The following is a 70,457-nucleotide window of genomic DNA, read 5'->3' as shown; positions in this document are numbered from 1 at the left end:
TAAAAAATCCACTGCGCAGGCTCGAAGGGTTAATGACCTTTCCCAAATCTTTGCTCGCGAAGACTGGCCATTATAATCTGGGATGAATAGGATATAATGGCTAAAACTTTTCTCTACTGACATTAGTTTCACTGGTCACACGTCATGTTTCTGTATACAAAGAACACAGATAAAACACCTGACTTTCTTTATGATGTTCTGTGGATTCAGTCAATTAATTTCTGTGTATTTGTTCAAAATAATAACCTTTACCTTTTCTTTTAATTTGTTAGACAACAGAAGTAACTGGGAGAAAAATAGTTCTTACACTGCTTTGCAAATAAAAGGATTACATCTGTATTTTTTGCAGCCTTCGTAAATTTTTCTTCCCATTCGATGTGCAATAAAGTGATGTACTGGTTTGATGCTTCTCTTTTCTAGTTCTTTTAGTAGATGTAAGTGCAATGTTTTATGCAATATCTTTCATTAGAATTTTCTTTTTTCTAATCAGAGGGGTGCTACTCCCCCATGTTTCTTCACACAGTCTGTTGTCTGCTACTTCTTCCTTTTATTCTTTTGTTTTCCCTTATCCTCTCTTCAGTTCTCTTCTTGAGGTGTTTTGTTGGTGTGTTTTCCTTTTCCAAACCTCTTGTTCCCTGCTAATATATATTTATTACCGTATTTCTTTGACTTTTTTTCTTTCTTTTGAATCACCTTTGTGGCAATATTTCGAGCTGATAGTAATGCGAAATTATAAACCTGTGTTAATGAACAAAGCATGATGGCAAGGCACATTCTGCAGAGTTTACAATCAGAGAAAGAAAAGAAACAAGCAGGAATAACTGACTAGAGTAAAAGCTAATCTTTACAGGTAACCTTTCAAGCTGAATAATTTTTAAGAGTGATTTGACTAAGAGTTAGTAATTTTTAACAAATGAGGTAGAGGGGTTCTTTTCCAGTTGTATGGGCAAATGAAGTATGGAGCTTGATAGGAAAAGGCTTGTTAGAAAAAAGTGATGTGAAATGGTTGGAAATAAAAGCAGTGTTCAGATATTTTAAAAGATGGAGGTAGAAATTATGTGTAAAGCTTTAGGATTAACTTTCAGTGGTATATTTAATTTGTTCAACTGAAGACCATGGAAGTGCAGAAGAGCTGGAAGCAGGGAGCGGGGCCATCTGTACTTTTTCTCCCAGCTGTGGTCTTTCTCTCTATCGATCAAAGTTCTTCACAATAAAGAACATTTAAAATGTCTTGTCTTGGGCAAATACCAAACAAATTTTATTTTGGGTTCAAGGCTTAGACTAGAACTATATAGGAGTGTAACATTTTGATTTTTGTTTCTCTTGGATGTAAGTTTAAAAACTGTATGAGCTTTAAAGGCTCTGAAGATAGATATCTCAAATATACTTTAGTGACCTGTTAAAACCATTCTGTGTCAGAAGTGATGAATAGTTTTTGTGGGTTCTGAGCAAGTTCCTGATCGATTGGTTTTTAGTTAATGAGGGAGAAGAAGGGCAAGAGCTGAAGTCCAGCTGACTGTGCGAGAGCACACCTGCCTTTTCTCTTTGCTTCGTTTTCTCAGTAATGAAGGAACCAATTGGTTTAGAGCGATCAATGCTGACCTGTTAGGATCAGGCAGTGTTCCGACATTGCCAAGGCAATTAAATTCAGCAGAGCAAGGATTATAAAGGAAAAAAAAAAAGAAAGGGCTCAAGACTTTGATTTGAGTAAGAGCTACATTGATATTTTAAGGTTGGCAAAAAAACCCCAACCCAATATAGTTTAAAAAGAATTAAATCATTATCATGTTCTCTTTTGTGTAAGATTGGGAATGACAAGATCATTGTAATTCGTCCTTTAAATCCTGCTTCTGTGACTGGGGATTTCTGACAATGTAATCTATGTATTTGGAGGAGGCAATTTGCTTTGAAATTTCATATTGGTACTCGAAAACTTCCCCCACTGTTGTTTATTATAAAACTAATAGACTGCATACGTTCATAAAATGATGGATTCCAATTGAGGTGGATAAAAAGAAAAAAAACGCCCAAACCCTTAGTCAATAGTTGCAATCCATAGTTCTTGTCAAGTGTTAAGTTTAGAAAATTTGTCATATATTTTAAGATTTAAGTATGAATTTAAATCTCTTGTGTGGATTCCCCTAAAAGGAAATTAATTTATTCTCTATAAGAGTTTTGACCTTGTCAAAACCAACATATTTGGCAAGTTCAAATTACTTACATCAAATATTGGTTTCCTGCTCCATATTTTAATTTACAAATTTTTTGAATGTGGATATTAACTGGTAACAACATTAAATAAAATGCCAGGATGTCCTTTCTATGCCTCTTTCCTGCTTGGAAGAGGCTTGGAAGAGGCTAATGCATTATATTGCAAGATTCATGCATTCTGAGTCAAGACATTTCTCTAAAAAAATAAAATAAATCAACCAAAACCCAGAAGGCAAACCAAAAATCTTGAAAAAAAAATATTAAAAGTATAATATCAAAATATGATTTGTCTTTGTATCCGATGTTCTCAGTTTTACTTGATTGACCCGTGTTTCAGTGCAGAGAGGGGTAACCTTCCCCTCTTTCCATCTCAGAAACATCAGAGAACATGAATATAGAAGTTCCTTTAATCATCAATTCCATGTTGTCATTTTAACCTTTATCACACGAGCATCGTTTAGTTCATGCTTGCCCTTGGGCAGATGAGGTGCATAATCCTATTATTTCAAGCTTTTAAAGCATTTTTATTGGATCTTTGTAATGGAGTAGTGTGTTAAATCAACTTCTTAATTTGAGGACTGAAGCTTCTGAGCTAATAGGTTGCATTCATTCTAGGTGTTAACTCTGGCTTTGTGCTGACTTCTGTACATGAGTGTGTATATGCATACAACTTATTTGTCCTTAGAGAACCCCTGTGAATATGATCATGTATTCCATAATGGGTAGGAGGAGTGGACATTTTTAAGATGCCACTTTTGTTATGCTACTTTTTTGACATAATTGTTCCCCCTTTAGTAGTTTCCACCAGTTAGTTTTCAGATACAGTTGTAGAAACTATTTCTCTTTGTTTGAATATGTTGACTACAGAGGAAACCTTCTACTTGAAAACAAAATACCAAGTGTGTGGACTTCAAAGGTGGTTGTTAGATTGGTGCATTTCTGCCCTTGCGTGGGGAGTGTGCTAGTGCTAATAACTTCTGTCCAGAATGTATCCTCTTTTAGGATGCATCATCATATAATCATTATAATCTCCACTGATAAAGAAACATTTTGAGATGGTTTTGGGTTTTTTGGGGAATCATATGCTCATAAAGCATGGGACAGGTTTAATGTTACTTTTCACACGGAGTTTATTATAAAATAAGAACACTGGGTGTAAACCTGTATTGGTTATCAATAAGATAAGTGAATTCTGTCTCTCTGGAGGATACTGGTGTTAAACAAGTCTTGAACAAACTGTTTTTGAAAAAGAAGAGCCAAAGAGTATTCATCCATTGACAGTAAGGAAAATTGATTTTGACTTATCCTGATCTACTGATGGAGATCTACTGTGATCCTATTGCACTAACAACGTTTATAAATATAGAAGAAAATTGATAAAAGAATATTTCAAGTAATCTTTCTGTTTTAAAAGGAAAGGGATATGTTAGCCATTTATGAACTCAACTCTCAAAAATGAGCGGTTTAAACTGTATATTTTTTTGCTAAAACAAGACTGCTTTTTCCAGGTCAAAGCATTCCTCAGATTTTCAGTCTCAGCTTTTTATTTGTACAAAGTTCAGTCTCTAATCTAAACCTTTTATTAAAGTGCAGGTCTGAAAGGTCTCTTTCGGGAAAGGGACATCACAGCATAAAATATAAGTAATACCTCTAAAAATGTATTTTTGATGATGGTTTAATATTTAAAAAGTCATGAAGGTTTGAGTTCTAATTTAAATGTGTCTCAAGCCTTTGGCATTAGTATTTATGAGAATGTGAGTCATTTTGAGATTTAGTTTTTTGGTGTAGAGTAGGCATGCTCATAGACTTGACTAATGCAAAGCAAATATGGTGTACCATGTAGTATAGTAATCATATTAAAGGTGCAGCTACAATGCTGTCCTTTTGCCATGCCCTAAAACAAACTTTTTCATTTTATTTATTCATTCTAGATTTCCTTTTTTGTTTATGTATGTGCAGCATCGTTGCTTTGAAACGGAGGTGGAAAACCAAAGCTGAAGGTGCAGAACTAAAAGCATATGCACTGAGTTTACATTTTTGAGTACTGACATTCTACAACAATAGTGTATTATTTATAATAAAAATAATCTTTGAATTCTTACAAGTTAACATCGGCAATGCACACCTGACAAGATATTTTCAAAATTATGATGCACTTGCTCATTGTTTTTGTTTTTTTTTCTTTCTGTCTCACAATGGTGAATGTTTGAAAGTCTGAAGCTAAATCTGTTAAGAGTTCTCAAAGTAAAATCAGGTCTCATTTGTATGTGGAAAGATTTTTTTTTTGTTACTTTTTTTGCTATGAGATTAAATAATACTTTAAAAGCAAGTACCTTCAAAAAGATGTGTTGAAATGAGATAAGTATAGAACAGTGTGGAGCTACCTGTTTATTAATTTTCACTCTGTTTCCTCCTATTTTTCTTTTTTCTTACTCTTCCTACTATTTTTCATCTTTCTGTAATCATGTTTGGGTTTGTTTGGTTGACTGTGGTGAGGTTTTTTTGTTGTTATTTATTTTTTCTTTTTGTGTTAAATCTCCTGATACATAAGTAGTTGTGAAGTTTCTTACGTCGGTTGATCTTTTCTCGGCATCATGAATTTTGTTATCTATTTGGTGCTCAAATGGCTTATTATGTACAGTCATGCAATAGGATAATAAATAGGATCTAGTTGTAATGTTTTCACACAGTACTTAATATATGGACTTGATCGTTATATATATAAGAATCAGACATTGGGCAAATAATTTTTAATATTCCAGAGATATAAAATTATTAGAGCTGAAATTTGTTTGTGTCCGACCATTGTATTTCTGTTTTACCTACTTATTTGCAACTATAGAAGAATCCCTGAGTAGAAGAGATAGTTTTAAATGTAGTGTGACCCCATAGAAATCTGATTTCTATGGTGTATGTGTATAGCACAATGAAAGTGTGCTCCTAACACAAGTTAAGCATGCATGTTTTAATTGTGATCTGGCTACTGTGAATAATAATAGCAGGTGAGTTGTAGGGATGCAGGTATTATCTACTGTAATTCTGAGGGTTCTTTGTAAGGCTTGTATGTGCTTCAGTCCACATGTAAGATGTAAAACCAATGGCACTGTGGCATTAAAATTACCATAATTTTTCTTCCTTATGCTTCAGTCACTTTCACTAAGTATGCGTGGTCCTGGACTCTTTTTTTCCCTGAAACCAGCTTAAAACATTTCTATAAGCTAATGTTTCACTAATGTTTTGGCATTATTGACTTCTTTTGGCTTATCCATATCTTTCCTGACTTGATGTTAGGAATCTGCAAATTGAGATACTGAGAGTCAGCTGTGTGTATTTAGGTAGAAACAGTGACCAGCCTTGTCTGGACTAATTTTTATTTTTTTTTTTAAAAAGACCATATAAAGTAATATAAAAAAATTATATCAGGAAGTTTAAGTTTAAGGTTGACGTAATTAAGCCACTGGGAGTTGTAGGAGGTCAAGAAAGCTCTGTGAGGGGATATGAACTGAATGGTTAGGTTATACATCAAAGGACATACATTACATAAATCAATACCACGATTACTTGCTAAATGTAGTGTTCTTAAAGATTAGAGTTCTTAGACATTTTATGGTGAAAAGTACACAAGTTAATTATTGATTTCAACTAAAATTATGAGGCTGTATTGTATCAAGATTCATTTTGAATATATCAAGTATATAATCTATTTCAGGATACATGACATAGTAGGGAAATGGGAAACACTGATACTAATTCACATGCCAAGGTGAAAGAAAGGGCATGAGCTGAGAGGTGGAGAGTAAGAGATCTGAAAATTAAGTGTGAAAATATGACTTTCAGCATAGGTAAGGAAGGTCAGACAGACCAGAGGGTAAGGAAGCTCAGATGGGGGACCTTAGTTCTGAAGTTCAAAGGTTCCACTCCATGAAGGACAAAAGGAAGTCACAGTCTTTTATTACCTGTAAATTTCTAGTTAATGAAAATAGAGCAATAAATAATATTGATTGCCTCCATTTCCAAACAGATATTTGTCATTATACTGAGAATAATAATAATATTATGGAGGAAAAAGTACTATTAGACTGGTAATAGCCTCCTAACTGACATCAATTACAACTAGGAATAAAGCAATGAAGTATAATGAAGAGCTGCCTACTGAAACGTGTTTTCACTGCATTAATATGTAAGAATAAAATGCATTGACTTACCTTTTAGCTACATAAAATAATGCAGTACTGAGCTCAAATTATCAGCTTAATAAAGTGAAGTAGATGGTTTAAAAGGTAACACGGGACATTCTGGAAAATCGAAATGGTGCGCTAATGAAATTTGTGTCTACAGAACTGAGATTCACATAACTGCGTGGTAAGATTCCTTTCCAAGATACTCTACTACAGAGCACTTCTGTCACTTCTGAGGGAAGAATTGTGGCCTTCAGAGGGAAAAAAAAATCTTCTTGAAGAAGATACAATACAATCTAATGCCTTTCAGTGCCAGTTGTTGCAATGTAATGTTGTTAGGATCTAATTGGATTTTGGATAGGAGAGGGTTGTGTATGCTCATAGCCACCTTGGGAAGGCCACATACAAGGTAATAACAATGGAGACCTATCAAATATGCTGAGGGTAGGTATGGTGAAACAAGCATGTGAATACCACCAGCTTCACTAGTCCCAACACAACTGTGTAACTGTAGGTTTCTGATGGACTGCACAACCATTAGAGCTAATATCCTAAATCACTAATTTCATTCTCACTGTCTCACCTGCTATGCAGTATAGGGAAATACTTTCTATTTCTTTTTTATCCTTCTTTTTTTTTTTTTTGCTCTGACTTTTTGATTTGAGTATAATAGTTTATTTCTTTATTGAGGAGTCACATTCTAGTGTTAGCTTAGTAAATTCAGCAATAGTCAAAAGCAGACAGAATTAAAAGAAAACAATTTCCCATTAAACCTAACATCATGGTTTTCTTTTGAGAACTCCAGTTTGTCAGTGCTAGAGATTTGCTGTATAGGCAGAATTCTTCTTCCAACTGCTATCAAGGTGAAAACAGATGTGTGACATAGGTTTATAAGGTGGTGTCAGGGATATTGTGGTAAGAATTTAGATGGTTCAGAGCACTTGAAAAATCTTTGCATTTTCTTTACATATAAATATATATATGAATTTTAGAGCTGCATTTGAGTGTTTCTGAGCATAATACGAAATTCAACAGTAAAGGAAAAACAATCAAGATTTACCTGAATTGAGGTCTAATGCAGCACCTTCATGAGTAATGGAAATATTTCAGAGACTGCTTTAAGCTTGGAAAAGAAGGGTTTCTGAGTACTACATGTCATCTGGACTGAAAAAGGCAGAGGTTTATGGAGAAGAAATGAGTTTGTTACATTAGAGGATCCTAGATCACTAAATTATTTAAGAAGCTTTTATTTTCTCATGATGCTAAAGCCTTTCAATTTGCAACTTTCAGCATTTTCAGTACAATTCTTATGCTCAGTGAGTTTATGTTGCTTTTTAGAAACAACTGATAAAACCCCTCTCTGGCACTGGTTAATATATAGATAGCCAAATGGATAATGGCTTAATGTATTCTCTCTTCAAGTAAGTATCCAGATAAAGCTCTGTTTCATTCCCAAATAAGAGATTCCTTGTTCACAGTGAAGGAAGTTATTACTGTAGATTTGTTTTTTTTCCATGGCCATAAACATTAGTTCACTACAAAAGCAGTCATCTTGCAACTGGTAGAAATATTTGTGCACAGGCAAGTACTGACTTTTTCACGTCCTTTCAATGCTCTGTGGGATCTGTTATTATTATTATTTGAAAGGCATTACAAAGAAAGATCAAGGCAAATTTGTTGTTGTTACTGATACAAATATGTGCTGTTGTTGTCTCAAACGCAGGCTCGTTACCTGGTGCGCAGCGCCAATTCACGCACTGAGACGAGGTAGTTCTATTTTTTGTTGTAATTTGCACAAAGTATGGAGCTGGGTGGTAACCATCAAAACTTCACACTATACATTTTAACAAACAAAGGTATCAGCATTCATAGGATACATATTACCTAACTTTTGCATTAATTAGTACTCAAACCCTTCTTTGCTAGATATATTTCTCGCTTCCCATGCGAAGTTCTTCTTTCCATTTGGGTCTGGGATCTATCTTTAGTAGTTGGTCACTGAGTCAGTGGTCATGATCTCCCACTGGATAAGTATCACCTAGAAGGAACCTACATGCAGCTCACTCACTGTTGAGCAAATTTTGGACAGGTGAGAATTTTAGTTTCTATTCCACTTAAAAGAAATAACGTTTAAAAGAAAAGTCTTTATTTTTCTGGTTACCATTTATTCTCTTTTCCTTCCATTGCCTCCAAATTGATTTTAATATTTGCGACATTAGATATAAACAATTTAATATTTTTACATGTTTACCCATAGGAAAAGAACTGCATGAGTGGTTATTGTTCTTTGGTTAAGGAACCACTTGAATGACCTAAATTCAGTAGCTCAGTAAATATATTTCTGTCTTCTGCAGTCTGTTCACCTGCTCACGAGTTTTAGTAGTATATTTCATAAACATGTCAAAAATAAGTTATTTTCATCTTGTAGGAGAACAAGAACAACATTTTAACAAAATAATAAAATTTTCTTTGAGCTGTGGCATTCCAGCCTGATGGTAGTCTTCCAGTGAGCAAATATCTGGCTAATTAATTTAACTGGTGCAATATTGCGAATATTGCAATATTGTTGTTCTGAATTTAACAGTTCTCCTGATTGCTTATTAAATCATCAAGAGAAATGAGGTAAATAACAAGTGATACATGTGGTTTTACTCTACAACTAAAACAAATTTCCCCCCACACCTCTCCAAAAAAAAGAGAACAAGAAAAAATTACATTAAAGTAGTTTTCTGTCTTAAATGCTCTGCCTTCAAAATAACCATAATTCAACTCTTCTCACAAGAACTTGAGTTTCTGGAAGTTTCGTTATCTTGGTCCAGATATTGGAAGTCACTGCCCTTCCTTTTGCCATCTCATTGCTTCTGAGCTGTATAGGAGTGTTTGTGCAACTTAATATAGACCTAATTGTAATCCAAATTTATGATCTCCTTTCATCATGTTATCTATTATTTCCTGTAAAACACAATTTGATTTAAAAAGAACTAGACTATGAAGCTTATGAGATTGAATCTGCTGCACTGTCCATGTTTGATGAACAGTCTCATAAATAATATTTCTTTTGTCCTTTATTTTATAGCCCAGTTCAGGCCTGCAGTATTTAGGAGTTAGGTCTTTAATACGCTGGAATGTATAAGCAGTGAAAATTAGAGACACTGATTAACAGAGGTAACAGCCATGTATATGTGTAGCAGGTGATGCAGCTAATTGAGATTATGTCCGATTTTTCCCATAGAAGACACAACTTGGTGAATATAGAAGTAATTGGTTGTTACTTTCACTGATCTGTCTCACATCAGACATTTGTTTCACCAGCATGAAAAATGTGTCTTATAATTTCCAGTGAGGCTTCTCTTCTATTTCATGGTGACTGATATATATTTCATGTAAATTTGAATCTTCATTAATAATTTTTAAAATGCAGCCAAAGAATGATCATAGTTAAAAAGTTTGCCTAAACTGTGTGTTGTCAGGAGCAGAACAGATGTTGCACACTTTAGTTATGTCAAAGGAACGCCAAAGCAGTCAGAACTGACATTCCACTAGTTTGAGTGTAATTATTTTTATTTTTTTTTAGAGGTTTTGCTCCTGCAAACATTGCTCCTACTGTTGAACAATTTAAGTTGATGTTTCTTCTAAGTGACATAGTAACTGTTGGCATGACATCTGTAAATCTGTAAATCACTGGGTAGTACAGGGATATAATAACTGTATCCTCATCTCTTTAGTTAAGGAACCAGTTAACAAAACCATTCTTGTCTCAGATCTAACCCACACTTGAATATTAACACTAAATGGTATATCATAAATGTTTAAAATTTATAAGGCAAACTTAGCTTAATGAATTACCTCACATTTCAGCATTCCAAAATTGCGTAGCCAGTTTGAAATTGAGCCGGCAATACTTTGCATCAATTTTCTAACCACCTCCACTTTCAAATCTACACAGAATTGAATCCATAGGTATGAATTTTTAAATCATAAAAATATTGATGAAAAAGATGTATTCCATCATTTTTATGTTGCCAATACTTAGCTGATTTCATTTGAGTATTGCTTAGTACTTTTCTGGTATAATTTCAATGTAGTAAATGGTAGGGTTTCTTCCATATATCATTGGATATATTGTTCTAATACTTTTGAAGTATTTCTTTGTCATATTGTATATAGTCTGATTCCAGGCTAGATCTAGACAGCACTTACTGTATTATCTTTGGAGCAAGAAGTAATTATTGCATGCTAAAATCTCAGACTGGTTGAACGTGAGAAGCTGGGGAAAATGGAAAACATTCTCAGATTTCACTGAGCAGGACTATCCTGTATTTTCTTCTGTTTCTTCAATATGTTTAAAAATGTGAAGGCTGTAATGTATCTGTATATTGAAGCCTAAGCTAAATTGACCCAAAGTCATGAAACTACATCAGAACATAGGATGATTCAAAGGAAACTAATCCTGTTGAAGGTTATCTGTATTTTGGAAAGAATCTGTCTCCATGTCACACCAGCCTGGAAGGTAAGCAGAGCCAGCTTGTGTCTGCTCTCTAAATCCTGTGACCAGTTTGGGCTAGAACCAGACCTTCTGAGGAACAATGCTTTCTTCTCTGTTTGTAAGAGCTACTTTTTTTCTGTAAAATTGAATTTATTAGAGTCCCATTTTATGTATTCAACAAAGGTAGCATAAAGATAAATGAAGGTGATATTTGTGTTTGGCTGCAAAGTCGAATCAAGGGTAGGGTTTAAATGCAGAATTCTTTACATCGAAGTCTTACTATCTTCTTCTACCTTGTTTTTTTATTCATGTCCATTATGAGATCAGATGTAATTGCAGATTTCTGCCCATATGTAGGTGAGTTCTAGGAAATAGAGCTATTTTGGGTTGAGGTCTGACCTGAAACAAAACCAGGCAAGCCAAGTTCAGATTTGACAACTTTAGTGGAACTAGAGATTCGTGCAATGTGAAGATGGAGATTCATGCAAGTGAATTTTTCTGAATTTGGGTTTTTTGTTGTAAAAAAATAAAAATTGGAAACCAGTAATGAAAAACAAAACATTCGTAAGCTCATTATTCTTACCTGTGGAATACAAAATATCAGACTGTGCAAGTCTCACTTATGTTCCAAAGCACATCAGTGTTAATTTGGTTAAATATGTTGAGAAACATTGGATGCTTGGTTGATATACTGCTTATGTACAGTACACAAGCAATTACATGTGCTGTCTAAGTATTGCATACCAATATTTTTAGCCACTTGAATGCTCTACCATGAAATATCTGGAAGCACGTTTTAGCACATTACAAAGAGAAATGTGTTTTCAGACTGCTACCCTGTTGGCTGTATTTGCATTAATTGCAGAGGTGAAAATGTTTGTTACTGTACAGGCTTTGCAGGCGTTACATGTACTTTTGCTGCTAGAGTTCAATGATTTTGTCTTGTGTAAGTTTTTTGTTTGATTTGTCATTCTTGCTTTCAATATTTGCAGCAGAGATTTCCTTTGTTATGCTATAGACTTTACTAGACTTTCCTGTCTAAGAGTGGGAAAACTTGTCTTCTGTCAAAAGACAGATATGCTTTTCAAGTTTGTTCTGGCTTAATTCCTTATTTTATATATTTATTTACGTTCACTGTTTTGCCACATGATTTAATGCTGGCAATAGATTTTTTTTCCTCCTTGTTTTTTCTGTCCTCCTGCCATGGGACTGTTGATTCAGCTGTGTGAGCCTGAAGGATTATACGTTTTAGGGAGTTGTCAATAAATGGAGTTTAGATGGTGTTGAATAGCACTGTTTCCTTTTCCACTAAAAGACAAACAGAATATCTTCAAATGCCCTTGTGTGTTAGGCTGTACCTCATGCATCTTTGTGGCAGTGACTGGAATGTGAATGTTAGTGGGTTTTAAGCAGTTAGGGGAGGTATAAAGTATGTAGGACTAGCACTGGTGTCTCATACCAAATGCTCCATGAAGGAAAATGGAATGCCAAGTTCATAAGAGCACATTTTTTACCTATTTGATTTAGTTCTTTGAGTTTGCTGTTGCTGTTCTTAGGTTGCTTTTATAGTAACTTAGAATGGGTATCAGTGCAAAATACCGGTTAGTTTCCATTATCTCTCCTTATTTAGTCTTCTGTCTCAATATTCTCAACAGATTGGAATCTGTGCTTAATATATTTTAGAGTTTGTCTCTATCTTACTGGCGTTATTATAATGAAGCATTAAAATGACCTCTAGAGTATGCATATTTTTATATTTTGACACATATGTCCTAAGCACTGTTCTGATGTAGGCAGATGAGCTTTGGTATTGGTAGTCCTCCAGGGTATCCACAGCTGAATCAGTGGTATGCTCTGCAGCAGATGTTATCTGAATTAAATGTGTCAGCTGTACAAATGTAAAGAGCAGAAGTAAAACATAATTTAGTTGTTCAGAAACATGAGTATTTGTGGCCACAACAGAGTACACATGTCATAGTTTTGTGTAAATGTGAAGAATTGCTCTGGGAAAAATGGGAGATAGATGAGGGCCATTGCCATGCGGGTGCCTAATTAATCAACCCAGGGAGTCCATTCAAATTTTAGAAGTTTAAAATTCTACCAAGCTCCAGTAGAACATACTGTTTTCCCTCTAGTTAAAACAATTTTCTTGTAAGTGCGGAAAAAAAACCCCAAACCCAACCAGATTATTTTGGTATTCCCATTCTGGGAATTTTAGGACCATGTGTAGCATGACTAACTGTGGCCAGAGAAATCTGTGACATGTAGGTGAAACTCCTATAGCATTTATACTTTCAGTATCCGTTATTCTCAAACAGGGCCAGAAAATAAAATAAAGGGGCAAAATTATCATGCTGCATTTCTGTTCACCTGCCAGGGAAGTACTTTTAAACACCATGAACTGATCAAGGTTTTCTCTTTAAAGAATGATTCAGAGTTTTTTTTTCGGTCTTCCCTTCAGTCTTAGCAGTTGAGTCTAAAGTCCATTAACAGTGGAGCTAGTCCAGCCATTGGATTGTGATTCTGCAATCACACACAGATTCATAGATAACCTTGTGTTTTATAAGCCTGCTTTGCTGATGACAGGAATTTGAACAATTTCTGATCTCACCGAAAAAAGCAATCAAGAAGTTTGCTCTCATAACATGAAAAAACCAAACAAATCAGTTTTAAAGCTAATTATGAAGCAGTTTCTTGTGTTCCTATTAATATTGTTACTTTGTTTATTCTCTAAACTCTTTAAAGCAAGGAAGCATAACTGAAGGATGTCAAAGTATCTCTCCATTAGTAATGCTCTGTTGGTTAGCCGGGAGTGTGTTTTGTCCAAGCAGCACAACTCAGTCAATACCCTTCTTGCCTGAGAGAGACGAGGGAGTCTCTGTGGCAAGCCAGCCTCCATGTACACTTAAAAATATTCCAAGATTTTTCCTGTATTTAATTGAATTTTGTGCTTCTGAGGCTGGAGAGAACAAGAACAGTTACCCTTCTCAAATCCTGGACATTACCTGTGTGTTTAGCGTTCATTAGGGTTACCTGTGCTTGTGAATTGACAAAAGAAAGTAATCTGGTTCACGTGGGCAGGTCTGGGGAAAGAACTGCTGTTTCCCTGACTGTCAACCAAGATTCCTGTGATGGTCTTTGCAGGCACTTGGCACAGTTATGTAATAAGGGCTAAATTCTGCTTTACTCTTAAGACGTAGGTTCAACTTCTTTATGAATAATAAATATTTTCTTCAATTTTGCTACTTTATGTTTTTTACACAGAATAATTTTCGGGAGATTTGCTACTGTGATAATTAATTGATCCATGAGTTAATATTAATTAGGGAATAGTATTTAATTCTTTTTGTTAGAAGTCATGATAATTAAAATTTCTAAATGAAATTTGGAGGTTGAACATCAGCACACTAAATAGCTATGAGGGTTGCTTTATTGTTTAAAAAAAAAAAAATCACAGGACTGAAAAATGTCTTGATACAGATTCAAATTGATCTATTGAGAAACACAAGCAAAAACGATGCTGTTGGGGAATGGCCATGATGTTGGAAATATAATTATACTGTGTAAGTGAAAGATTGTTTTATACCACAGACCGAGGATATTGGTTAAGATTCATACATTCTGATACTCATTGAAATGAGTTAATTCCATACAAAGTTTTCTGCAGTGTGGGTAACCCATTTTGTGGGGTAGTGGTATTTGGTTCAGGTAGTTTTCTGTGTTGCTTGCTCAGCATTTATTGAGATGGCGTACAATATTCCTTTTAAGATTTTTCAAAAAGTATAGTAAGAACTGTTGAGTCTCTTCAGAAAATGCAGAATTGGACTGAATTGAGGTTAATGGTTGCTCATGGAAGGTGAAGCCTTTAGGGTAATACAGCAGGTGAGTAGGTCACAGTGTTCAAGAGCAGCTCTATTCGATTTGCAATTAGAGTGTAGAAGTGTAAGTTATACAACTAGGAGTGAAACCTAGAGTTAGTTTTGTTTCGTAATGTTTGAATGTTCAGAGATTTTTTTTTATTATTATTAATAAAAGATACACCAACAAAGAAATTGATATCCTATACCGAGTGTTAGAATTAGAAACAGTCATAATAAAATGGAATTAATTTTTGGCTACTGAAGAAAACCCTGATTGATTTGCTGTGTTTGTCCTGGCTGTATGAAATCTTTCACAGTGCTGAAAATTTGTTGGGGAAAGGATTATTATTTTTATTATTATTATTTAAAACCTCCTTGAGGACACATATGCACTAACAGACCATTTCTGAAGCGGAAGGTCCCTCACTTTACTTTTCTTGGCAAATTAATCCAGAACGATTTTTAACAGATTTCACATCTCTTTAAAGATTTTTTTTAATTAAATTGTAGTGTAACCAGCATCTCGATTAAATGCAAACTTGCTGTGAAATTTTTAGTCTTTTTACTCCTTTTCTTTTTTTAAACAGTTACTCAGTTCCTATAGGTCTGCACATTTTAGTCCAACTGAATCGGTTACATTTTAGTGCACAGAAGTTTGTCATGTTTAACTTGTGCTATTTACCTTTTTTTTTTTTTCCCCTGTAGGTATATTCGAATTGTTGGGACCCACAACACAGTGAACAAAGTTTTCCATATTGTGGCATTTGAATGCATGTTCACAAACAAATCCTTTACTCTTGAGAAAGGTCTGATAGGTAAGAGATGAAACTATTTTCCTTTTACATGAACTGTTGCGAATGCTTGTCTTTTAAAGCTAACCATCACTCCACTCTTGCTCCTGTTTCCACACAGAAATCTCTAATTTGAGTTAAACAATGCTGTAAGCATAGAATTAGTTGGGCAGTCCTTGTAACTTCTTTGAAATTCCAGTTTTGTGGATTAATTAATGATGCTGCAGGAATGCTGAAGTTCAAATTAAATCAACTGCTGCTGACAAAGCTACTGGTAATTGAGTCACTCTGCTGACAGTCTAATTTTTCGTTGCATGTCATAGTATGGTTGCTCTTTCCTCCCACTCGGTTAGCCCAAATTCTTTTACAAGAATGGAGTAACCAGAGCTATTTATTGCAGTGAAGATGGATTTGGGCATTTAGGGACTCTTATACAGCCTAGTTTCAACTGCTGAAAGTAAACTCTCATGTGTTGATTTTCCCCCAAAGAGTCGTAGACATGCTTAGCCATGGCAGAACGTTATATTGGCTACTATTATTCTCAGAACACCATGTTGATGGAGCTCTGTTAGCTCTGGACATCTTATATAATACTGATTTAAGTACCTTGACATTACTTAAGGTAGAAATCCCCAGCAGACCAACACTACTGAATGATAAAATATGTCACAGTAATATCTAATACCAATTTTTTTTAATAGTTCAGAGTGGCTTGTGTGCTTTCTTCCATCAGATCCTGAAGTTTATTGGAAAGAGTATTATGTGCCTTTTAGTAGTTGTCTAGATGGGATTTTACCCAGTTTATTAATTCTGGCATGAAATTGAGAATTTCAGCAAAATTCTCAGAATTCATGCTGATTTGAAATATATATATTTAAAGTATGCACCTACGACAGATGGAAAGGAAAACAGTTTTCAAAATAGGATGAGATGTTTATTTTTTTCCCTGAGAAAACTGTAATATTTACCTGTGAAAAACTGAGGTACAACTCTTTTCAGCCTGTTCCCTATGAATTATAAAAAGGCATTGCACAGTTACACTTGATCTCATGATGTTTGATGTGAAATTTCATAATGTTTCTTTGGAAGCATAGGACAAAGTAGCCTGGCAAATCACACTTTACTGTTTTTTGTTATGTAGCATAAGCTGTCCAATAATGCAGATCAAATCAATCCTCTTTGTTTTAGGCATTTTGCAAGTAGCGTTGCATCGCAAGTAGCATTGCAATTGCTATTGACAAGAAAATAGAATAAGCAGTAAGGAAGAACTGTGTTAAAAGAAAACATCTACCTTCAGTAAACTTGTTAGCAGAGAAACAAAGTATTTGAAGTTTATTAAAATCTTTAAGTTAAATTTCATATTTAGCGCTGCTAAATGCGAATTTTTAAAAACTTCAGACAAAATCAGTTACTGTGTGCAAATAGCTGTTGCATATGTATGGATTTGATATCAGATTATCAAACTTAATTAGCAAACGCTTAATTTAGGACTCAGAGTCGGGGCCCCTGGTGGTCTAGTGGTTAAGGTGCAGCACTTTCACCGCTGCGACCCGGGTTCGATTCCCGGCCCCCCGGGCAGATGGAGCTCGTCAGCCCTGTAAGGCAATCCATCTAAGAGAAGGTCACTCTAAAGAAACCTACGTTCTGAGACCCTCACTGCCACTGTCCGAGTTTCACTCGGCCCCGGCAGATGAACCTCAGGATTAAAGGGTGGGCTCAGTTCAGCGCACGCTGTGTCTCACCTAAAAAATCCACTGCGCAGGCTCGAAGGGTTAATGACCTTTCCCAAATCTTCGCTCGCGAAGACTGGCCATTATATAATTTAGGACTCAAATAACATATTTGCTTTCCTTTTTTTTGTGTTAACACAAAGTTTGTTTGTTTGTAACAGTAGGCAAGGCAGTGAATCCATGCATGTTTGTGGAAGTGTACTTGTACTGTAATTGACTCATCCTTCATAGACTCAATTATATTTCCTGGTTGAGTGATCATTTTGGTGAGATGAACTATTGATCTGCTTTAGCATTTCATAATTTTCAGAGGTAATCTAGGGTGTGGAGACTTCACATGGCTTTATTAAAATTTCTCCATTTTTGAAAACATTTTTGTAGTTACCGGTAAATAGGGTTTGGACAGCATAGTACTATCCATTGGTATGAATGGGGATCGGTGGAACTACACTGTTGTTCAGTGTGGGTCATAAGCTGTTATACGTGTAAGTCATTTGAAGTGACCAACAATAAGGAAAGAAAGGCCTGTAGGTCTCTCACAGCTTTTTATATTTAAGGGATGGTAGTCAATACAATTAATAGAAAATTAAAAGTAACAATTTAGTGAGTAGTTAATTGAAAGCAGGATGTGGACCGTCCTCCAGTTGTAAATGAGGCAGCAACAGTTGGATACATGACCCTGAAGAATTTATGGTGAGAAAGGTAGAAATGAGAAGAGTTAGAGGTTAGTTGAGAGCAGTCCAGTTGTGAAAGAATGCAGGGACATAATGGCTGTTCCACCGGAATTTATGGCTATCAGTATTGCCTATTCAAAAATATTCTCAACAACTTTGATCCAGCAAAATAACCTTATATCCATTTAGTACTTTGTTTTCCATACCTCTGATGATTACCATAAGGTACCATATTGTCTGGCTCCTGTGATCAAGCAGACTGTCCCAAGGTCCACTTCTGTAAAAACTCTGTAGAACTACCAGTGATATAGTTAGCACAGATTTATTTTATTGCTGTGATGAGAATTTGTAATGTTTATTTCTGTTTCTGCAATGACGGGATAGGGTAAAGTGAACTGAAAGCAGTTAGGAAAGTTCCATGAAATATATGAAAGTATAGTATTCAGAGTAGGTTGCTTTTAAGCTTGACTCAGTATAGAAGCTTTCATCTTCAACCCTTGAAAAGCAGTTCATTGGGTTCATTGCTTATCCCATATGATATTAAATATGGTATTAAATTAGATTAGAACAAATACAGCTGCTGTTTCTATAAGCTGTTTTATTAAAAAACAGAAATATTGGTCAGCCCTTGAAGGCCGTTTGACCCTTTTCAGAAAGACTTTGTGACCCTTACTTGTACCAAAACAACACTGAAGATAATATGCAGAGACTTGGCCATTTGAAAACTCATTCCAATAAATAAGGCCTCTGAGGTATTTGTTTAGGGATCTTATGTGGAGACTTCAGAGTAATTTTTATTTTTTTTTGAAAGCTATCCAACTTGATCAGAAAGCTGTAGGCAAAGAGGGTAATTTTTCAGCCATATTATTACTGATACACAGTATCTATGTAATGGCTGGCACTGTACAGTGACGATTAGAAGGCTGGTAAACAAATAATAAAAATGAAGTGCTGTTTCATGATAACAATTTTATATTGTTGTGGTTTTGCATACAAGGTTTTAATGAAAAATTATTAACTTGATATATTACATTTAAAAGTTAACGTGGAAGATGATTTATGCGGTTATTTTACACAATACTGGATGTGGTATTGGCATGACCCAATGGTGGCTGAGTAGTAGTTTTGAAGTAAAAGTAGCAGAAAATTCTCTTTCTAGGGCTGTGTGGTGTTTTAGTGTTGGTTTACACTTTGCTGTTTCACGGAATGAGGCAAGTGACAGAAATTAATTCAATCACATGAAATTATTCCCTAATGCAGATGTTAGGGTTGAGATGTAATTTTCTATTTGGCACAGTATTATCTCTAAATGTGTGAGTTAACAGTTTTACATATTAAATTCATGATACTGGCATAACTTTAATTTAACAAGGATGTAAATATTTTTTAATCTCAAAATCATAGTGCTTGCTTTTAATAACTTCTGCTTCTGACATTTTGAATGGTCTTTAGACACTAATATTTAATCTGGAATGCAAAACAAAAGAATGTTTTCACAAGCAAGAGGCATACTTCTTTGGAGGTAAAAGCAGTACCTGGTGTGTTGTGATCTGTGTCTGCCCAGTGGCAAGAAGTTAGAACAGCTTCTGTTCAATACCTACTTTGGTTTCTGGGGTTTTTTTCCCCATCTAAATATAGGAAACAATTCATCTTTTCTGCCACAAAGGGAAAAATTTGATAACCTCACTTAGTCCTTTAATCACTACTCAGTGCTGAGGGACAGTCAAGGACTATGTGGGGGTGTGAGTTTGACCAACCTACTGGCTGATTTTGAGCCTGGTTAAGGTCACAGGAAGTGCAATATAGGCGGCTTGTATGTGAAGTAGTGTTTGTCTGTAGTCTGTCTCAGTCTATCAGACTGTCTTCTAACTTCTACATTACAGATGAAAGGGAGAACAGTGAATAATGACTGAAAAGCAGAAGATGGATATAAAACAATGGAATGTCCTTGGTCACCCTTTGGGGAATGCTGTTCAGCACTTAGGAATCATTGTGAACCTTCTTTTTTGTGCTGTTCAATGCCTCAGGAGAACTTGTTTTAAAACGGAAAAAATGCGAATAAACATTCACTTGTCTTTGGCAGTTATTTGAAACAAAACAAAACTAAAGTAAATGTGTAACAGAGAAACCAGTCATATCAGTTTCCTAGTGTGTGATTCAGCTTTGTAAAAGACTGCTTTGTCTCTCTCTAAGGAAGCAGTGAGAGATGCTATTTTTGTGTCTAGTTTAACGTTAACTCCACACAAAGCTATTGTATTTTGGTTTTTTCTCTTTTAAAAAGGTTAGCATTCTTCCAAAACGATGCAGGCTTACCCAGCAGTGTAAGTCAGCTCTGCTACAAGCATAGCCTTAAGAAATTATGAAAATTTGAAGATGATCTAAATACTGCAGGGATTTTTTTTTTCCCTCTTTCTACAAGGACAGTCACATGATTGGTTTAGTTACTAGTATCCGTTTTTCAACAGAGTTCTGTTCATATGGTTCCAGTTCCTTTTTTTTTTACTTTTTCTTTTCTTTCTATTTTCAGTGCTGCAACAAGGGATATGTACTTCCTAAAACAACTGTTATTTCTGAAAGCCTTCTTCAGGCATAATGTTTAATGAAAGAGCCCTGTAGCAGCGTATTGGTTGGGAATTAAAAGTATGGCCAGTTTAATGACTTGAATGTTTTCTTCTAATTTATTGGATCAGAAATCATGAGCTCTAGCAGATATCATGTGAAAAATCATCCTTCTCTGAAGTTTTTTCAAATCCGTAGACAAATATTAGTGGGGTTTTCTTTTCCAGATAAATATGGCTTGCAGAAAGCATTTCACTGAAACAGGTGGAAATGCTTGTTGATATTTGTTTGAAGTTGATATTTCTTAAGCTCTTGATTTCTTGATTACGGATTCAGATTAAATGTAGCAATTCCATCAGTAAGTTTCAGCTCAAGAAAATAAAAAAGAGTGTGTAGAAGGAGAGACAGGACTTTGTGACAATAATTTTAATTAACTGAAAAGTCTGTAGATTTCGTATTTTATTCTACCATTTAGCAAATAAACAAAAGCAAATTCATATACTCAATAAAGATTAGACTTAACAAATCTTTTGGCATGTGGAAAATAACGACAGCAAAATGCCCAATATCCTTTTATTCAAAACAATATGATCAAACCCTGAAATAATACTTGCATCTTTAATTATTATTTTTGTTTAGTATCAGCCTTGTATTTTCTAGCCATCGCTTTCTTGTGAGAAAATTTATGCCAGCTCACTAGATGTTCAGGTAGAGAAGGAATGCAGTTTCACAGTTAAATACAAAGCAATTGAAAGCTGTACATTTAACAGATATCATCATGAGAGGAAAATCACTTCTTCATGTTAACTAAAACAGAAATTTATTCATTCCGGTATAATTTTTTGTTCATAATTTCTTCACAGTGATGATTTTGTAAGTTTCCAAAGAGAATTGAGTAAAATAAACAGTTGTGTTGCTGTTATGATCCAGTTATTAAAATTATTAGAAATGCCTCTACCCAAATTTAGGTGCAAACAAGACCAGATGCCAAAGTCAATATTATGAGTTTCATTTAATGGTAAATGTGAGGCAGAGAAAGAGAGATAGAAAGAAATAGGAAACTGGAGGCGGGGGAAGAAAAAAACAGAGAGAGATTAAAATAGAAAAAGTATCACCACTGTGGAACCCAGCAGTGTCCCATTGGTCCAGTCCTTCTGCTCTTCATGATGGTGAGGGTCCTGAAAAACATAGCCTCTAATGGATTAATATATGTTCAGGAGATGCCCAGGCACCTCCCCTGAGGGTGGGGAGGAAGCTTTGCAGTCTTTTGGGACAGGCACTGGATTTGTTGCCTCATTTGGTTCACGTGCAGTCCTCTGGTGGTAGAGAAGGCCTCAGGAATAGTTGGGGGTGGCTTTGGGGATCTTTGATGGTTTATGACCCCCTTATCAGCTGCCTTTCATGTGAGTGTCCCATGTGTACATGGTCTTCCCAGAGCAGGGGTGTTCACACCTTTGGTTTGGTGTGGAGAGATTTCACCATCACACACCCAAAACCCTTCTCCACCACCCCCTGAGACCAGCTAGCGCTGATTCTTAACACAAATAAATTCTTTCCTGAGCCTTGTTTACTTCTCCTCAGACTTGAGATGACTAGACAGGAGTCTTAGCTCAAGTCCCCAGTCACAGTCCAAATTCCAGTCAGGAGACATTGGAAGGGGAGGATGCCTCGGTGGTCACAGACAGGCAGTTGCTTCTTTGCAGTTTGACAAAAAGTCTGGATTTTGACGATGTTCAAGACATTACTGACGTTTCAACCTATCGCAGTTGCAATGGTACTTTAGCTGAGAACCTTTGACTGTTGTCTAGAGTGCAGTATAAATATATTCAACAGTCCATAATACCTTAAATTGCTGCCTTCCTATTCTTCTGTTCCTTTCCTAATAAACAAAGAGACAGTAGATCTGCTGTCTCCCTGTTTTAGTAGTTGTTTTAAGGGTCATTAATGGCTGTTTTTTTGAACTGGTACAGAAACCCACTTCGTTCTGTTCCTTCCTGTACTGCAAAAAGTTATTTGAGGATTTTCTGTCATTTCCTCACCCACCCACATTAGCCAGTTGATTGTAGTTCAGTTACAGTAGATGGACAGAAAGCAAAAGCTGACCTGTCCAAAATGGGAGATAAAAGGGAATATCCTATGCTCAGATGTGGAAGCCAGTTGGCAGCAGCTGCATTAAATTTTTTTCTCAGTACTTCAGGGGAAAAAAAATTCCTATGAAAAATCAAGTATGCTAAAAAGAAAAAGCAAAAAGCTTAAGGAGTGATAAGTAAATATGACTGAGGCTGCAACACACTTCTGGTACATTTTATCGTGCAGGATCTCTAAGGACAGTTGAATAACATATCTACCTTATCTTTAAATATAACCAGTATAGATGACCCTTAGGCCATGACTTGAAAATTACAGTCCTCTACAAAAATATTATTACTAGCATTAAATATACTGCCAGATGTTCATCGCTCTATACTGCAGCATAAGACCAGGAGACAAGAAAGTAAGTTTTAATAAATGTTTGCTGCTGCTGTCCTGTAACCTCAATCATCTTTTCCTTTTGTTTGCTTACAGAATGTATATGCTTTACTCACACACATCTTTTCTGTTCCATAAAAGCAAATCAGATTTTTCAGGGCAAAACTGCTGTATGAACAGTGGGGAAAAAAGCGATTTCCATATTTGTAATCTCCTCTTTTGTTTTCTCTTACAATACTGGTTACCGTAAAAGCTGAATAGCTGATGGATTAAAAAAAAAAAGTAGAAACAAGGCTGTTGTTTTTGGCAGTATGTTTTTGTAAACAAGTGACCTAAATTGAAGCAGAAATTCTAACGGGAAAAAGACAGAGAACCAGAAGACTTTAAAATACAGCACAGAGCAGAGTCCCCACCAGATGGTATTTTTAATAAATTTATCAAGCGGATATAAAAGGTGATAATGAACATTCAAAATAGGGAGTGGCAGACCCCCTAGAGAAAAGAAACAGTATGGCATATTCTGCACACTTCAATTAGTTTGAGTCACTTTCTAATTAGCTGATGTAGGGAAGACCACAGAATTATGTTAAAAACACACCAAGACAATTTCTGTGTGGTTGTTAAGAAGTTTGACTAATCAGGGTAGCATCTTCATAGGAGGTCATGGATTAGTGCAGAAATCTAGATGTGAGAAGGAGCGGGATGATGCTCAGAGGGCATGCAGGCAAAATAGTGGATGAACTGAGCTGTACTGCATTCAGTTAATACCTCACACTGCTTGGAGTGTGTCTGGAATATGCCATGGAGCTTCAACATGAACACTGATTTTGACATGTCATCTTTTACTCATTTTTTTTAATCAAGATTTTAATAGCTTCCTCTTCTTACAAAAAGCAGCCATATGTAGAAGATGCTTTAAAGCCTATATAAAATGGATACTCAAAGAAGTTCCCTTACTCCTGGAGAGGAGGGTAAGAAAAGGAAGTCAAGGCAAACTTTATTTCAATGCTAGTACTTTTAGTTTGCATTGTTAGTCTTTGTTTTATTCAGATTGTTCCCAGTGAAGTACTTCTAATGTCTACCACCTGCTCCCCTACAAGAATCTGGGAATTGTTGAATGCCTCTCTTCAGTAGGGGATATGATAGGGGAATCAAGAGATTTCTGGAATAATAATGTACTGGGTTTAGTAATTTTTTTATGAGCAAACAGAGATGGTAGTACATTTGATAGCACAGTAGATTTTTCAGAAATGGTTGCTTTTCCACTGCCTTGGATTATTACTTGGCAACAAGCTTGCACTTTTTCCTCCCAGGGTGTGTTTTACGGTGTTTTGGTTCATTGGTGGTTGTCCTAAGATTATGCTCCTGACACCAGTAGCCCACTTAAAACACGGAATCCCAGCTCTTTGTGGAAAATTATCTCTTTTTTGCGTGCTGGAGACTCATACAATAGCTCTGAAGTTTCACATAGCTATGTTTCAGTCATTTTCAGATGTTGTAGTATTTTAATACATATTTTACAGACAGCTATTAAAAGTGTGTGATAAAGTTATCCGTTTACAGCAGGCTTAAAATGGTACAGGTTGTTTGTCCTTTATCAGAGGATGATACACAAAATCTCGGATTCTTTTTTAATACAGCCTGTGGTGAAAGAGTTCTTGTCATTTAGATGAACAGTCAGTGCTTCTAACATTTTCCCTCCAAAAAACAAAGGCTCAACAGGCAGTCTTGATTTTCACATGTTCAGAGGGCATGTTTTTCAGCCTTAATTTTAATTTTTTGATTGAGAGAGGGAATAGAGAGAGTTTTAGAAGCTGAGGAGGTTAGCTAGAAACTGAGCTTTTTAGGAAAGTGCTGGACGTGATTGGGGCATATAGCTTGGGGCATAAACCTAATAGTTTTGGGGGTTTTATGTTATCTGTCGTCTTGCTGGAAGGTGACATACAAGCGTTGAAGCACTTGTAGAAGAGTGCTGGAAGAGTACCTCCTTACAGTGTGTTCCCAGAGGAGCTGCTGTTGTCTTAATCTTTGAAATTGCTGAAATTATGTCAAGTTCTAACTATATGATGAATTCTGTTTGATTTGAAAGGAGGGAGTAAACTACTTAGCATGGGATGTAAATCAGATTAAGCAGGACTAAGTGAGTATAAGAAGAGCATTCCTCTCCTTGGAAAGTTTTCTAGAAACCAACACTGAAGTTACATCCTTTGCTAAAGAATAACAATTCTGAACACTACACTTTTTTTTTATTGCCCAGTACCTTCTGTTCCTCTACTTCTAAAAATGCCTAGTAAAAGGTTATATCACCTTTTATATAATTTGGTTTCTAACAGCAGTTTCCAGTCTAGAGTGTTCAGTTCTGGATGTTCTAGGGAGAAGGAAGAACTGAAGTTAGATGATGCTAATGCATAGACCACAGTGTTGGATATGTACACTGATTGCAAGAGGGGCTGTAGAGGTGAAAGAGTTCATTATAGATGTTGCAGCATAAGGTAGCAGTTTAGCACTGGCCTGTGCAATTAGAATTGTAATCTGCCTTTTTTTTTTTAATTAAACTCCCTCCTTCCATTTTCCCAGGAATGCTTTTACTAATTTGAAAATTCTTTGAGTTTCCTAACTTGCTTGTTTTCCCTGTAATAATATTCTAGTAACTGTATATCAGGTGAATGAAAGAGGGCAAATTTGATATTTGCAGTAGTGCCTTCAGCTTTCTTTGGTATAACAGTACTGCATACTGACATTTTTTATGACTGCTTATAGGATAGAAGAAAGAATTATCCAGCAAGGATCTTTGATGACATTAATGGGGAGAGTATAATTCCATCACTCTCTCCTATAGGGAAATCATTATTCTGTGTTCTGGCCCTCCTTTTTTCAAGAGGATGGGTTCAAAGTAGTTTATTTTATATTCTGCTGGGATATTATAGGTTTTTTTGTGGCATTCAGTCATACATTTTTCCTGTCTCTTGGCTGAATGAGAAATACTTCTACTTTGCTGTTCCTTTGTCTTACAGACCTATTGGTCTCTCCTTTTCTCTTGTAGTCCAGTACTGATATTGAAGGATTTTATAAATATTTTTTAAAAATTTCATTTTTAAGGTTGGGGTGCAATTTCTTATCACAGTCAGAGAGACTGTCAGAGGTACCAACAGGTACATGTTGAGAATAGTCTCCTGAGGTGTGAGACTTCAAGCCCTAGTTTTGAAGAATTTGAGTCCTGACTTCCTACAGCCCAGATCAGTGCTCTAAATTATCTCCCAATTTTTTCTTTGTCTCTATTCATTTGTTCATTTGGCAGTAGAGAGGGAAGTTTCATCATGAAAACGGGAAGAAATTGTTTTAAAATTCCTAAACTTTTGCTGGACAAGATGTTTTTTTCCCAGTTGTATTAAAAGAGTGCTTTCATATCACCAAGACTGAAATCCATCTGTTAGTTTACCAAGCTATTCTGGGATCAATGCTTTAAAAGTTATCTGTACCACTTGTTCATAGTTCATGTTATATGAGTTAAATTTCCTTCTGTTGACCATACTTTGAATTTTCTCTTTTTTAGCCAATCCTTTCCCAGCCATAAAGTCCACTGGTATCTGAACTGTTTTCTGACTGTATTTCTGTCATCTTTATGTTTTTAATTCACAGTTCCCACTGAAAATGTTGCAACAATTGCAGACTGTGCCAGTGTGATTGAGGGTGTAAGTCGCAGTCGTAATGCCTTATTGAATGGAGACACAAAAAACTATGACTGGGATTCAGGATACACATGCCATCAGCTTGGGAGCGGTGCTATTGTAGTACAGCTAGCACAGCCCTACATGATTGGATCAATACGGTAAGAAGGTTTATTTTTCTCTAAATTAAAGGCCGCAGTGAAACTTTTAATAGAATATATGACATTTGGAAACAACATCAATTAGGGGACTGGTTTAGTCGTTGTGATTTGGCTTCTTACTTCAGTAGAATAGGTGTGTTAAAAAATTAAATGTGTGAATTATTTGTTGAGATACAGCAGTGCAATTCCTGAAAATGTTGCATTACAGTGGCATAATAATAGTAACAGTCAAATTGTAAGATTAAAGTTATATACTTATTTTAAAATAGAATTTAATTTCTGTCTCACTTTTGGTTAAGTAGGTGCAATTCCTCTTATCCACTTCATTGTGAAAACAATTTTATTGAACAAAATCATCACCTCCAGTCAGCCAGATTTCCTTTTCACTATATAATTAGTGCTAGTTCTTACTTGAACATGAACGGTATAATAAAGGTTATTAGTCAGGTCAGTAACCTGACTATTCCTTTACAGTGCTAGATTAATGAATGTGTTTAGATTTGGATTGAAGTTCATTGGGCTCCTTCTACAGTGAATGTCTGTATACATATGAAGATCAAACTTTTGGCTAACATAGAGACTTAGGAAATAGATTGGAGAGTGGGATTTTTCAGAGGTGAAGACAAAAATAATCTTGCAAACTTCAGATTCTTACTATGAGTGTTTGTGGTTCTTGTTTCATAAAATCGGCATGCAAAACCTTGTCTTTATGGCATCATGTTCTTTGTAAATTTAGAATATGTAGTCAGGGATGTAATTTGTATGCTCTGTGGCAATGAAAAAAAGGGAAAGATTTCTGAAGTTCGGAGTACCAGTGAGCAAAGGTTGAAACCCCAGGTGAGTATGGCTTGCAGCAGAGATCACGCACATAGGTACGTATTTCTAGGAGCTCAGTGGGGTCTGCCTGTTAGAGCTGCCTCTTCAAACTGACTGATGAGCCAAGTGAGACTTGGAAGCTCTTTTGTAACTTCATCATTTCTGTTTTGTGTGGTTTGGGTTTGGCCTTTGGCATTGTTATGATGGATGTAAAACTTTTAAGATAAAGTTCAAAATCAAACATCCAGGCATATCCGTAACCTAACAAAAGTAGTGTTTTATCTACGTGCTAGCTATAGATGTTATGCATAATCCAGGTTTGGCTTTGTTCTTGCTGAAACAAGTTGAATAAGTGTATTTGGAAACTTTCCACACTCAGTGTTTTATGCCTTTCAGTTTGATGTTTTTAACGTTCAATTAAGTATTGCATCTCAATTAGAAAACCAGGAAAATGCACTATTAACATTTCTTAAAATAGATAAATGAAACGTACTTATATCATTTTCCTGCCACTGTAAACTTAAAGCAGCAAAGGCTTTGACCATATGAAGGAGTAAGACAATCACCAATATTCATAGTTTCTCAGTTCATAATCTGTCTTCCTATCTTACAATTCAGTTGGTGAATTGTATCATATTTTCCAGTCAGTGAAGAAAGTCTGACTTTCCTATATTCAATACTATGCTAGTGTTTATTCTTAAGAGAAGATTTTTAATAAATCTTATTATTAAATAGTGAGTTGGGTGAACTAGACTTTTTTTTTAGTTGCCAAGAAATGATAATTATATAATCAGCAAGGGTGTAGAGCAAATTAAAAAAAATAACCCAAACATTACACAATTTAAAACTAATAGGCATTTAGTGATTTATGTGGTATTGCATTGTACAGCTACAAGATGAGAATCTCATCTTTCTCTGTCAGTTTTCCTGCATGTATAGTACAAACCAGATGAATAGCTTACTTTAAGAAAACAATGATGTTATCATCTGGGATATCTTTTGACAGAGGAGGCTACCTGCATTGCCTAGAGGCAGAAATCTGCCTGTGGGTTTAGATTTTAAATGAAGAATTAGGAATTAAAGTACATATCTTTTTAGTTCAGAAACACAAATGTGCCGTTGAATATATTTGTTTCAAAGAGGGTAAATACATGAGCCTTTGAAAACAGAGTGGTATCTGCTTTTAGTCTGTAGAAATCAGAATACCACTGGTGAGAGGCTCCAAGACAGAATGTGTTACCATGACAACTAAATTCTGAGTATGAAAAAAAACAGAAGAACTCTTGGTGCTCAAATATGCCTTGGAAATGTACAGAGAGTTAAATGTTTCAAGAGTATATATTTGTGTGCATGCTTTCTGACAAAGTCATTCATTGTCCTAGAATCTTAGCACCCTTCACGTTGGAAGGCACTTGAGGAAGAAGACATCTAACCCAGCTTGTTTTGCAAAGGAGTGTAATCTATGAAAAAAGAACATACTACTCAGGGCTTTATGCACTCAGGTCTTGAAAACCTCCAAGGAAGGAAATTCCACAACTTCTCTGGGTAGCCCATGATAACCTGCTCTTAGGTATTGGCAAGTGCTGTGAAGTTCCTTCCCAACCCTAGGCTTTCTTAGGCTAAAGAAGCCAATTTCCACAGCCTCACAGTGTGTGTGCTCCAACCTCATGGCCATTCTGATGGTCCTCTGCTGTAATTGTTCAGATCTGTCACTTGTATTTGGATCCAAAACGGTACTCAGTATGCCAGGTGTGATCTAACAAGTCTCAAGTAGAGGAGAATCATCTCTTTTCATTGTTTAGCTGGCTCAGTTCCTGTTGCTACAGCTCCACATGCTTCATTGCTGAGAAGGCACATAGGCAACTTATGGTATCTTCTGTTCAATTTGACTCAGGAATGCTATGGGAGACTGTGTTGAAAGTTTGTTAATATTGAATACTTTTTCAGGTATTTGTATATAAATTTGGAGCTCTTGACTTACATATCAAAATTTACTCAGAAATTCTGAAAAGATGTAGTGACAGTCAGTGCTCAGTAGTATTTTGTAATAGGGAAGACTTGGAAAACATGAAGGTTGGACTAGATGACCTTTAAAAGTCCCTTTCAACCCAAACTGTTCTATGATTCTGTGATTTTTTTAAAAAAATAATTGTAACTAAATATTGTCTTTTAGATTATAAAAATTTTTAAAAATAATTCAAGAGGTTTATTCTTTTATTAATACTCAGAACAGCTTACAAGATATTTGGAACAGTTAACAGAGAAAATGCTAGGTTAGGTAGTTTTTCCACATAGTTGCCTGTCTGGGCGCAAAATAACCTTCTTTTCTTCTGTGAAAAGACCCTTTCTTATCAATGACAGTAGAAGTATTTAATTAGGAAGAGAAAGCGATTGCTGTGTGCAACATACTAAACATACTTTAACTAATGGCTAAAACTTTAATATTGAAATGGCTGCCACATCACAATAACTCTCTAACTCTCCCTGCATTTATCTGGAAGAGAAATATAATACTATTACACTATAGTCTTTGCCTGATTTTTCCTATGAATTTAAAAAAAAGAAAGAAAACAAAACATAAAATGGGATTTGTTATAGTGTGGAGGGAGACAGAATTATTCTGTAACGGTGATTTTTTTGTTAGAATAAATGGAAATATTTTGCATCTTTAGAAAAGTACATTAACCACTTATCCAAGTTTAATCTATTTGAAGACTTTATTGCTAATATGATAGCTTTTCATATTCAGAGTAATTCTTAAATTAGCAAACAATATAAATGAATTTTCGCTTGTACCATCATAATGTACATCTCTTATGCTTTCTAATTTTCCATAACACTTCTGCTTAGGAAGCTTTTCTTTCTTTGCTGCTCCTTTTCTGTGCTTGTCTGACTTGAGAGTGAAATCATAGCTCAGAATGAATGATCATAGGAACACTTAGCAGATGTGCAGGAATTTTATCTCCTCTGTAAGATCCTGAAGGACTGGTTTCTTGCAGGATAACTACTGAAACATAAATATCTGCACAAAACTGAAGAGGTTTATAGACATCCAGAGGCAAAAATGCCACAAATATTGTATAAGAAAACTCCTCCCGTGTGGTTTTGGGTTTTCTTTCTTTTTCTTCATCTTTCAAGAAGTGTCGCTACCTCATGTTTTAATTTCTGTCTTTTGGGTTTCTAAGGTGTGCAAGTGGTTTATGAACAAAGTATGATCAAATATTTATGCCATACATTTAAATAGTGACTTAATAGTATTCAGGAAAGAGGTGTCATCCTGTCAGATGCACAACTAGTAGTGTTTGGTATTATGCTAACACCTTGAGTACCTGTAGTTATACAGCAGTCTGAACTAAGAAGTGACAATCTTTTTTTACAGAAATTTAGGAATAAAAGCAAGCAGAGACAGCACAAAATGCTTGTAGAAACACAGAACATTCAATCATAGAGCAACACATAACATTTAAGGATATACTGTTTTAAAAAGGGCTACAGCATGTTTTTATGTAACAGGTAGCCAATATAATCTGTGTCCCACACCTGTAATATGAAGTTTTATTCATATTTTAAAAGCTTTTGTTTTATAAAGTGAGGCATTGTCAACATGTGATGTAAATAAAGATGTCATAATTAATTACAGGCCTAGACTCTAGATTCCCAAAGAAGAAATATGTTTAAATCTCACAGTGTTGCAGGGTGTAAGCTGGATAAATCTTCATTTGACTTTTCCTTCTTAATCCTGAGGGCAGGATTTACTAATGAGCTAATTTAGCTTTTTATTCTAATATGGAAAGTCCTAAGAACATGGGCAATTTTTCTATAAACAGATGCATTTCTAATGGATATAGACTTTTTGACTAGAATATTCTTCTTCCTGTCAATTAATATCCATCTTAGAACAACATAGCTTTTCTACAAAGGTAGCTTGGTAATTTGCCTGGAATGTATTGCAAATACTATTATACCTGGTGTAAAAAGTGGCCTTTGTGCTTAGTGTGCACATTGTCACCTGAAAGGTTTTCACTGCTTATACAGAAAGGCTTTCAAGCAGAGTAAATTCCAAATAGGTTCTTTTGTCAGTCTTCCTCCCCAGTCTTTCCTAAAAAAGCTACTGGAGAAGAAATAGCTTTTAATTTTCTTTCACAAGAACCAAAGAAAGAAAAATTCACATTTAGTATTCATGCTAAGTCACTTTGGGAAAGATTCCTCCAACTTTAATTACTCATTGTTTGCTTTGTAATAATTCTAAGCCATATGCTTTTCTAAACCTATTTAACTTGGGCTAGGTTGTTTCGAGAGAGAGCAATTATACATGTGTTTGAAAGTAACACACATGTCCTGTTAGCCTTTTGCTCTGAAGCCAAGCCAGTTGTGTTTTAATTAGAGTATTGTTAGTTGAAATTACAGTCACCAGTGTGCTTCTGATATTCAAACTCTTGATCATAGCTTTGAAAAACAAGGATCAAGGAAACGACACCGAGTCCCCATGATAAAAGGATTCTATTGAAAAGCATAATTAGCTACATTTTAATAGCCTTTTTGAAAGAAAACAAATTTATGAATGTTTTTACTTTTCCCTCTTTTTATCATTTAGAAGACTTGGTTTAAATATAAATGTTAAATCAATTCAGAATCTGTTGATTAGTAGTAGTTAACCAAATAAAGGATTGTAATCAGTAAACTTTTTTTTTAAGAAAATACGCTTTATTCCGTGTCTTCAGGATCTGGAGACCTTTGAGCTATGGAAAAGCAGAATGAGGATGATTTGATGAAGGAGAGGGGTTGAAGTTGGGGGGTTTTGTTTTGGGGTATGGGATTTTTTTGAAGTCTTTCATGGTGCCACAGGCAACTATTTTTATTTTTTACTAAGTCAGGTCTGAATCTTTTAATTTGCAAATAGACAGTTTTAACATGTTCTAAAATGCTTGTGTTAAAAATGGTTTATTTTAGCTTCTTAAAGCTATTTTTGACAGCATATTATTTTTGATAATATTAATGAGCTAGATTCAGCATCGAGGGAATTTATTTTGAATCTGCTTGTCTACTAGACCTAATTCCATTTTGAATGCTGGGATTTCAAAACATAAAAAAAAAAAGTGCTGAACTAAATTGTTTGCCTCTCTACTCATCGCTGGTGAGGCTGCACCTCAAGTACTGTGTCCAGTTTTGGGCCAAATATCTCTTACAACAGGGCAATAATCCCCATATAAAGAAAAGTAAAGAAGATACATTTGCCAAATGTGTGTTTCGGTACCTAAGGTAAATAACATCCCTGATGCTTTATGTCTTCCTCTCTGTAAGACAAGTATGGAAATCAAAGGCTATTCAATATGTTATTTAGTGCCCTTCCTGAAGAGCTGCATGTTTGTTAGAATAAGTACAGAATGAGTCCTTGAGACCTTTATGGTCTTCCTTTTTCTTCTACCTTTTCAGCAATTTGTTTAACAATTCATTGCCTTTTTTTGTCATATTCTGATGAACCAGGACTGGAAATTCCCCTTTCCCTACTCATTTTTTTTAATATATTTATTATTTCTGGGGGGGTTTTGTGGGTTTTTCTAAATATATTTATGATATATTTACCAAAACCAAGAGAATACAGTTAAGAAGACAGCTTAATCCTTTTAAATCACCCAATTCTTTTTTTCTGTCCCCTCCTAAACTGACCTGTTGAGACAGATCTTCATTTCGTGTTTAAAGCAGGCAGTGCCACATGCCAATTAAATTGAAAATAATTGGATGAATGTAATAGATTAATGTTCTTAAGATGGTTATTATAAGCCTGTAAGCCTATTACTGGCCTTGGGATAATAAGAATAGAGACACAGTAGTTTGACATGGCGGAAACAGTAAAGTTTGCTGAGTGCTAGAGGTACATTGCAAAAGAAACAGTTACATTTATAAAGGATTAAGTGGAGAAAATAAAGGACTGGCAAACTTAAGAAGCTTGGTTTGATGTTTGTTTTACTTATCATTCAACAACTTGTTCATACTTAGGTTGCTACTTTGGGACTGTGATGATCGGAGTTACAGCTACTACATTGAGGTTTCTACGAATCAGCAGCAGTGGACTATGGTGGTGGATCGCACAAAAATTTCCTGCAAGTGAGTCCAGTTTTTTTCCACTTATTTGCACAAAGTAAGAACTGTAAACTTGTTTTTCTGGTGGGTTTTTTGTTCAGTACTTATATAGGTTCCTGTGAAGAGAATGATCATTACATAACCTGTAGATTAATACAACTTTAGAGGGTAACAACTTCTAGTGTAACTGAACATCTAGACTTTCAGACCAGAATTAATTTCTTAAGAACCACATCAGTACTGGATCTTCAGATAATCAGTTGGATAATTCATTCTTAGAAACAGTCTGCCTACCATACCCTTGATTTTGTGAGCACTGGAAGTTAAACTATGTTTTTCTGGAGTTCACATGTTTATGGTGACCCCTGGTGTCAAATTGCCCTACCTTGAGAAATGTGGAAAGAGAGGGAAGAGAGTATAGTTGGTAAACAATTTTGTTAATAAAATGTCTTTCTCCCCTGTCAAAGCACTTAAATGTATTGTATGGTATTTGAAGGGAGTGGGGAGAGTGAGGGCAGGGACCAAAGCATAACAGACCAAACAGTTACCGAAGCTTGACCTTGTCTCTGTTCAAAAGCAGAGTACCTGACTAATGCATTGACCACTCTGTTTTCGAAAAGGACCCTTCCACAGAACAAACATGCTTCTTAAACAGTGATAAAGAAAGGAGAAAAACTGTTTCATTTTCGTTTGAATAATTAAATCAGGAGAAATCAGGCATGAATATTCTCCACATGTATACTCTCCATTGGCTTTTCGGCAATTTCTGCTGATGAAACCTATTCTTCTAATATGGATGAATAATTTAGTATGGGTAGCCTTCTTAAACCATGTGAATATAGTTCTAATTCCTAGCAAAGAATGACCTAGATACTGGTCATGGGACTGAAAAGACAGTCTGCAAATTTATATATTACATATCCAGAAGCCAGGTATGCTCAGAATTCAGTGAATGTTGACAGGACATGATTTCCTGACTAAGCCCCAGGGAAGCTCAGAATTATAAAAACCTTATTTATCTCCTTTTCCCCAAGTAAGTTTTCTATAAGATATACTTTCTTTCTTGGGACAAAATTGAAGTCATCCACCCCCACCCATCTTGTATTTGTGCCAACCAAAACAAAATTGATTTTACAAATTCAGAGATGCATCTCAGTTTGTCACATCAAGTAAGGGAATTATGCAGTCCTTTGTAGCAATGCTGCTGACACACATTTTTCTAAAGTTTATATTCCATCTCTTAACAAACAGTGCTACTCAAATGCTTTACAATGTGCTCTAGACACGTTGGTGAAGGAGAACTTGACACGTCCTTTCACTGTCTGTAAAGGGCAGGGTATTGATGAGCACAAAACCTGTGTTCTGCCTGCAGGTCTGGAGGAAGACTAAAGATTTAATCATTCTCAAAGACATCTCAGCGTAATAGATAAAATTCATCTTTTTGTCTGCCTCCAGCAGCGGGAGCACTAAAAGGCTGAAACCACAAAGGAGAGAGAGACACTCAAGAATCTTTGTGCATTTTTTCCTTGAACATTTTGATACTAAAAGCCTATAACAATCAAAAGAAGCACTTGCTTAAGTATGCGCAGCACAGGTGAAATTGCTGATTGACTGCCCAGTTCGAATATCTTCACACAGTGTTCAAACCACGCTTTTTTGTTTGTTTTTTTTTTTAAAGCCTTAACCTTGGGCAAATAGAGATGCATACCTGAAGTAAAGATAACTGTCTTATTGGGATATACTTCAAAATCTTGATTCAAAACACAGGTGCTCTGGAAGTTCTCAAAGCTATGGCTGCAGGAACCATTTTCATGTGAATTAGAGAACTGCATTTTGCCTAACTTCTTGCTCTGACAGATATGTGTTCAGCTGGCATAAAGCCAGTCTTTAATCTTGAAATCTGCAGACATAGAGTGTCCTAGCACTGTCTGTAACTATCTCCTCTAAACAAATACAAAGGCTGGTCATAAAGCTTGCAGAGTTCACTGCCCATCAATTTTCAGGTGATTTCTTTGCATTTGACAGTGCTTTTTCATGTTCAATTTATATCTCTTGCCCTTTATGATCAGAGAAATGGACTTTTTTCTTTTTTTGCAGTCACAGAAAACTTAATATATGTTATTTTATTTTCAGGAATTATTTGCAGAAATGCTGAAATTACTTCATCTCAAAAATTACTTTTATTGTAATGGCAGGTCGATAACTCTATGTGTCTCATATAGAAAAATAAATATTTACTATAATATCTATAAGATCAGTCAGAGCTGGACCATCCTTTTTTTTACTGAAAAATACTGAAACACAGTACTATGACCTAGAAAGCCATACTCTTAGTGCTTTAAAACAGTTGAATGTAGAATGAAAGAAACAGTATCATTCAATGACTCATGCACTGAATGAAGGTCCTCACTTAAAATTGTAAGGTAAGCTTTCAATATGGTAGTAAAGACATCTTAAGGATCTCTCTATTAAGATGAAGAGGAAAAAAATGGAACCAGTCACTGCTAGAAATGTGAAGTGACTTTTTGGGTAGTTTCTGTAATTTAAAAAAAATCTCTGATTGAAAACATGAGGGGTTTTTTCCATGAAAACAAAAAAGTTATTTTCACTTTATATAATTTTAACAGCAAAAACAAACAGAGGAGAGAGTTGGATTTTAACCAAAATTAACAGATGCTAGTAAAGTGGAGGTGGTACAGTTTTTCTGGTTTATTGTCATAGTATAAGGGTAAAGATAGTCCTGCTGGATGCAAGGGATTTCATGTTTTTTTCTGTCTGTCCTTCCTCTTAGCACTGTTACGCCGGTATTTTATGCAAACAGCACAGCTCGAGAGAAGTCTGCCTCTGAATGTCTTTTAGTCTAGTGATTCACAGACTTCCCAAGGAAAAGCAAGGATCAAACTCAAGTGCTGCGCCTGGGTTTGACTCACCGTCAGGTTTAGGCAAACAGTTAAAGATAACCTGCATTCAGTAATCTTCCTTAACCAGACTAGAGCATAAAGGGGTAGAAACCAGAGTACGCTCATCTCTTTCTTCATCGTATGTTTCTGAACGCTGCACCCGTCTCTCACCTGGATGAAACAGAACATGTCTTTTGCTGATGTGGTCCAGTTTTGCAACTATTTTTTGACTCAGCCACATCCTGATTTTTTTTGATTAATACTTTGACGTGCTATCCCAAAAAGGACTAATCCTGTATTGGTATTGAAACTGTCTTCACTTGGATAAGAAGGAGATATGTCCTTCCGTGGGACTATGATTGCCTGTTTGACAAGCGCCTCTCAGAGCAATAGTCAACTAAGAATCGTTATACATGTATTCATGTCAGGCTAAAATACCAATTCTTTCTAAAAAGTATGCTCCAAATTACATCTGATTCTCTACCAAGTTCTGGAGATGTGAGTGCAACGTAAGTGCACTCATTTGATAAGGTCTTGAAATCCTGAGTTTACCCTTTCTGGCACTAGTTCTATGTTTAATATACTGCAGTAGACTGCAGAAAAATAACTTGCTTTTCAGTGTAGGGAATGAAACTTGATGGAGTTAAAACATAGGAGAATTTCACAGGAGCCTACATTTAAAGAGACAAAATGCTTTCACAATGAGAAAATTTAGATTACTAGTAATATTTTCTATTCACTTTCCTGTCTTCAAAGATGTATAAGAGGTATTTCCTTTGCTGGCTTTTGGTCTGCCTGGTCTTGCAGTGGAGTTACAGACTTCTATGAAAGTCATTAGCCCGCTGTCTTGCAAGTGTCCTGTGAGGTTTCCAAGTAATTTTGCTCAATCTCTGGCACAAGCAGTAGGATGAACCATAAGGGTACCAAACACAGACCTCGACAGACACCTTAGATGATCAGGAAGTGGCAAACAAAACGATGAGAAAGAAAATTAAATTATGTTTAAACAGCATATATTGGTTTTGGCAGATTACTGAAGTGTGAACTTCCCCTTTAAACTATCAGTGTGCTGCTTTTGGTTGTTTTAATGGCATTTTTAATGTAGTCTTTTGTGTAAATTAATAATTCAGTGCTCAAAGGCAGGAACTGACAGGCTACTCCTAACCTTCTCTTCTTCCAGTTTTAAAAGGCTGAAGACAGAAACTGGATGTCTGTTATCTTCACAGGGGAAGCTTGTGTACCTTCCCTAAGTGCGAGCCAATTAATGCATACTGGTTGTGTAATTGACAATTTTCAGATGCTCTGTGGAGGCTTTTTTTTTTCTTTTCCACAATAAGCTGTTTCTCCCTACACAGTATGACAGTAATGAAAAACAGTCATGTTCCCTTCTATTTTTAAAAACATTTATTATAAGTGGACTCGAGCATGTTAGTGTTGAACAACAGAGACTTGCACTTGTTAGAAGAATTTGCTGACAGAGTTTGAAAGTCAAATGAAAAACAGAAGATACCAAAGGCCAGTAGGAGAGTCAGACTTCAGAGTTAATGACACTTCTGATAGAATAAACCCTGCAAAGACAAATACAAAGCAGGCTATCACAATGCTCATCAACTCAGTATCATTCTTTAAAGTTCTCCTGTGTAGTTGTTGTGAAATGGATCTAATACATTGGCAACAGGCATACCGTGTTCAATTCCCCAGTAAGAAAAAAGGATCTAATACTCTGATAGAATTTGGGAAACAATGAATATTATTTATGGATCAATAGTTCTAAGGCAGTTTGTATCACCTGTCTATATGGCTGTTTTGGGAGTTTTATGATTTTCTTGTGGGCATTACCTTATTTTCAGAAGGTTTATAACATACAGCATTATATATTGTTTAAATTTTTTTGTTATTCAGAATATATTGCTGTTTTGATAAATGTTTAAAAACATCCAAACTTAATTTCATGTTTCTATTGTTTGTTATCTTATGTAATAGCTATTTCAAATTCTGAATCTCATCTCAGTTCTGAGAATTTTTTTCTGTAGTACTTCTGCTTTAAAGAATGTTAGTGGCAAACTTGGGTTTTGATTTTTTTTTTTCTGGGTGTACTTTTGTGAAACCAGTTTAATATCTATCATGATATGATTATTTCTTCTGCTATAGAAATAATATTTGAAGTGTGTGAATACCTTTCCTCGTAACTGCATGTGGCACATTACTTACCTTTGTAGCTTCTTATACTTAGCCACAAACATAGTAACTTTTTCCTCCTGTTCTCTTCTAGTTCCTTCACTTCACTGTATGATCCCATCCCTAGAATTCCTTCACATCCGTTTTCATTCATCATTCTTCTCCTTAACCACTTCCATAGGCCTTCTCTCTCATAATAAAATGGCTGTAGTATTTCTCAGCTCTTTTGCCTTTCATCTGCCTCTATGCCTACATCACTCTTTCTGATGCTTCCCATCAGTTTTGCATGCCTGTCATACTAGAATAAGAAAATAACATTTTTCCTAATTTTTGTGTGGTCCTTAATTCTGTCTCATGCCTGAGCTCCTGAGTGATGGGGTGGAACAGGATAAAAGGAACTGCTCTTGTACCTGTGATGTCAGAGTATTTTGACTGTACTTCATCCTATTTTACATTAAGTCGGTTTCACAGCAAAACCATTCTTGTACCTCTTCTGTCAAACAGAGTATATTTGAACTATGGTTCATCCATAGTTGAAATATACTTCGCATGAAGCAAATTTCACAGCAACTCCCTGAAATCCAGATGCCTGCTCCAGGGTTGCCTAACTCACTGTAGCCACATTCATGCAATGCAAGATGAAATATGTTCAAGCAAGATGTCTGTGAAATTGCTACATTGTTAAGCTCAATTTCAAGTCTCTCCTCACAAAAATAAACTAAGAGTTCTCATTAGTCTGTTCATTATGCCACTAGTAATGCCTACTGGAGCAAGTTAGACAGATATAAAGGGTCATTTTGTGTAATTATTGAGCTTTTAAGCCCTGCACGATAGAGGCGTTGAAGAACATATTTTTCCTTGTGTTTATATGTTCACATTTTGAAAGATTCTAAGAAGGCAAAAGAAGAAAGAGACTTCAGCTTCACAGACCTGTCTTATTGAGCACAAAGAATTAAGATTTCACAGAGAGAAAGCAGAGTTTCCATTTCAGAGCATTAGGAGCCTCTCAGAAGTGTGTAAACTCTATATCTAATGTTTCATTTGCTAGCTTTTAGATGATTCTAGCTTGATTGAAGAAAGATCTAGCTTCCCTGAAGTTGTGTATCATAGTGGTGATTCAGGATCACAGGAAGGTTTTCGAATTGTTAATTTGTCTTTTCTCTTTTTCCACTTGTACCGTCAGATCACTGTGTTTGCTTTTCAGCCACAAATATACATGGATCTTTTGAACAAGCCTTGAACAGTGTAACAAGGAGTTGCAAAGTGTCTTAGTCTCTCCTGAATGTTTTTCTATGCACTTGTTTCACTGCAGCTCTCCATGTGCCATGTGCATTAAAGTTTTGCTTTACTCTCATTTGCCACGTGGCTGGCGTGTTCTCAGCTCCTCTTCATCCACGTTACTGTGAGGAGAGTGGAAAAAACACCACAGTAACTCCAACATCAGTTTGGATGTTAGCTCAGTTCTGCCTCAGAGAGAATAAGCAATACCTAATAATACCCACAGTTTCTTTTAGATAAGGGAATTTTCCCCCATGTCATCTAAGACTTGAATGTCTCTTTGGAGGCCAGTAAAAGCTGTTAAGTTAATGATATAAATAGATGTATGTATTACTAATATAATCTAGAAAAATACATATTTTAAAAAAGTGGTAATTAAGTATGTCCAAAATATCATTGCATAGTCTTCTACTTAAAATAAAAATCAAAGCAAACATTCATTTACTTTCAAGAATTATTATAATTATTTCTTATCGTATTGACGTTTCAGTAGAAAATAGACTTGCTCTTCGCAGAAATTTGTAAATTCTGTCATCCTTCCTCTGTGACTGATTGTTCATACAGGCTATGAATACTTATATATCCCCCTTCAAATATTTGGGTCCCATTTTGATCTATAACGTTAAGCAATTCTGCAAAAGCCTGTGGTCTTAAGAGGTCTGCACCAACTATTGCTAACTTCGTTTAATGGTACAGAAATTCAAATTTTCTTACTAGGAGAAGAATACTGCTGCTGTCTTGCATCCTGTTAAGCAAAGGGTTTTTTTCCAAATGGTAACAGAAACAAACTTTCAGCTATGTCTGGTTAAGGACTCAGCAGTGCGGATTACTGCTTTTATATTATGGAATGATCCTGTGGCAGTACATTAGATTGTCTTCACAGTCATAAATTCTCTCTTTTAAAAATGTCTGTGCATGCAGACACACCCACACATGCAGACTCTCAGCACCTGTGTAAGTAAATATTGCTACAAAATAGTTACCCAAATTGTAGATGTCTCCTGTGACACTGGTGCATTTCTCTCCCTGAGATAAGAAAGGAATACCTGATGCTTGAACTGTTGTTTTGTGGTCATATTCATTTACTTTGAAATTTGTTGTTGCATAAGATAATCTAATAAACTAATGAATAAGAAAGAGTTCATGATCTAGATGGTAAGTTGCTATTTTGTCTGTAGCCCTTTCTTACAGGAAAAGTTATTGAATAATATAGCAATTGTTGACATCTTGTATAGTCAGGAGACCAGTCAGATGTCAGAGATTTGCCCTAACTATGTTGTTGATATTCAGGATCTAATTTCATCAAAACTCTGGAAAGTTTGATGAAATTCGATTATGCTGGCCAAAACAGGTATGGTCTTTAGGGTTACAAATATCCTGCATTGAGATTTATGCAGTATTAAGCCATTGATTTATTCACAGTAATGTATTTAGAAGGACAGATTATAACCATGAATCACAAAGATGAAGAATTATTATATCTTTAGGTTCATCCTTTGGGGATTTCTGCCCATGTGGTATGTGGTTTATTTTTTTTAGATTAATTCGTTGTCAGGTTTTTTTCATATACTTCAAGGGATGGTGCTTTCATTCTGCTCTTTGCTTTTCTATTACACTGAATTCCCACAGTAAGGAAATTTTTTATTTCTCAATACCAGTACAGAACATCATGTTACCTAATTTCATGATATTATTTTTCTTCTGTCCTTGTCAACTAATTTTTCTTTCTTAATGGATTTCATATACTTCAACTACATAAAATCATTCTGCCTTTTTTCTGTTACCTTGGTTGCTACTTAAGCAAGTTTTGCTTGACTTTATTTTGTGCTCTTTAATCATGAGTCGTGTTTCCTTTGTTTTTCATATTGTATTTGTGAATTTTACTCAGCTCTTTGTATATAAATTTTTAAGGCATAGAGTTTCTATCTAAATACTAAAACTTAGTTTATCAGACACTATTGTAAGGGAGTTACATTTTTTTCTGTTCTATAACACAGTAAGAGAAGCAAAAGTTCTATGTGTTACTTTTGTCTTTCTTAGTTCACTTTACTCTCATGTCTAAAATTACTGCAGTCATGGATTCAGGTTCAGGGTATTTTGTAGGCGAGTTTCAGTCTGAGGTCACAAGGCTTTCTTTTCTGACCTTGAGGTTAATAGATAATTCAGTGTGGTAGTAGAAAGGGTAACAGTTTTCCTCCCTTCCATTACCAAACCTCAGTATTTGTATTGCTGTTAGGAGGAGGCACATGCTGATTTACTTTTTTCACTGTTTTATTCTTCTTAGAGGCTGTGGTTCAATTTACTGCATTCCTTGGAGATTTGACATGTCAATTAGATGTTATCGACAGTAATAGAAGGGCGGTTGCTGTAAATGTGAAGTTTTTACGAGTGGCTATGAAATTACACCCAGGGGAACGTAAGAGACAAGTGCGATAAATACAGCGTTAGCGTTCACGCTACAAAGAAACTGAGTAATAGGGAGCATGATTCTGTCTCATATCTCTGAAAGTATTGTTTATATATTTGTTATTAATCAACTATTCTGTTGGTATGAGGAGTTATGTAATAAAAATAGCTTACAATCTGTTGTAAGGTTTATGGGTGGGAGAAGTCTTCAAAGTTGGAAGTATCCCATTAGTTGTATTACTGGGTATGTTATTGCATTGGATGGCTTTTCATATCTTTGCTACCAATGTGAACATCAGGAACAATGACTGTTGGTAGAGAGTAAACACGACAAAGCCAATTCAACCCCTAGGATTATGCAGACTTGTCTTGTGCGTGTGTGCTCTGGTGTACACAGAAGTAAGATGAACTCATTGGTCAAGTTACTCAAGTTCACAGCCTTCCTCCGCTGCCACTGCCATCCCCTAAGGATGTATGTTGTAGGTACTACATGCACAGTTCTTGCTACAGCATAGAAATTTGGCTTGTGGCATTCTGCCAGAAAATTGCCAACAAATTGCTAATAATTTAATTTTGTGTAAGATTTTTTAAATATAATCCGTATTTTTGGAAGTACAGAAAGACAACGTATTGAAATTGGAAATATGTGTAAGTAAGCTAGATTATATGAGCTTATGCAGGACAAAAATGCTAACAGTTGCCTACAGTGGTGTAAATATTTGAAAATTGATTAGTTCATTTAGTTAGAAAAATAATGAGTACATTCAGTTTTACCATAGTTCAATTTGACTGTATTTTAACATTTTCTTCGTGTAATATTTTTTCTAAAAAGGCAAAAATGTCAGCACTGACTGTGAAAGCAGATGTTACTATAAGAAGTCTTTCATGTTAGAAGCTTTATAAAGATGTCAGAAAGTCAGTATGGACTTTATCAATCTATTTTATGTCAGAATTGTCATAATAGGTCTGTTTCATCAAGCCCACATTTGGTTTCTACAACAAACCCTATGTAATAAAATGTTTATGGCAGTTTAAGAAAGTGTTCTTATAGAGGACAGATGTTTTGTTTGGATTGGTGTGAGTGACCAGTCATAGAAATTGCTATAAATAAGTTTAGTTCAGATTCTTTCAGAATTATGTATTCCTTATGGGAGGTATATTTAGAATAAAAACATTTGAGTGGAAGTTTCCCAAAAGATGTGAATATATGTATTTGTTTGTCAATATATAAAGCTATTATGTAACAAAATCTGTGATAGATGACTTTTAATATTTATTATTATTCTCACATTTATTCCATATTCTTGTTATATTTCTATTAACCGTTTTTCTTACCTCCGTTAGAATTTCAAGTCCTTTTGGGGGTCTTTTTTTGTGGTTTTTCAGTTTTTTTCACTATACTGCATAAAGTATATTTGGTAACTCATCAATGGACTATCACATAAATATAGCCAAGATATATTATTAGGTCAGGTTTGCCTCTGTCCCTGAGAGCAGCAGAGAAAAAGCTGTTACTTCCAGCTTGCACCTTCCTTGTGTCTTTAGAAGTCTCATGTTTGACAGGCCCCCTTTTGAAAAAGTGCTGTCGTGGTGATTAGCAGAATAGATGGAAACTCAGTTTTAGTAGAGGTAGACCAGGGATAGAACTGCACTTAATTTGACTTTGATTTAAAAACTGAAGTGTTGATGACCTTTGATTTCTCACAATATTTTCTTTCTCATGCTTTGTCTTCCTCCTCAGTGGCTTGGGAGGCTGGATGGCAAAGGGGTGGCTGAGCCAGCTGTGCAGTCTGAATTCTGTGCTTTATGGGTCTGTCTCTCTGAATTAATATGTTAAATTACAACTGTAACAGGAGAGGAAGAATTACTTCACTTTATTGTTTAGTACTGTTACGGTGGAAAACATGGGGTTTATAGGCAATTTATAAGGTAGCTGTAGACCGTTTTTGTATTTTATAAGAAAACGGAAGTGTATAACAATTACTTTTATAGCATTTTTAGTGCACACTTCTGTGTTTATAGGTACTTCATAAGAGAGGTTAGTATGGTATTCATTAATAGAACAGGGGGTGTAACATACCATGCAGAACATGCTGCGGTGCTCCTCGTGTCTCAGTCAGCTTGCTTATGTGTGCACACCATTTTTTATTTGGTACCGTCACATACTGGTTACAGTCTGTTTTATTTTTATCAGTACAGTCATCAGACTAATACATGGAAAGACAATACATCTCTTCTTTCCTTTTCCTGTCATTTGCTTTTACAAATTTCATTTTAAACAAAAATGTAGTCACAATTGAAGAAGTCTGCATTCAAATAAGCTAAGAAGTGTTTCACTATTACTGTAGAACAAGGCCTATGTGGACAAGTATTAGAAAGTAAAATGGACATTTTACTTTCTAATTGTTACAAATGTAACAAAAAGTTACATTTGTTTCCCAGTCTGCACTGCTTTTCTTTTTGAAGTGAGGAACAAAAAATGGAGGTTGTACGTCACTGTGGAAAGTGAGGAGACACAATGTGCACACTGAAAACATACATGCTTAGCCTAAAGCAAGCCTTGATATGGATATGATGTGGTTATTACAGCTTTTGAATGTTAGTCACATGTAACAGCTTTCTCTTTTGTCTGATATTTTTGGCCTGAACTTGGTTTCAGCTCTGATCGGTGCTGCTCTGGTAGCCCACAGAGTGGGTAGTATTGGTAGTATTCTGTAGTGCCTGTGGCTCATTAGAAAACCTCAATAAAAGATAAGCTTCCACTACTTTCTCAATTTGTTCTTTCCAGAAGAGAAGGAAATAATGGGAAAGAGTCGCTATTTAGGTCCTATTATATGTAATAAATCTTTAGAAAGATAGCAGCCTTTCTTAGAAATAACTAGGCAAAGATTCCAAATGCTGAGAAAAACCATTATATTCTTTAGGAGGTGAGTTGCTATTTTGGAGCTATAGATAGTTAAAGCAATAGCAAGCTATTGGACATGAGTATTTCTTGCATTTTTCTTGTAATAGCCTAATAAAGAAAAAAGACAACAGACATGAAAGTAGAGCGGTTTCAAATATTTTTTTCTTCCTCTGAATAGAGTGTGGTGAAGAGATTGTGAGATGCACAAAGCCATTGGGTTTTCAGCTGTTGCCGTTGGAGAGATGAAAGCACTTGGCCCAAGAGTCTGTTTATATGTTTGAACAGAGAAAGTGATTTTATTGCAAGAAGCTCTAAGTGAGACAGGCACAGTCAGAGAATAAGAGAGCAAAAGATAATTATCTAAATTATGTTCAGGCTATTATAGAAGACGAATATAGTTAAAATGTAATTAAATATGACAGGCTCACAGGATGCAAGCATGGCTTTGGAATGCTAATCACCAATTACTGCATCTCCTTAGGGGAGTTGGGTAGAAGAAGACAGTTAAAAGTCGGGTGGCTGAGGTGAGATGTAGAGTGTTAAATAAAACACTGTAGGACTGTAACAAGGCTAATTTCTTTTGGAAAATGGAGTTGTGGTATCGGGGGACATTTGCTAGCCAAATAACTTGTAGTGCTGCATTTCAGCTTGAGGACCCTGGTATAAATCTGAGTAGGCTGCTAGCCTTGAGTCTTCTCTTATAGATGTAAACCTCAGCTTGAGGTAGTGATTATTTCTGTTGTGAAAGTGATGACCAGAACTGCTGCAGATTGAGCCAACAAATCTAAAACAAATCAACCAGCAAGACATGTGTCAAAGCAGAAAAAAAAATCGACACTGCCTGAATATTTAATAAAGCTAAACCCTGAAAAATGTATTTGTTAGAGGGTCACTAATAAGGACTACAGAGACACGAAAAGTCCAAAGACAGCAATGTCATTTTATGAGAGAAGTAAATTCTGATAGCTTCTTTATGACTGTGTCCTAGGTAAAGACAGTGAAAGTATTGCCACCAGTTTGGAAGATTTGTTTGTTTGGCATATGGGGAGTAAAGGTGAAGAAATGCCATCTATTACATAGAGCTATCTAATCCCAGGCTAAAAATGAGGTGCTTTTGATATACTTGAATGCTGCTGTTCCTGGAATGCAGTGACTTATGTGTGAATCAATGGCAGAGCTATGTATAAAGTTTGGAGGAAAATTTTGTAAAGACCATCAAAAGCGATTTTGAGAATAGAAAGACTAGCTCCTGTGAGGAAAATATAAAGTGAGCAAATATGCATGGCGTGACTAGACATGTACTGCTTTACTAGTAGTAAGGAAGGTTAAAAAGAAACTTAAGGCTTACCCACAATGTCCTTAATCAAGGAACACCACTGAACAATTGTTATGGCCTGATACATAAATAGAAGTCTTAGTGAATTTGTTATATCAGCAAAAAATGCAAAAAGAGGTCAGATATGCCTTGATAATGTTCTGTCAGTAATCTCTTTTCTCATATGGGTATAGTTACATGCATAAATTATCTCTTTGATGCATAATTATATCTGTACTGGAGAGCTATTGCTTTGCATATATTGATGTTCTCAAATATACTGCTGCAGCCGAATCCATGAAAGTTTCCAGTGAAGAAGGTTTGCCTTGCTTATTTCAAAAGTGATTCTTCACAAATCCATTTGGCGTGTTTTCTATTTTGCTTTTTTTTTCTTTTTGCTAAGGAAATAAACTAAGAGACCTAATTTTCTCATTATACAATCAAGTACTAATTCTCTAGTGGCACTATTCTTGAATTTTAATAACTCTTCTAGAAATGGTCTATAATTTTGATTTTCCGATGGGAAAGGAACAAAATGGACACATAGCAAAACAGTAAATATTTTTGAGACTGAATTTATTGAAAAACCTATCTCCCTTCAGGCCTCACATCAAGAAATTTTTTTACTCTTTTTCATTACATTTTAATATTATTAAAGGCGTAATTATAATCCAATACTACGAACAGCATTGTAGCAGAAAGTAAGGGCTTCTAACGAAGTGGGACGTGGGAGAAATTAAGGACTTCCTGGATGAGCTGACCTGGAAGTGTGTTGTCAAAACGATCTTCAGAGATCTTTTTCTCAACCCCTCTTACTATCTGTTGTGCTCTTCAGCTGTATTTCCAAATAGATGCATCAGCTTTCTTGTTATCACATCATAGCACAGACAACGGCATTTACTGCCGTCCTTGGAAAATATGCACTGAGCTCTTGCAGTGATTATTTGACCAGTGCTCAGAAATAGTAGAAATAAATACAGACCCACTTATATTCTATTCTATGATCCCTAATTAACGTATTTTCTTGTCACGGAACACAAACTCTACCTTGGTGTCTAGGAAGGCGTGGACTGTTCTTAATAGCTTCTTTAGGATTTTATACTCTTTTATTTCTAATAGCTTTAAAGTATTTTCCAAATCACTAAAAAGGGAAATCTGATTTTTACAGCATCATTGTCCTTGCATAAAGTGTGTATGTGTGTAAATGTGAAAGCATATACATAATGCAAACTATGGCAATGCTTTGTTGTGAGAAGTAGTGTTGTGACATTTTATTGTCCCAGCTGCTCATCTTTGGGACTTTGTACTTTAAGGTAACAAGTTCTGTTTGGTCATGGGGACTAACTGACTGGCTGTACTAGAGTAATGTAGAAAGCAATTCCATAATTACTCTCCTGTTTAGGGGGAAAATGTTTAAATCATAACAGTCTTTCAGATCTTGGGACAGTCAACAAAATAGTCCATTCTCATTTTTTTGTATTTTATTTAGAGCATGAAGAAACAGCCTGAGCTTTAAATTAAGGGTATAGCCACACGAGGGATATAAATAAACTCCTTTCTGTTATCATGAGTAACTCTAATTACACCCATTACCTGATGTGGTAAGACCAGTAAACTACTTGAAATTCAGTCTCAGTTGGGCTCATAATCTTCTTTAAGCAAAAACAACCAGACAGCAGTGATAGAAGTAATAGCAGACTAATTTAATCCCAGAAATGCAATGTTTGTGACAAAAGGTTTTTCCTACTAAGGGAAAAATCAAGTGTCTGACAAATAGTCAGCAACCAATCTGTTCATACTGCCAGGCTTTGGGGTAGTCTATTGGTGGTGAGTAGTGTTTTATTCCAGTTTTGCTTTGGTCCTGTTTTCTTATATGAACACTTCTAAAGGTATTCTGAACCCATTCTGGAAAACTATCCAGTGTTTTACTTCTGTAGTCAGTTAATCAGGTTAGACTTAACTCCATTTTATTTCTGAAACCATCTATGATAGAGTCTGTTTCAGCGAAAAGTTAAATGGTGTATCTCATTTGCATGTTTTATGAATGTAAAATAATTTAAATTTTAATGTGTTCAAGTACTAATCTAGTATAGTGGAGGACTGGTACCAAACCGAAACCTCTATTTCCTGGTATTCTTTTTATTTCTTCTCTTTCACTGTCAGTGTGTTCTATAAGCACAAAGGTATGTAGGAAGTTGTGTCCTTTTCCTGCTGTGTATTACATTACTTGAGGTGCTGCCCCTCACCGAGATCAGAAGAGTATGAACGAGAAAAAAAGATTATACTGGTCCCACTGTACCTCTAGTGTTCTCAGTCTAGCCCAAAAAGTTATATGCCAGCTCTGAAGGAGTGATCTATTCTCCTCACTGCCTCTGTATCAGGATGGGGAAATCTTCACGACCTGACCTGCAAAGAATGCTTTGTGTCACTTACAATTTTCTGAAAGGACCTTGGCCCACACAAAGGAAGCTTGGCTCCTCTGCCTCTACTGCTCCACTTAGAGTGAGATGAGTTTATTTGAGTTTTTGGGTGGTTTGTTTTGTTGGGTTTTTTTCCTTAGATCTGTAATTTCTTTAACCAAGCTCTGATGATTTCTCATGAGTAGTTAACAGGAGAATGCATTTACTTTTATTTGTCTGACCTTTTGTTTATCTAATACAGTCAATATTAGCCAAGGATTTTAGATTTTAGGCTTCTTTTCTTTTACCGTTTTCTTAACTTTCAACAATAGTATGATTAATGTTCCTGCACACAAATTATAGTGGTATAAGTGGTATGTATGAAATCACATAAGCAGAGTCAAGACACTTAAAAATAAAAATGAGGGAGGAGTGCTGGAAATTCAGGCAATGGAAAGTGTTTCTCTATTTGCCATATTAAGTGATAATAGTACTTACAGTCACTTGAATGCATTCTTTTGTGACTGTGTTCAATATTTGTATGTCTTTCTGGATTTTCTTTGTAGATCCTGGCAAACAATCACTTTTGATAAACAGCCTGCATCTTTTATCAGAATAGTTGGAACTCGCAACACAGCTAATGAGGTAAGGAACTTTTAAGAAAACCTACATTCTTCATGAATACACAACGATACAGGTTTTCATATCTTGCAGTGAAATTGATAAGGTCTTCTCAGATGTACACGCCTAATTTTTTTGCTCTGGCAATCTAGCAAAATTAGAATGAATGCTTTTCTTATGTGAGTGTTTAATGATGTTACTGTCTGTTCCTGGTTTTGACCTTTCCACGCTGCCATCAAACATTTCTACTGGGTTTGGTTTTAAACTAATCCTTATTCGATAAACGATGAAAATACCATTTTAGCACACTAGAAAGGTGTATGGTCTCTGATTACTTGGTTTTTATCACATTTATATTATCTTTTTAATTAATAAAACATAAGAAAAATCCTGTATTTTTAAGAAAATCTTATTTGCATAAGATTCATTTATAATTAATTTTCATACCTGTTAAATCATTTGAATAACAGTGGCCAAACCAAGAGATATTGTTAATTTTATACAGAAAAAAAAAATGGCCCTTAACCAACCAAGTGCAGTATCATCCTCTCTTTATTTACTTGTGCTTCTGTCTTTCTTAATCGTTGTGCATTGTCTCAGATGAAGTCCAGATTTTACGCTTGACTTCAATGAAACAATTTACAATATGTGAATTTAATAATATTTGTAAGTCTTTGTGAGATTAGGACTTTATATGACAAGACTGTAAGAGGCACCAAACGCTGCTGCTTCTGTGTATACACGTGCATGTCTACATCCCACACGTGGAGTTCACCACCAACCATTGTACTTTTCACGCTTTCTACAAAGAACTTGGGATAGCACTCTTACATTTGGATTAGTTAGAGTTTGTCAACTGCATAATGACAGTCTTGTTTCCTCTCGTGCCAGTGTTCGTACGTTCTCAACTCTTTGTCAAAAAAGAATGAGGTGCATTGAGTGAAACTAGCCAACCAGCCTACAGTATATATCACTTTCAGCTTTTAATTCTTAAAGGTAGCTTTAAGCCCTGAAGAGTAATAGGCTTTTAACCATAATTCCAATTTCAAACTGGTTACTATTTTCAAGGATTTTAATATCCTGTGTAATTTATTTATATAGAGCACTGCATAACTAGTGAAGAACAGTATGTGTAGATTGAGGTTGCAGCTATTCATATAGTGGCGCAGTGGAATTATAAACACATGCTGGTGGTCTTGGTCTTTTCCTCTTTTGTTTTTAAAACCTGTACCCAACACTAATTTTGTTTAGTTTTTTTATTATTATTTTTTAGTTTCTCCTAAATCCTGTAAAGTAGGAACATAATTGGTGTGTGCATTATTACTAAATTACTTTTATGTATCTATAGATATATTAAACAAATGGTCTGTAATATTTTGGCATAAATTTTAATTTTCCAAACAAGGAAGCAAGATATTTTTCATATTTCTGATTTAAATAATAATAGTGTAACTGAAGTCTTGGTTTGTTCTGGAGTCTGTAGTCTCAGTAGTCTCTTCAGTAAGAATACCAGCAGTTTCCATAATTATTTGCCCACAGCTGCTTGTATATTTTGTCAAACCATTCTCATTTTAAATAAAATATACTAATGGCAGCATATTTTTATCAAGGAGTATTATTGTAATAGGTACAAAAATACTTCTTGCTTGTTGTACCAACACATACCTTTGAACTTTGAAGCACAATCTGTACTTCCCCAAGTGAAGAGTTGACTTTTGGACTTGGAAAAAAATCCTATAAAATTTCTCCACTTTTTGAATTATTTAATCTTTTAAACTTGTTTTTACCTTTGCCATGTTTTCCAGGTTTTGGAAGACGTGATGTTCAGTGATTTTTTGACCTGATATTTGAATTTTTTTTGGTATATTAGAACAAGATAGAATTGTAACTTTGGGGGTTTTTTCTTGAGCTCCCAGACATGCTCCTTTTGTAGAGAAAAGGATTACTTTTTCTTAGTTCTTGTCTTCATTTATTTGTCAGACAGGTCACCTGATACTTTATGTAAGTTTACCTTGTTATTCCTCTTCAGTATTACTGACCTGGAAAGGACACCTAGTTGCTGATGTGAGAGCTTTATCTTACAAATTACTGCACCAGTGTGTATGTACTTGGCCTTCCTTCTTTGTATGTCTGACCTTTCTTAAAATATCCATGAGAAGTATAACTGATGTGGGTCAGAGGATGATGCTGAACTGTCATCTTTTTCTTTTGAGAGAAACACATTCTTTGTTTTAGTAATACTGTTCTGAAATACTTAATTCCGATGCCAGCTGAAGCGGTTGAGCTCAGTTGTGCTTCTCAGTCTTATGCTTCTCTCACATGCTCTATTCTTTACATTTTGATGTGGCAGAGTAACTGAGAAAAATGTTCTAAATTCACAGGCTTGTTAATGTGCCAGATGTTTTGAGCATTAAGAATTTAGTATGAAAGAATCAGTAAAAATTAATTTTAGAATATAAGGATCAGGTACTTCTGACTTTCTAGACTAGTATTAGATAGATTTTAGTGCTACCCACACTGTATTTAAAAAATCTGCATCACTATGTAAAGTGAGGTTTTAAATGATAACACTATTGTTGTGGGATACAGTAGAAATATGGAATCTTCTGATTTGAAGACTTGTATCCCATTCATTAGACTGTGCTGCCTTTCAAGGAAAGCAGCATCTTAAAGAGGTGAGAGAATGTTCTTTTCTGCAAGGCCTTATCCTTGTAAGTGCAGCTGGAAAAATGAGAATAGCTGTTACTTTAAAAACACGGGGGCGAGATGAGTACAAAAGGGGCTTCTCGAGAAGTGTAACTAAATACATAAATCAGCTTCTCAAGAACTGTAACAGACGGAGAGAATTCATGCCGCTGTAGGAATTAGTTCAGCTTCAGAAAAAGACTCACCAGAAGAATAGCAGAGAAAAACCATTTTGTGCACATGTGTCTGTATGTGGCTATGGGTGTGGATTTGTAATCTGCTCATAAGTGTATATATTATAAAGGCATAGCAATGCATGTGAGCATGTACATAAATACAGAAATATAAGCATGCATCACCATGTATCTGTATAAAGAACTGCAAGAATTCTTACACTGAGAGGCACAAGAAAATATAATGGGGATTAAAAAAAAAACGAGTGACTGTGAATACTTTTTCATTCGTTTCATGTGTGCTGTCAGAATTGGAATTAACTAGCTATATCCTCAAAAAAGACCTGGGGCTATTGCAGACATGTCAACACAGATGTCTGCTCAGTGTGCACTTGAGCAGGGATGGTCAAAAAGAATAACAGGATTTTAGGTTGTATTGAAGAAAGGATAGAAAATATAATATTATGTAGTCTTGTATGAATATGTAGTATGTCCATGTCTTGTTTATGGTATTTGATTTTGCCCACAATAACTTGAAAGGGTCTGGGAAAGGGCAGTTAAGATTATAAGAGATTATCTTTGTTTGTGAGAAGAGCTTTAAAAACATGATCTGCTCTCAACAAGAATAATAGAAAATGTCATAAAAGCATACAAAGTTAAGACGAGACAGTAATTTTAAAATTCAGGTTTTAATGTTCATGAAGCTTTAGCTTTAAAACAATAAGGCATGAGAAAATAGCAGACTTTAAAACAGTATAAGAAAAGATTTATGTTTAGTCTGTAGCAAAGCTGTGCAATTCGTAGCAATGAGAAATCATATGGAAAGAAGTTTTGTAACAATTTTAAAGAGTTCCTCCCCCTTCTCCTCCCAGGCACTTCAAGAACAAGAAGTAAGTAGAAGTAAGAGTAAGTAAAGTAGAAAATAAAATGGAAAAAATGCTTAAACAGATGGTCCTCTAAGATACAGTCACCTGTACACTGGTCCCAGATTTTGTTTGAAACATCAGTAAATGATCACTGTTTGAAATGGAATATTTCATCTGATGAAGCAGCAGCCTCCGTGGACACTCTGAATGCCTTTCTACATACTCCAGGACATGTCTGTAGAGCTACCATTGCTGTTACAGCAGAGGGCAATCTTGAAATAAAATCATGTTGGTAATGATTTAAATTTCATTTCTAGTGTACGTGAACATTCAGCCTTTTGAGGAAGTAATTATATTGTAAGATGTGTTTAAGACAATATAATTGTTGTTGTCATCTGATAGCATGTAGTAGATATTTCTGCTACTTGGCAAGGAAAAGAATAATTTACAAATATCTCTATCCACTTTTGAAGTATTTTTCTGATTTTTAGTGCCATATGTAAAGGTTGGTATAATTTGAAGGCCTTCTCTTGCTCCACTGGTGTCCTTTTCTAAAGTTTATTGCCCATGGATAAATGTTTTTGACCTCATGGCGAAACATTCTAATTTGACTAATTACTTTGTCATTGATCTGGCCTGCACACTTCCATATAGACTTCATCTTACTTTGATCGTGCTTTTGCCAGCATTAAATTGTTTTGCTTTATCTTCATTTTTCGTTCTCTCCAGGTGTTTCACTGTGTGCATTTTGAGTGCCCAGCACAAAACAGTACCCACAAGGACGAGAGTAGTAAGGAAGTAGCATCAACAGAGGTGGGGACTGCTGGACAGTAGCTTGTTTCTCGCCCTGTTTGAGCTGCAAGCACTAGTCCCCTGCATTCCCCTCCTGGATCCACCTTGCGTTCACATGCTCACCAACAATAAAGAAGGTTGAAAGGGAGCTTTTGCAGCCTTGATGACATTCTGTGAAATTATTCAGAACCTTCTTGTGCTGGCACCTTTTCTTTCTTTGTGAACAAAGGAGACCATGTCTGAAAGCTGGAAACGTTGAAATGGAAAAGGCTTTTCCTGAGCACATGAAGAGACTGCTTCACTCTCCTCGATTTGTTCAAATCAGGCTGGTCTTCAAGGGGTGAGAAAATAGGTCTTCAATCCTCATCAATTACCCCATTAACACCCTACCTCTCTAATCTAACCAAGGCAAGGAAAACAGAAGGAAATAAAAGGCAGAGCTACAGTGGAAATCTAAAATTACTGGAGCAGAATGGAAGGCATATGAAATAAGTATTTGTTCCCTAGAGGCTTTCATTAGCAAAAAAAAATATTTATGGAACACATCAGTCCAGCATATATGTTATTCATATTCCTTTGTAACTAGTAATCTGTTTTCTAAATCATTTTGACCCTGTATTCCAGTTTGTCTCTTATTTTTGGCTGTAGTCAATCCTGTACAGTAGATTAAGGAAGTATCAGACATGTTTACCTGCTGAGATGCAAATTCCCTCATTCATCAGTGGGATGACAAGAAAAGCGTTCATGATATCAACAAACTAATTAATGTATCTGTATTAATCTTGACCTTAGTTGACTTTTCAAAGTACAAAATTGTCATTTCTTACACTCAAAAAGGAAATTCCTAAATCAAACATCCATCTTGAAGAAAAGCATATTTTTTCACTCCTGAAAATGATTAAATTTTGCCTGCATTTCTAAGACAACTTGCAACAGATCATCAAAAATGTTCGGTTTAGAAAAGTGGAACTGCATCTGGTCACTGACAAGCAGTTGTTCAAATACAGAAAGAAGAATTTGCAGATAACTTACATTTTTCCAAGAAAAATTGTTTTACAGTCTGGAGCTAAAAATTCACAGGCTATGTGTGCATTAACATTTCTCATGAGCCTCACAAAATATGATGCTTTTGCGCTGTATTGTAAAAAATTTGGTTCTTAGTTTACAGTTACAGAATTCATTATCCATCCGTGTCTGTCTGGATTGCATTGCCTGCTACTTTGCTTATTCTGTTTTCACACTGATGATGATGCAGTCTCTTACTCTCTAGACCTGCATGACTTTTAGGAAGAACTCCCTGTTGATCTTTCACTATGGGATAAAGACATTTTGTTTTAAGACAAATGCTGATGTAATTGGCAAAATTGATTAGGAGGATTGTTACTCCTCACAAAGTATATTATATTGGAAATGTCAGCTAACCAGTTTTATGAACTTGGAATTTCCTATGGTGATAAATAGCCTTGTCAGAAGAAAACAAAGCTGGTGCAGGATAAATACGGTTTTGCTTTGCATAATCATAGTGATAAAATGAGTTATATCAACATAGTGAATTGTATGTTAATTTATCACACTACTTAATTTGAAATAATTTCCCTGTTGGATACTAGTTGTGCTAAACCCAAAAAGAAATATAATCGGTGGTAGCAGTGAATCAGAGGAAATTTCTAATAAGAAAAGCGTCCCTTCTTCTTTCAAATAAAATTGATTAGGCTTTATCAATAATATTACAGTATTTTCATTGCCAAATTACAGTTTAGTTCAGACATTTGCATACAGTCCTCTCCCTTCCCACTGCTGTCTCCTGACTTGTGAATGCTTGTTGGGGAAGATGGATGCCCATTGTGCTGTATAAAGCTTCTAATGTATGTGCTACAGCTGCCTCAGTCTGGAGTTCTGGGATAGGATTCTGCTTGTGACAGTCACCTCCTCATCTGTGGGGCTGATTACCTTATGGCTTAGCAGCCTTTGGAGCATGAAAGAATTGAGACCAGCTACTGGGGACACCACCCTCTTGTTTAAGTATAGGTCCAAAAAGTTGAAATTTTTTTCCCTTTGAAAAGTAAAAGCAGAAAACTTCTCCTGTTGTAATCCATGCTGGAACTACTGAGATGCATGGAGTGTGTCTTGCCTTTGGTAGATATAAGTCCTTTTGTGTGAGTGATGGTATTTCTTTGCACTTTGATCAAACAAGTCTGCTTTTGTCAAACTGTGGAGCAAAGGGCATAAATTTCTAGCTGTTAGTATTTAGTAGTCACTGTTGTAGAGAATGTTAAAAAACAAAATTAGGAAAAGGTTGTGCCAGCTGTTCTGAGTCTAGGCTCCCAGAGAAAGAATGGGATTTTTCCATTTGCAATCTTTAATGTGCACAATTAATTTTTATGATACAAAATTAATTTTTATGATCTTGTAGACTATAACCTACTGCACATCTTTTTGATCTTGTCCTGTGACTCACTGTGGAACAGAAGTGTCTGTTTCCCATGATATTCACTCTCTGCCAAGAATATGAATGAACATATCTGAGATTCCCAGAGCAAAAACTCCAAGGTCCTATAGACCCTTCGTTTCCTTACCCCCATAAATCAATAAAAAAACCAACAACTTTGCATTGTCTCTTCCTGCAGGTATTAGTATTAGGCTTACTCACAATGGCCCTTCTCAGAGTCTTTATTTTATACAGAGTTGCTCTTAGAATCTGTCACCAAGGTGAGCCCAGTGAGCTCCTGGGGTTTTAAGGCAAGCCCTGCCACAACTTCACATTTTCAACCTTTACCCTTTTTATTTAAAGAAAGAATGTTTTCAGAGTCCTGAACTCTGCTTGGTCTTCTAATATTACCCACCAACAAACACCCCTAATACCTGTATTGCCTAGAAGAGGTCTCTTCTCTTAAACGTTGTATCAGCAACGTATTACTAGTGACAGAGGAAGACACCACACAGAATTGAGTTGTGGTTTGGTGTGAATGTTTGCATTCTGTCTATTGTCTGTATTTATTGACTCCCAATTTCAAATGTACTTCCTGTATATTCTTCTGAAGTTTTCTTTTCTTTTTTACCTTTGTTTTTCCTTCCAGTGAAAGTAAGTAGTGCTGTTATGGCTTAGTATCAGGGTTTATCAGAGTGATGAAATACTATAGTTATTCAGAACTGTGCGATCACTGATATTTTATTTGCAACAAGGATAGAGCAGAACTGACCAGGCATTCATGGCTTTCTCGTCAGAAACTATGAAATAGACCTGCTGTTAGATTTCTACATACTGCAACTAACTGTGTTGTCATTACTGAGCCATTAATTCTATTTGGTACTTTAGTATCTCTAAGTTCCCCAGGCCTCATTTTCTCAGTTTTTCTTCCATGGGTTGAATTCAGATTTAGACTTAACTCATGTGGAGCTCAACAAAGACGTTTCTAAAAATCTTTTTGTTTAGTTAACTTTTCCGAAATGCAAATAAAAGGTTTTTTTATTCACAGAAATGTAGGGGGAAATTATTATCTGGGAAAATTAATTTTTTAAGTGAGACAAAATTGTTCAGCTCTGTTTTCAAGCCATTTCCAATCAACTCTAAAATAAGGTCAAATGACTTGTTAAATGGAATTCCAATGAGAGAGGTTAACCCAAATCTAATGTAAAAGACAGCACAGAGGAGACATACCAATTTTCTTAGAGTAGGAACTCTTTTCCATTGCAGTTTCCTTCCTTTAAAGCTCCCTTTCTTTCTTTTTTTCCTCACAAAAATCAGGCTATCTTGTTTATTATGACAACTCATGTAAGAGCTCAATGCTTCTCAGCATTACTAAAAAATTCAATTTCATGCATCTTCATCTTTACTAATGGTTACAATAGAGGATTTTCAGTTGAGTATCTGACCTGGTGAGAGTTGGTTTCCATGAAAGAAAGCAAAAGATGTCTGTAATTGTTCCAATCTAATTAAATGTTCAGTACAAAAATTAGAAGACAAAGTTAATGCCATTCTTGTCTGATTGTTGTGTGTTCGTAGTTCTGGTAATAAAGTGATGCCCGTTCAGAGACACTCAGTAAGGAACTAAAACTTAGATTTGATTTCACATGCTATACATTGCATTTCTCTATGAAGATATTAATTGGTTGATATTCTGGCAGGTGTTAGTATACTGTCAAATAAACAAGTGAATGCATTGGTAACTTTGTTGTTATGGCTATAGTAGTGAGCAAATAATCAGAGCCAGTAAGAATATATTTAAGAGTAAACGTTTAGGCTTGTGTGTCATGATACTAGTTGCCAGAGGACTAAACCATGCTTCAGAAATAATAGTTTTTAGATCCTAGGAGATGCTTGAGGCCTGGTTCTCATCCCAGTTTCTCAATGAATGGTCTATTTAGATTAGAATCATTAGTTCTCTCTGAACTGATTGTTGTTGTCAGTTGTACTAGTTAACTTAGATATATATATAGAAGCTCCACAAAGCTTTGTTCAGGATACAAAAATAAAAGTTCTGGGTCAGGTTTTAGGAGTACCTAAATATTCATATATGTATGCACACATATATATATGTTAAATCGAGCTAGTAGCTAATTCTGTAGCTTGAATTTAGAACAGGCTCTAAAGCTCCAAAACTAAAAACAAACAAACAAACAAATAAAATGTCTTCAGGCATGTGTGAAGTGCTGCTCCTGTGGTATGGCAGGATGGTGACTATGTTATGGTTGCTTAAGTGCTAATGTCCAAACAAGGTATGGGTGAGCAGGTCCAAAGTGCTTTGTTGCCCAGTTGTCAAGTATTAGTGTTTTGGCTGGGGTGTATAAAACATAGAGCAAGTTAAATGCTAATTTCAAAGACAGGGCTGCAGTCCAAAGAACACAGATATTCCTCCTAGCTGCCTTGTCTGCTATGGCTTGCAGTGTTTACAGAGTGAGCCTTCATATGATTTCAGTTAACTGCTCAAAAACACCCTGCAGTCTTTTTGGCCCTTCCCAAGGTTTCATTGCAAAGCTTTGGCTGAGATAGTGTCAAAGTCCCACTCATATTCCATGATAGAATCTGGGTCTCTGTTTGACTGTTTACTGTCAAAAGTTTTAAAGCCACCCTGCTGCTTTTCTTAGAGAAAGAAAGTCCAAATTAAAAACTTCAGTATAGAATGAGGAAACTACAGATATCTGTCATTTACCAATAGACTGACTGGCAGTACAACTACATACCAGTTTTGTCATTCTGTATGTGTTTCATTACTACAATACATACAAATGGTGGAGGTGAAGAATCAGTTCCTTCCACCCTTGGCATTAGACATTATCACCAAACAGTCATTAGAGAATTACTTCTCTTCTCTTACTCATTCCTTCCAGCCTTAATAGAATAATACAGTTCGGTGTTTGGCAAAAAATGATAATTGATTCCTTACATAACCATAATGGAATTGAAGTTCAGATTACTAAAAGCTTGAATGAGTGGTGGCATCACCCTACACAGGTGTAAACATACCTCTCCAGTGCCTCCTACTACTTTAGACCCTGATCTATAATAGAGGAGGAAAGCTGCACTATTGGTAAAATGAACTTTTACTCATTCTTTTCGTATTTATCATCTTGGCACATCTGTTCTCTTTGTGCAGATGCTTGGTTAAAACAAGGTAACCTAGTTTGTCATAATTTTCTGAATTATCCAGTGACTCCTGAGATTTGGCAGATATACATGAACAACTTCAGTCTATGTTTAGTAGTCTGAGGAATTTACAAAACAAATCTATATGGTCTTTTACACCAAATTCTACATGTCCAAAAAGTACAGCTGACTCCTGAAATATCAAGTAAGTTGGACAGTATTACTGTTCAGATGAGGGTTTATGTGTGTGAGCTATGTGCCAGTGAACAGTAGTTATCACAGCTTCTTTTCAGCAGAGGAAGCAAGGAATCATAGAATGATTCAGATTGGAAGGGACCTTAAAGATCATCGAGTTCCAGCCTCCCTGCCATGGGCAGAGGCACCTTCACTAGACCAGGTTGCTCAGAGCCCCATTCAACCTGGCCTTGAACACCTTCAGGGATGGGACATCCACAGCTTCTCTGAGCAACCTGTTCCAGTGTCTCACCACCCTCACAGTAAAGAATTTCTTCTTCTTCTTCTTTGGATCTATTTCAGGAATTATGTCCCTTATTCATTTTGAGAGGTAAATACTTAAGTGAATGTTTTTATACAATAATACAAAATTCATGGAAGGTAGATGATTAGATTTAAAAATGTCAGTTAAAGCAAGAGCTGGTGTTGCAAGGAGCAGTTTAAGGGAGAGACTGGTATGGAATTGCATGGTTGCATCTGTGCATATATAGCAAAGAAAATGTATGTGTTACCCAAGCTGAAGTGACTATTGCAAAGATGTGTTTCTGCATGACCTTTCCGTTTTAATTTAGGGAATTTTGTTAAGGAATCTCACTCACCTGAATGTGAGCACTAAAAGAGAACGTAGGGAGTGAGGCTTCAGTAGTTTTTATGGGAAGAGGAACACAAAGATATGATTCTTGTGGTCTGAGCTAGTTCTGTTTGTCTCCAGTCTTCTCAGCTGTTACTTTTTCCTACATGCATTCCCCAATCTGCTTGTTACTTCTTCTCTTTTCCTCCCTATCTAGCATCATATCACTGGTGTTCCCTGCAGCTTTCCTCCATATTGTGATATTTTAAGGAATTTTAAAACTTTCTTTATTTTTCCTCTTTGTCATATGCTGAATAAAATATCCTCATCCCCTTTCATTCACATCAGACTTTAAAGGCAACTGCCACTAGGCTGACAAGTGCTAGTGAGCAGCATTTAAATTTGGCTGTCTATGGATATGCAAAATACTAACCCTTTTGGACCTTGTGCTTCCATAATCTGTTTAAAATCTGTTACCCTTAAGAGAAAAATCAGTAACAAGTTTACTGTTGACTTAAGAAGTAGGTCAGGTTTTGTGCTGGTTAATCTAAATTATGCTTAAATATAAATGTAAGTATTTCTTTCTCACCCTGATGCACCAGATATATGCTCAATTTGTTAGTTGTGCATTGCTTAATGCATTGATTGTACATAAATATTCTTTTCTAAATAAACTGCATCATCAAAAGTGAATCTTGAAAGCATTTGTAACTTTTCAGTGTCCCTGTGTGAAGGTATTTCAGCTGTCAGAGATCCAAACATCACACTGAGCATGTGGATTCACTTTGTGAAGTTCAGTGCTACTTCACAATTTGGACCCTATGTCTGTTAACCTTGTCCAATCTCTTGTAAAATTTCCTTTCTGCTTTGCTCAATTTCATTATTGTTTTTGGATTTGTTGTTTTGTTTGTTTGTTTGTTTTTGTAGTGAATGTTAATGTTCAGAGCCAGGCTAAATAGAAGTTTAGCTTTTAGTGAACTTTTTCACTTATTTCTGTGTTTAGCTCCTCTTTCCTGACAGACAGTAGTTTAGATCTGTTTTACACTTTGTTACACTCCCCTTCTCTGTAGCAATTATAATTGTATCTTCAAATTTTTGTGCATTAAATCCCTTTCCTTCTTTCTCATAGAGTGGTTCTAAACTACCTCAGACTTTGTTGTGAACAGGTACGAGTTTCAGCTGCAATTTTTAGAATTTATCATAGTCTTTGTACGTTCCTTAAGTGCATGTGTATGTAGCGAAATCAGCCTGCCAGACCATGATTGCATTTTCAGGAATACTGTTCCAGGTGAGACATGTAACTGGGATGAGTTCACAGCCACACCCATTCAGGCTCAAGCTGATACCTCTTTCAAGAAAAGCTTTTCAGGAGAGCAACTTCTGGCATGGGAAGTGCTTCAACTTTCTCTTTGAAGGGACATGATGCTGCCTGCACTGGACTACTTTCACCTCTCCATTGCCATGACAACCACCATAAAATTGCATCGTCAGACCTCCCTTCCTGGCCGTGAGCAGGAGCCGTGCTGTTGCATTGGACTGTGCTCATCATATGAGAATAAACCCCACAAGGCATGTTCTGATGACATAGCTATCATTTTATACTGCAATGGATGTGCATTACCAACCCTTTGGGCTAATTAGGTTTCAGGTAAAATGATGGTTGCAGATTGTGCTGCAGTTGATCCAGTTGATAACTTTGGGAATTGTCTGGTTTTGTAAGTTATCCATTGTACAACCTGGCAAACTTTGTTAGTACTGATTTCCTTTTCACCAGCAGACGTGGACATCATCAAACAAGCATTTTGTAACATGGAATTTTCTATGTGCATCCAGAAAAGAAGCATCCCAGTTATTTCCTTAGTAGCAACATGTATTTGTAATGAAAGTTTTAGAATTACTAAACTGCTGTAAGCTATTCTGTGCATGCTCTGGCATTGTATTAACAGTTTGTATTAACAGCTGATAAGCAGAGGGCTCTGGAGAGCAAGGAATGCTGACTGTGGATTTCTTTTTCAAGAGTTTCAAGGAACAGCAAAACTTGACAGAGTGGATGCAGGACCAGACAATGCTCAAAGCAAATCATAAAGTGAAACTGTTGTGCTTTGTATTTATTTCTTTGGGGATTCTTCTTCAAAGTATTTAACTTCACAGGAAAATATAGAGTATATTTAAAACAGTGACAATTAGAAATACACCTTTTCAAGAATGAGAGGGGTGTGATTTGAAAAATAAAGTGATCTTTTGTGCTTAACTGCTTGTCTGTAGTTTTGTTAAAATAATGGTAGAGACCTGTCTGATGCTGCTCACATATTGCATGCACGAATAGAAGAGTTTTGGCAGAACTGTATTGATTTCTCGTCATGGCAAGGAAGTTAATAATGTCATCATTGTTATATTAACTCATAATGACAGTCTTAATATCAATATAGAAAATGCTGGTGATTTTTGCAGTGACTTTCAGGCCAGTGGGCATCCACGAAACTACTGAGAACACTGAGAACAACAGCTGTGGGATGTTGCTACCAGGATGTGCTGCTGTACACTCTGGATGAAGTGTATGAGTATTTACTTCATTTCACAAAAAAAGTGGGGAAATATTTTAAGACTTGGGATTTTGTTTTCAAACAAGCCAGAAAAAGGCTTGATTTTTCAGAGTATTTAGCACTTGATTTCATCAGACTGCCATGAAATCATTCAGTGGGAGCACTGAATGTTTGATTCATAATAGTAGGCCTTTATCTTCCTTTATCTTATCAGCCTCACATATTGAACAGAATTTTTGTAAGCCTCGCCTGGATTTCAGAACTTCATGCCCTAAAGCAGTGGCTGTTCTCCAGTAACAACACTATATTTCTCTATAATATAATCTTTTAAGCATTTGTACGTGTGTCATGCTATTCCCTCCATGAATGTATATAGCCTTTGTTACCTAGAAAGTGGAGAGGTCAAACTCAAAAAAAGAAGTATGATACCAAGTTGTAAGATCAAGCTGAGGTACCAGAGAAAACCATACAATGCCATAGTATAATTGGATCTAATTTCTTTTGTGTGTTGATTTGTTATACAATAGTTAATACGTTTGACAGTTATAATTAGATTTTAAGAAGAAAAATGAGATTTTTTAATGTCTGATCCTGCTGTTCATTTTAAAAAGTAGATGTGTGGATTTTGAAGCATAAGCTGCCACTCACCTCAGTTACTGAATTGTGACACAACATGTGGGAATATTGAGGGGAGGAAGCCTTACTTTGGAAATTATATTTGCATAATAGGGTACAGGCTCAAAGTAAGACAGAAAGCAGTATAATCCAGTCAGTGAGAAGGAGCGCATGCTGAAGCCATTCCCAGGCCATGTGTCCAAGTTAAAATGATTTTTTGCTTTGTCTTGACAAATCAGAGGCTTCTTGAGGCTTTTGGGAAATTGTCATTGTGGCCCTCATGCAGAATTTTGATTGTGTTCAAGATAATGCAATTCGTAGCAAGTGCTGGATATATTATACTAGAAGAAAAAACACAGTAAAGCATAGTGAGGAGAAAAAGGAGTTGGATGAGAGTAAAGCTAAGAAGAAATATTTTTTCTCCTTGCTCTGGTAAGGGTCCAGTTTATCTTCAGGCTTAGGCTTGTAACATCATCAAGAGGTAGGGCTTGTGAAGGGATTGCAGACTGAAGTGGAAATACAGCTGCCTTTCCAAACAGTAGTAGAGTGCAGTCAGTTTGGATGGTATAGCCTGAGGATTTATTTCAAAGTTGTTTCTAATTCTGTGTTGGGCTCACTTGTTAATGAGCATTGGCAGTTGAAGCTTAAAAGACCAAGGCACATCAGTGGAGCGTGAGTTTTAAAGACCAGATACAGACCAAATCACAACACAAAGAAAAATGCACATAAACAGAACACTTGTTACTTATTTTGTATTTTACCCTCTATTAACTGCTCCTTAAATATCCTTGTAGGCTGTGGTAATTAAATTAAACATCCTGGAAAGTGGGCAATTTTTGCCTTATAGCTCAAAGCACAAAAAATAATTGTATAAGATCTTTTTTGAGTCTCTGTATTTCTGTGATTTGTCATTCTTTTTCCCTTTTTCTCCCCCAATAATATGCTGACCTTCTGTAGCTGGAAAAGTGTGTGGATTTTGCTTCAAAAGCATCAGAAGAACCAAGATGTGTAGGTAAAAGCATATTCCATTTAGTAAGAGTAGATGCATCACAAAAATATCCCTTGTTGCAGCTGAGTCATTGGGAAGTTGCATTCCTAGTCTGTGCAGTGCCAACTTTAGTCCCATTTATGAATGACTGTTCTTTGTCATCTGCTTTTTAAGGTGGTAAACATCAACTTGAAGGTTGACATTTAAATTGCTAACCTTTTTTTTTTTTTGTTTTGAAGACTGCATAACTGAGAGAAACTACAATATTCACAAGTCTTCACCCTCAGCAACAAACTGACTGCTCCCCAGACTCCCTTCTGGCTTGCAGAGCCAGAATGTTACCAATGTGTTTGTGGAAACACATCTGTAGCTCTGTTTGATCAAACACCTCCCTGTGGTTTTTTGGATGTGAAGATTCATGGCATGTGTATGAGAGAGATAGTGGTATTGCTTAGCACTGAAATATCACCATCTCTGGAACAAAATCAAGTTGGCAAGAGAAGGTATTATTAGAATATAAAAGGTATACTTGGTTTTCTATCCTTTGAACATTATTTCTTTGTGAAGGGGCATTCTATGCCCTATGATAGCTCAGTTTCTTGGAGCCTTTGGTGAGTGCTACAATCTCCCTACTCTGGTATCCTCTTTCTGGTGGTAGCTTATAGCAGAGTTATATTCTGTGAAATATAACTGTTACATTCTGTGAAAAACTTATCAAAAGCTTTTTGGAAACTCTAAATATACCAACTCGATCACTGGCATCCTTATGTTCATTGACTTCTTCAAGGCACTGAGTGTATTTGTGAGTTAATTATTTCCTCTGCAAGAGGTAAAAGGAAAATCCTGGGTTTTCACATTGTGTGTTTATTGAGGAGGAAATGGAGATGACCCACCCTTCTGTGCACTGTGGAGTAGTTTTTGCATTTTCAGATCTGTCAGGTCATACACATGCTTCTACCTGAGACTTGCTTGTCAGTCCCCAGTTTCATTTATAGTCCTTCACTACCCCTTGTGGTATGGATTTTAGAAGACAGGATTTGCTGCTCGGGGCCCACACATGCTATATGCAGGTGATCAACCTGCCCCCAGCCAGGGAAGCACATCTATTGAATAGCCAGGGGATTTGGTCATCCTCAGAATCACAGAGTCAATTAGGTTGGAAGAGACCTCTGACATCATTGAGTCCAGCCTGTGACTGAACACCACCTTGGCAAATAGACCATGGCACCAAGTGCCACATCCAGTTGTTTCTTGAACACCTCCAGGAATGGTGTCTCCACCACCTTCCTGGGCAGTCGATTCCAATGTTTAATAACACTTTCTGTAAAGAAATCCTCCTGATGTCCAACCTGAACCTCCCCTGCACAGTTTGAGGCTATGCCCTCTTGTCCTGTTGCTTGTTACCTGTTGCTTGTCAGTAGAGGCCAACCCCCACCTGGCTACAACCTCCTTTCATGTAGTTGTAGAGAGCAATAAGGTCCCCCGTGAGCCTTCTTTTCTTTGGGATAAAATCCTCGTGGGGATGTAACTGCTTTCCAGTGTGTCTGCTCCCTGGTCTACCCTTAGCTACTGCCTCGTGCCTCGGTTATTCTCAAATTATGTGACCTACTGCCTGGAGTTCATGCACAGGGCAGCAGCACAGATTGAGACATAGCTGTGCTTATTTAATAGAAAGGCTTCTCTGCCTTGCAGGTCACACATACTTGCACATATTTCTGCATACCTGATGTACGCAAATGGCTACAAGCAAATCAGCTGTGTTCATGCACCCACTTTGCTAATGAGAGATCCCTAATTGGATTCAGAGAATTTTTGAGCTTTGAAAATACAGACTGTTGTATTCTTGGGTAGTAAGCTTTGTTACAGGTTCCACGATTACTGCTTGAAAGCCATATAAAAGTGATTCTAGCAATGATTACTCCTAATTGCCCTTGCCTTGGAGATGCATGAGAACAAGTGTGAATTCTATTCAGAGGTGTTTACTTTTTGATAAATAGCCCTTTTGCAGCTTGATTTAATGGTTTCATTAGGCACAACGTCTATGAAGAGATCAGGCACAAACAAATATACTTGCATATGTCAGTGAGGGACATGGTAAGAGTATTAGAAATTTGCTTAAGGCACAGCTGAGGCTGCCTGGTGCAGTCCTATAAGTGCCTGCTGTTTAACAAGGCAATTTACTATCAATCCATCACTGCAATGTATTAAACTGAGCCACTATAAGGAACTGAAAAGTCTTGCTTTCCAACAATCTAATGAAATGAACACTTATGATGTGTATTTTAAGAAAGGAGAATGTGGTACAAATAGATGTATTTCTGTCAGGTGCATTCTTTATGGTGAATGCTCTGTGCTAGACCTCTACATAAATATCCTTCTTGTTTTAATTCAGATGTGACATTATCATGTTTCTTTATCAATTGCTGGGTGAAAAGATGTTTTTGCCAAGGTGCTGACATAGTGTAGTTTTATTGCTACTTAACGCTGTTCAGATTTCAACATCACATAACGGTGGTAACACTTTATTTTATAGATGTATTTTAAGCTAAATTTTCACTATTAATAAACAGATAAATGGAGTTTTATTAATATAAATGGAATACATGTCATGGTGATCTTTTAGCTGTGTTCTAAGCTATATAGTGTTAGTAGAAGTATATAAACTTACATTATAGTTATATTTTGATTTATCTGGTTATTAGTGATAATGGCTAGCTTTGGAAATGAATAGAATGAGGAAAGGAATTACCTATCCTTTTGATGTTGTCATAGTACTGTCTAGGTTAAAACCTAGTAGGAGGATAAAAAAGCACTGCTTCTCAATTGAGGCTGTTAGAAGAAATGTGTTTTTCAGCAAAGACATGGGAGATAACAGTAGGGGTATACAAATATTCCCAGTCGACAGCTTTCTAGCTGATGTGTACACTTAACTCTTTCCCATATGTTTAATGCTCCTGCTTTCTTGTCCTGTTTCTGGCAGTTTTCATCCCCTTTTGTAACTGCAGAATGGAAGGGCTTTCTGCCAGTGACAGTTCTGTTCTCCCATTCTCAAGTTCAATCTACTGAAAGGGAAATAAATCATATAATTACTACACAGACATTGTCTATGTTCTCATATAGGATTGGTGCGAAGGTTTATTTAAATGGAGGGAAGTACAGGTAGCTCCCTTGTCAAAAGCATCTCTTCCAGCTGCAGACCTGTAGAAGAGTTTGGGCAGAGAACACTGAATACCGGGTTAGTACTTTCAAAGTCTGAAAAACTAACTGGGGTAACTTTTAGCACAATTGTGATTTAGTATTAGCCCCTTATTGGAACAGCCAGCAAGCTCCAGTATTCTTTCTACTTTTCTGGAACTGGGAGCAATAGTATAAGCATACCTATGTTATCCTGCATATTTTATGAGATCTGAATTCCCCATTAAACTGACCTTTCTTTTTGTTTCAAACTAGACTAGGACTCATGACTTACAGCAAGAAATTGGCATTTGCCAGATTCAGGTTTGACTGTCGGTGTGTTTAAGAACTTCCACTGTCTCTCACACTGGCACATATCTGTTTGAGTGATAGGCCAACATGTGGGGGCTCTAGTACATGACTAGGGTGATTAAAACATCTGCTCAAAGAGGATGCTGTTTTCCCTTCATGTCGTCTTTAATATGGGCAACCTCAGAAACAAAAGCCACGAGTTTGCTGATACTCCAGGGCATTTTCTGTCTTGTTTTCCAAGCATTAACTCTGAACTGCTCCCAGTGGTAGCTGTTTAGGGAGATGGCAGTTCCAATAACTTAAACGCTATGATTTTTAAGCTTAACTATTACACATTTCAGATATTCTCTCAGAGGGATAAGGGAAGAGGAAGAAGGCTTATTCAAAAAATGATCCTTTCACCAGATTTATGTATATGAAGAATCTCATGAAAGGGCCTGGCATTTCACTTTAGCCTGTCACAATCCATAGTCAAGGAGATGCTCTTGTAAAGGTTGCAAGGATTTTTTTCTCTCTGAAGGAGAGGAGACAGACAGGAGCTGATGAAACATGAATATTCAGTGCCACATCAACCAACTGACCTACAAGTAAAGCTGGTGTCTCTCTATAGCAGTTTCTAAGGACAGGAGATGACAAAATAGTCTAGATCATCTGCTTCCAAGGCTGCCAAATCCTGGCTTGCTGTGTAGTCGGTTGGAAGCTGGCTGAACACTGAAGCTGGTATATATCTATATTTTATGTATTGAATATGATCTCTAGTTGTCTTCACTGACTGTGGTAGTGGGCAAGCCAAATCAACCATGCTGTCTTGGGCAAGACATAAATTTATGTGCCTACTGCTAAAACACCGTAGAGAATGCCCGTGGCTGCCTGTAGCAGTCCTGCATCAAATGTAATGTTTGACTTTTGTTCCACTGAGATGCTTGGGTAATATCTATATCCAAAATATTAAATGTTTTCAACTTGATTACAAATTTGTATCAAGGTAACTGCCGTACAGTCTCTATCACTAATGTCACTTGCAGCACATCCCTGGTTTTAGTATATATTAAGGGTGACATAAGATCACAGTTTTGTTAGTTATCTAACTGAAGAAAATATTCTCTGCTAGGTACTATGCAAAGGTGTATTTCAGGTGTAGTTTGGAAGTGTTGGCAAGGAAGTTCAGTAACATATTCTGTTCCCCTGAAAATATTGTAGAAACTATTAGGTAACAGGAGTTTGGTAGATTGTACTTCTGAGAATGTGAAGTAGCAAGTTGCTTTAATGTTTTTTTTTTAAGTGAAAATAAAATTGCCCATCGTTTTTTGAGTGATTTTAATCTTAAGGTTGATGGGCAGATAACAGACTTATTTTTCTCAAGATTCATGGTTTTCCTTATCTGTCTTTTTCCCCACTCTGTTTTTCCTTTTCCCTCCACCATCAGAGCCAAATTACTAAAACATAGCAGATGCTGACAAACAGAAAGAACCCTCTATGCATTTAATTTATCATGAAAGTACTAAAAATTTAGCTTTTGAGTTCAGTTAATCATTTTGACAAGTTGACAGTACAATGTATCATCACTAGACAGATGACAATGCTAATCCTGCAGCAGATTCTCAAGGGAGGTTTTTATTGTAAAAATTGACATATATTGTATCAAGGCGAACAAAATACATTTAGGAAAACAGCAATTTGCTACTTTGCACAGTTTAGAGTTTCTGCTAATCTCAGCTGCCTCAGAATTTGGGCTCTGGTAAAGCTGGCAGGGCCGTCATGTCAGCCCCCACTTCTGAAGCTGTTGAGATGTTGACAGATAGGAAGTACACAGATGTTTGCTTAATGGTTATTTCCCTGGGGGCTCCTGTCAGAGCTGTTCACAGGAAAATAGGGGAATTACCTTGGAAATTGCTAACTCACTTTCACTAAATGATGGACCAATGCATTACAAAACAAATTTGACCAGTTTGTGAATGTATGAACTGCTTCCAGAAAGGGAGGAAACCATTCCTAGCATAGATGCAGTCACACATCTGTTGCTCTGTCAAATCACTTATATCGCTGTTGGCAAGGACGACTGTACGATGCTTCAATTGAAGGAAAACATTCTCTAAAGCATACATGACCTGTTGAGTGGTCCTGGACAGAAGATAAACAGACAGGAAGCAATTCCTAAGAAGAGATGCTGGGTAGGGGAGAGAGAAAAAACAACAGTTGAATTTTTACCGCATGGTGCATTTTCAGAAAACATA

General features: G+C 36.0%; 1 protein-coding gene across 1 annotated transcript; it reads left to right on the top strand.

Moving 5' to 3' along the window:
• Positions 1-15,437: 15,437 nt before the first annotated feature.
• Positions 15,438-56,811, top strand: LOC108493380 (BTB/POZ domain-containing protein 9-like). Its single transcript, XM_017806722.1, has 6 exons — positions 15,438-15,550; positions 26,598-26,787; positions 33,601-33,708; positions 49,632-49,710; positions 53,417-53,434; positions 54,140-56,811. The coding sequence occupies exons 1-6, from the start codon at positions 15,508-15,510 to the stop codon at positions 54,242-54,244; spliced, it is 543 nt and encodes a 180-aa protein (XP_017662211.1). The 5' UTR covers positions 15,438-15,507; the 3' UTR covers positions 54,245-56,811.
• The last annotated feature ends 13,646 nt before the right edge of the window (positions 56,812-70,457 follow it).

This window comes from Lepidothrix coronata, unplaced genomic scaffold, assembly GCF_001604755.1.
Source record: "Lepidothrix coronata isolate B3197 unplaced genomic scaffold, Lepidothrix_coronata-1.0 Scaffold16, whole genome shotgun sequence".
In the NCBI taxonomy this organism is placed as follows: Eukaryota; Metazoa; Chordata; class Aves; order Passeriformes; family Pipridae; genus Lepidothrix; species Lepidothrix coronata.
This window is presented reverse-complemented; position numbering and strand designations above follow the sequence as displayed.

Excerpts from the sequence above, each read along its gene's own strand:
- LOC108493380 (XM_017806722.1), top strand. The coding sequence starts at position 15,508 with ATGTTCACAAACAAATCCTTTACTCTTGAGAAAGGTCTGATAG. Across the intron at positions 26,788-33,600 it reads TACATGATTGGATCAATACG|GTTGCTACTTTGGGACTGTG; the intron begins GTAAGAAGGTTT and ends GTTCATACTTAG. Across the intron at positions 33,709-49,631 it reads CGCACAAAAATTTCCTGCAA|ATCCTGGCAAACAATCACTT; the intron begins GTGAGTCCAGTT and ends TTTTCTTTGTAG.